Source organism: Thunnus maccoyii, chromosome 19 (genome assembly GCF_910596095.1).
Source record: "Thunnus maccoyii chromosome 19, fThuMac1.1, whole genome shotgun sequence".
Taxonomy (NCBI): domain Eukaryota; kingdom Metazoa; phylum Chordata; class Actinopteri; order Scombriformes; family Scombridae; genus Thunnus; species Thunnus maccoyii.
The window spans coordinates 13,841,612-13,910,445 of record NC_056551.1 but is presented as its reverse complement, the minus strand read 5'-3'; the positions used below and the strand labels follow the sequence as shown (position 1 = coordinate 13,910,445).

The 68,834-nt window shown below is 38.9% G+C and overlaps 7 protein-coding genes across 17 annotated transcripts; 5 read left to right on the top strand and 2 right to left on the bottom strand.

The window, feature by feature from the left end:
• The first annotated feature begins 1,441 nt into the window (after positions 1-1,441).
• mpx (myeloid-specific peroxidase) lies at positions 1,442-10,565 on the top strand. 6 transcript variants are annotated; one of them, XM_042396256.1, is made up of 20 exons: positions 1,442-1,497; positions 1,625-1,690; positions 1,815-1,902; positions 2,121-2,296; positions 2,515-2,647; positions 3,100-3,226; positions 3,316-3,522; positions 3,621-3,984; positions 5,453-5,613; positions 5,718-5,976; positions 6,063-6,233; positions 6,328-6,565; positions 6,965-7,182; positions 7,380-7,420; positions 7,658-7,711; positions 7,958-8,011; positions 8,502-8,555; positions 9,047-9,100; positions 9,587-9,640; positions 10,448-10,565. In XM_042396256.1, the coding sequence occupies exons 2-20, from the start codon at positions 1,627-1,629 to the stop codon at positions 10,469-10,471; spliced, it is 2,541 nt and encodes an 846-aa protein (XP_042252190.1). In that variant the 5' UTR covers positions 1,442-1,497; positions 1,625-1,626; the 3' UTR covers positions 10,472-10,565. The 6 variants fall into 6 exon arrangements, with proteins under 6 accessions (XP_042252190.1, XP_042252192.1, XP_042252191.1 ...); XM_042396258.1 differs by lacking the exon at positions 7,958-8,011; XM_042396257.1 differs by lacking the exon at positions 9,047-9,100.
• A 7,196-nt stretch (positions 10,566-17,761) lies between these two features.
• loxa (lysyl oxidase a) lies at positions 17,762-25,440 on the top strand. The gene is made up of 7 exons (XM_042394347.1): positions 17,762-18,584; positions 18,910-19,018; positions 19,478-19,615; positions 20,856-21,012; positions 24,338-24,433; positions 24,596-24,711; positions 24,806-25,440. The coding sequence occupies exons 1-7, from the start codon at positions 17,954-17,956 to the stop codon at positions 24,810-24,812; spliced, it is 1,254 nt and encodes a 417-aa protein (XP_042250281.1). The 5' UTR covers positions 17,762-17,953; the 3' UTR covers positions 24,813-25,440.
• Positions 25,441-29,633: 4,193 nt separating this feature from the next.
• Positions 29,634-36,188, top strand: snx24 (sorting nexin 24). Of its 3 annotated transcripts, none has more exons than XM_042395585.1 (8): positions 29,634-29,878; positions 31,928-32,011; positions 32,831-32,935; positions 33,196-33,290; positions 33,422-33,451; positions 33,686-33,750; positions 33,908-33,974; positions 34,409-36,188. In XM_042395585.1, exons 1-8 carry the CDS (start codon positions 29,810-29,812, stop codon positions 34,464-34,466), a joined length of 573 nt encoding a protein of 190 aa, XP_042251519.1. In that variant the 5' UTR covers positions 29,634-29,809; the 3' UTR covers positions 34,467-36,188. The 3 variants fall into 3 exon arrangements, 2 of the variants coding, with proteins under 2 accessions (XP_042251519.1, XP_042251520.1); XR_006092616.1 differs by having other exon boundaries at positions 29,641-29,878; positions 33,908-34,037; XM_042395586.1 differs by having other exon boundaries at positions 29,643-29,878; positions 33,908-36,188.
• A 21-nt stretch (positions 36,189-36,209) lies between these two features.
• ggcx (gamma-glutamyl carboxylase) lies at positions 36,210-43,537 on the bottom strand. Its single transcript, XM_042395584.1, has 15 exons — positions 43,320-43,537; positions 42,850-43,050; positions 42,075-42,233; positions 40,790-40,955; positions 40,619-40,697; positions 40,426-40,532; positions 40,167-40,330; positions 39,729-40,030; positions 39,087-39,218; positions 38,608-38,759; positions 38,313-38,482; positions 38,045-38,175; positions 37,810-37,957; positions 37,320-37,524; positions 36,210-37,232 (listed from the first exon to the last, which is right to left on the bottom strand). The coding sequence occupies exons 1-15, from the start codon at positions 43,342-43,344 to the stop codon at positions 37,073-37,075; spliced, it is 2,301 nt and encodes a 766-aa protein (XP_042251518.1). The 5' UTR covers positions 43,345-43,537; the 3' UTR covers positions 36,210-37,072.
• Positions 43,538-48,103: 4,566 nt separating this feature from the next.
• gmcl1 (germ cell-less, spermatogenesis associated) lies at positions 48,104-56,656 on the top strand. Of its 4 annotated transcripts, none has more exons than XM_042395492.1 (16): positions 48,104-48,174; positions 48,403-48,478; positions 50,683-50,865; positions 50,991-51,114; positions 51,215-51,311; positions 51,408-51,505; positions 51,623-51,735; positions 51,868-51,933; positions 52,224-52,308; positions 52,407-52,497; positions 52,586-52,726; positions 53,066-53,135; positions 53,274-53,349; positions 53,452-53,597; positions 54,043-54,130; positions 54,227-56,656. In XM_042395492.1, the coding sequence occupies exons 3-16, from the start codon at positions 50,690-50,692 to the stop codon at positions 54,365-54,367; spliced, it is 1,512 nt and encodes a 503-aa protein (XP_042251426.1). In that variant the 5' UTR covers positions 48,104-48,174; positions 48,403-48,478; positions 50,683-50,689; the 3' UTR covers positions 54,368-56,656. The 4 variants fall into 4 exon arrangements, with proteins under 4 accessions (XP_042251426.1, XP_042251425.1, XP_042251427.1 ...); XM_042395491.1 differs by having other exon boundaries at positions 48,111-48,174; positions 50,688-50,865; XM_042395493.1 differs by having other exon boundaries at positions 48,129-48,478; positions 50,688-50,865; positions 54,227-54,405; positions 54,546-56,656.
• A 1,340-nt stretch (positions 56,657-57,996) lies between these two features.
• On the bottom strand, positions 57,997-60,650 carry fam136a (family with sequence similarity 136 member A). Its single transcript, XM_042395494.1, has 3 exons — positions 60,396-60,650; positions 60,106-60,246; positions 57,997-58,743 (listed from the first exon to the last, which is right to left on the bottom strand). The coding sequence occupies exons 1-3, from the start codon at positions 60,480-60,482 to the stop codon at positions 58,555-58,557; spliced, it is 417 nt and encodes a 138-aa protein (XP_042251428.1). The 5' UTR covers positions 60,483-60,650; the 3' UTR covers positions 57,997-58,554.
• Positions 60,651-62,225: 1,575 nt separating this feature from the next.
• Positions 62,226-68,139, top strand: pcyox1 (prenylcysteine oxidase 1). The gene is made up of 7 exons (XM_042396134.1): positions 62,226-62,460; positions 62,716-62,860; positions 64,335-64,541; positions 64,651-64,825; positions 64,968-65,179; positions 65,290-65,442; positions 65,539-68,139. The coding sequence occupies exons 2-7, from the start codon at positions 62,740-62,742 to the stop codon at positions 66,207-66,209; spliced, it is 1,539 nt and encodes a 512-aa protein (XP_042252068.1). The 5' UTR covers positions 62,226-62,460; positions 62,716-62,739; the 3' UTR covers positions 66,210-68,139.
• The last annotated feature ends 695 nt before the right edge of the window (positions 68,140-68,834 follow it).

The window sequence follows — 68,834 nt, the reverse complement described above, 5'->3', positions numbered from 1 at the left end:
TGTCATTTAATTTGTAATGGTGTTTTTTAGAGGTTATTTAAGGGTTTTTAGTGTATTGGGCTTATATGATGACATAATGGCCCACAAATAAGTTGTTCACATTATCAGTAACAATCAGTTAGTTATTGAATGCCAGGCTTTCAAGGGCTCATTTCTCAAACCTCCAGGTTCCTTGTTTTATTATCAATGACCATTTTGTGTGATGACTGTGAAAAAACCATTGTATATAAATACCTCAGACACAGGGCTCCACACCCAAACACTTTTTCAAGGTAATCTTGTGTTTAACCGTATATCTGGCTTTCCTTTTCCTTGTTGTGCAACCATATCTCACACAACCTATTACTTATTTACCTGTGTTGCTGTGTGACTAACACCTTTAGTTAATACACAACTGTTTTGAACTCCTCACTAAAAAGTAAATAAAAATGTGATTAGGGATTTTACTCAGAGGCTAATGATGGATTAACTCAAGATTCAAGAGACTTAATGGCCATTTGCACAGGCACAGGGTACATGAACACTGGAAATCTTCTGCGGTTCACTCAGTCAGGTTAAAAAAAAACAACAATTTTGCAGTGAATTAAAAAAATTAAGTTAAAAAGAGAATCAAAAGAGAGAAGCAAGGTCTGAGAGATATTACATCATCAACACTTGTTTGCACTCCAACAATTATTCAAAGTAACTGATGGGTAAACTGTGCTCATTAGTATTTTTTATCATTGGAAACAAGTGTTAATGACTTCCTCTTCTCACTGACTTTCTCAAGTTGATCAGTTTCTGTGTGGTAACAGTGGCAATATGGCAACAACAGATGAGTAAACACCACCACAACACTGTCCTAATCCCCTTTATGAAAACAAAAATGAACAAGGCAACAATAAAACCTCTCCTAAGACTATTTGCTCTGGGGAAAAATACTAGAACCAATTAAATTAAATTAATTTAAAAAATCAAATTTAAAAAATATAAGAAAACAGTCCAAACCTCCTTCACGATAAAAAACAGGCTTGAAGGCTAGAAGATTAATGCAAAAAAGTAGACAACATTATTTCTAAAATCTGTCTGTAATGGTCCTTAAAAACACATCTATATTAAAATTATAATAATCAATAAGAGTATGGTTTATTCATATAGCTTCATGTTAAAATACTAAAAAGCTAACAAACTGATATCATCACTGTTACTGTTACTGATGTCCATTATCACCAATTCCAGTAGCACTTGTTATGTGCCTTATTATATTGTTTTCTAAATAATAAAGAACATATCTCTTATCAACTGACCAAAAACAATAACTGATAAAAACAAAAGATTTCCCTCAGCAAAGTGACAAGGAACAAGGAACTGTTTTTTACCGCCTGTGACTTCACCTGGACAACCCAGGGGGGCGAGGCCTCAGTGTATAAAAAAGAATGACAACAGGTCGGGACAACACAGCATACTCCAGATCTCAAAGATCATCTGCAATCTTCACAGGTACCTTCACTGGCACAGGTAATGAGATTTCTTTTTCTTTGTTTGGATGCTTTATAGATTTTTATTCGTATTTGTGTATGCATCTTAACAAATGCAGTGAATGTAGTTTTAGTGCTAATGAATTGTGTTTGATTGTTTGTTTCAGAGATGCTTTTCTCTGTCCTTCTTTTGCTGGGCATCTGCCTGGTGCCGGCTCACGCCGAGCAAGCAGGTAGACTACATCGTTCACACTGCAGACACATTTCTAATTTCTATTTATACCTGAATTTGTCTGTGTTACATCAGTGTATAGTCAACTTTCAAATCCTTTGGTTAAATGCGTTGTTTCTTTGCAGGGAAATATCTCGGCAGTCCTTTCCTTCAAGACTGTTTTGAGGAGGCAAAGAAAATTGTGGATGATGCATACAAGTACTCCAGGGAAGAGTGAGTTCATTTTAAGGCTTCATTTCATCTCACAGAGTAAAAAACAAGATTATTTGTCAGATTAATTCTGCATAAATGTAAAATTAAAAGCTTTTTCTTTGGCAGGCAAGCTATTATTTACAGTAACTCTGTAGCTCAGTAATTGTAAGTTACAGAACCTCCATTAGGACCACAATTTAGGACTTAAGTATTCAACTGTGTGACTTTTTCTCCTCCAGGAGTCTGCGTCGAGTCCGCAGGGATGTGGTGAGACCTCAAGATATTCTTCGTCTCCTGAAGCAGCCTCGTGGAGACACACGCTCAGCTGTGAGATCTGCAGACTACATGGGACAAACCCTCCGTCTGGTGCACGACAGGGTGCACCATGTGCACAAACGCTCACTCAACGCAACAGGTCAGACACGGCACACAGCACCCAAACAAAAAAAGACACACACAAACATATTGTTTTTGTGACAACTTTTCCTGGTTCTGGTTGAGGGTCTGAGGTTTATTCTTTCATAAAGATGGCATTGTGAAGCACTTCAAAGCTGTAATTAAGGACTAGACATAAATTAGACAGACATGCATACACACTGGAAACCCATTAAATGTGTCTTCTGAATCTTTTAGATTTGCTCACTACAGAGGACCTGGAAAGGCTTGCCGCTATAACCGGATGTGCTGCTCGAACCAGAATTCCATCCTGCCGTACCACACAAAACATTAACAAGTATCGCACAATCACGAGCGTCTGCAACAACCTGTAAGAGATACTTGAATATCATACTTTATATTAAACATGTTAGAGTGAAAATGGTTTGCCTCTGTATTTTGTCTGCTATCATACATACAGTTTTACATGCAAATATTATTTTTATGTAAACTGAAACCTTAAGTTTAAATTCTTTTCTCAAAAAACTTAACCAGGCATATTTTAATTTCCTAAATTTCTGCATTTTGGTTACCTGTTTTGACTTCTTGCTTTCCAGTTATATTTAGGAAAAAAGTTAAGTTTGTGTTTAATTAAGGGCAACTTGGCAAGAATTGGTTGATTTTGTGACAGAGTCTCTTAGATTTAACAGTGCTTACTTTGAGAGAAAATGCTTGTGAAATACACCAAAATGTCTTAGGCCATACACCGCAGAAGATGTGTCCACTTTTCTGGCATTTCTCAAGCAGTGTTTCTAAACATGGACATTTCTTGTTCGCTTTTAGAAACAAACCTCGCCTCGGAGCCTCCAACACTCCCTTCCGCCGCTTGCTGGCCGCCGAATATGACGATGGCATCTCCCAACCAAAAGGATGGAACAACCGAAGGATCAACAACTTCCTGCTCCCCCTGGTACGATCTTGATGACAGTCGCTTAAAAGACAGTTTTATTGAGAAATACTGATATGAATTGAAACCAACCATTTCTGCTCTGATCTCAGGTCCGACAAGTGTCCAATAACATCCTCAGTACAAATGACGGAGGTGTGGTTAGCGACAGAGAATTCACTCACATGGTGACCTTGTTTGGCCAGTGGAACGACCACGATCTCACCTTCACGCCCTTCTCCCCCAGCATCCGCTCCTTTAGTAATGGGGTGAACTGTGATGAAAGCTGTGAGCGAACTGAGCCGTGCATCCCCATCGCGGTTGGTGTCAAAACTCAAACTCAAACCCAAACACTTGGATGTTGTTTTCACTAAAAGATTCTATCCATAACCTTTTGACTTCTGTCTCCTAAAAACAGATTCCTCCCAATGACCCCCGTATTCGCCCAGGCCCAGAGAGCTGCATCCCTTCGTTTAGATCAGCCCCTGTTTGCGGAACAGGATTCTCAGCCTACAATTTTGGCGGAGAGCCCAACAAGAGAGAGCAGATCAATGCCCTGACAGCCTTCCTGGATCTCAGCCAGGTTTACGGCTCTGAGGACAAGCTTGCCCTCTTTCTTCGTGACCTTGATAGGGATGGTGGACTGTTGCGAGTGAATGCAGAGTTCAAAGACAACGGGCGTGAGCTGCTGCCCTTCCACCCTATGCAGGTGAAAATGTGTGCCACTCGTGGAAGAGTCACCAACAACACAAATGCCAGAGAAGTGCCCTGTTTCATTGCAGGTCAGTCATCTTGGCTTTATAAATAGTACTTAATTAATGTTTAGTAGATAGTAATAATTTGAGTTGCCAGGTTGTGAAAAAAAACTGTTGTGCCTCCTCTAGCATAACATCTGTCTAAATTTTCTTGATGATTGGGAAAAAAGTGAGAAAACCATGATCCTTCATTGATGATTTATTAACCTTTATAACAGCCTTGATGGCTTATTAGAAAATAAATATTTGATAAAGCGTCATGTTTTTGTCACTTTATAAAAAGACATCAGGTCTGCAGTTATAAATGTTGGTAAATCATGGTGGTAGTTTTCAATATAATAATCCATCAAGTGTGCATTTTAATAATTTGCACATAACTGTTCAAAAAAATAATGCAAGAAATATCAATAATATGAGAGTCTTCATATCTAATGGCCGTTTCACGATGATCCATATGAACTTTTTCTGATCTGCTGCCCCTGTATTTTTGGTTACGTTTAGGCATCTAAATCTACTTTGTTGAGGTTAGGAAACCTTGATTTCAACAGAAATCAAGGTTGACTGTTGGTAGGAAACAGGATGTGAACTTCTATCTTTGATGTCAAAATCACACATTTTGCATGCACAGCCATGCACCCTGACCTCCAGGTCTTTGCTATTGGAAATGTAAACATAGGTCATTTGAGCATTTAAACTTTTTTTTTTCTGGTGAAAACTGTCAGGCCATTAAAAGCAAATTAACTAAGCTAATTAAAAAGAGAAAGCAAGCTACATTGTTCTAATTTATGGCAAGTAGCCGATATGAGGGGGAGATGAGGGGATATGCCATCCCCCTTGTTAGCAAAACGACCAAAATGCAACCTCCTTGTTAACCTTCCATCCCCCCTCTCCATCCCCTAGTAGCAGAGAGAGTGCAGGGATAGAGAGGTTGTTTAGTTGAATATGTTAGTCTGGTCGGTCTGACACATTGATCCTTTATCTGACTGAGATTTATGCAAGTTAGAATCTATGGCCCAGTCAATGGCTCTGAAATATCAGTAGCATAACTGTGCTGTGTATTGATAAATCCATGGCGCTATCTGTGGTGCTGAAGTAGCAGACGGATTTGCAATTGCACCTTTTTCTCTCTGTCCTGCCCCTCTGTCAGTTTCATCTTGGATCTACAATATTTTCTAAACTATATATTATAAATAGTCAATTATATACTATATTGTAGTCTATATACTCTATAGAGTAGTGTCACCTTCATGAGTAGCAACGTGCAATCGCAGAAATATTCAGACCAAGCCACCTCTGTAACAAAATATTTTAGGGGAGACATGAATACAGATACTGTTTTTACTATATTATTTACTAAAGTATTAATGAATTCACTAAATAATTTATTATTTACAACTCACAATAGAAATAGATGCCAAACATCTGAGTCTAAAGAGGAAATTAACTCCTCTGATCAAGGATAATATTTGATGCCTGCTGCATTTCTGTCCTTAAGGTGATACCCGTGTGGATGAGAACATCGCTCTGACCTCCATCCACACACTGTTTTTGCGTGAGCATAACCGCCTGGCTCGACAACTAAAGAGATTAAACCCACACTGGGACAGTGAGACGCTCTACCAAGAGGCTCGCAAGATCATGGGTGCTTACACACAGGTAGCTAAACCTGAGAATCATTAAGCATATATATTTATATTTTCATCTCCAAAGTATGTGTCATACAGAATAAACAATAATAAACCCCCCTCTGTGTCTATCAGGTGTTTGTGTTCCGGGACTACCTGCCACACATTGTGGGTGACGAAGCAATGAGAAGACAGCTTGGCCGTTACCCAGGCTACAATCCCAACATTGACCCCAGCATCTCCAATGTCTTTGCAACAGCAGCCTACCGCTTCGCCCACTTGGCCATTCAGCCGTTCTTGTCCCGTCTGGATGCCAACTTCAGAGAAAACCGTCAGTTCCCTAATGTCCCCTTGTTCAAGGCCTTCTTTACCCCCTGGAGAATTATCTTTGAGGGTGAGTTGTACAAAAAAAAATCTAACTTATGAGTCACTCTGTCTTAAACTGTCACCTTAATATATCATACTGTTTTTTCTCTCCAGGTGGCATTGACCCTCTGCTGAGGGGTCTGATTGACCGTCCTGCTAAGCTGAACACTCAGGATCACATGATGGTTGATGCTCTGAGGGAGAGGTTGTTCCAGTTTGTGATGGAAATGGCTTTGGACCTGGGTTCTCTCAACATGCAGAGGGGACGTGATCATGGCTTGCCTGGTACATTCCTCACTGATTTTCAGACTTTGAATTTTCTGCTTAAAGTTTCATTTATCCTCATGCTTCTTGTTGCTCTTGTTGTTCACTCCACTAGGCTACAACGCCTGGCGCAGGTTCTGTGGCCTGTCACAGCCCAGGAACCAGGTAGAGCTTGGTCGGGTTCTGAACAACAGCAACCTGGCCCGCAGACTTCTGCAGCTCTACGGTACACCTGACAATATCGATGTCTGGCTGGGAGGTGTTGCAGAGCCGTTTGTCCGCGGTGGCCGTGTGGGGCCTCTGTTCGCCTGTCTTATCGCAAACCAGTTCAGGGATATCCGCCGAGGTGACAGGTCAGTATGTCAACTAATACATTTTGTTTTTAGAAAAATAAGACAATCCCAGTTGCTTTGAGCCCAGTCATCTCAGTTCACCCAGGTGGGGGCTGTGGGGTGGTGGGAGAGCAGGGAGTTGTGGTAAAGGCGTGCATTTCTGTGTACCACTGTGTTTTTGACACTACCACCAGGGGGTGCAAAAGTCAGATATTTTCAGTGAGGTTGCTGCCTTTCAGTCCTGACAAATGTTTGATAGATGGGTCCAAAATGAAATTACACAAAACTTTCATTCATTTTCAGACATATACATTTTTCAATGTTTGTCAGATATAGTCAGTTATTTTATCAATTTATATATCAAATGTCTGCTGCTGACTGATTACACTATCACAAAATAAATGTCTTCATTTGAAATAGGCTGTGGTACCAGAACCCGGGTGTCTTCACTCCGAGACAGAGGACTACCCTGTCCCGTGCTTCCCTGTCCAAGATCATCTGTGACAACACCGCCATCACTTCCGTCCCCAGAGACGTATTCAACCTTCAGACAGGCAGGAACCCACGCATCCGCTGCGCCTCCATCCGCAGCCTGGATCTGATGGCCTGGAGGGAGAGACCATGTACAGGGAACTCAGGTGAAACATCACACGGCCAAACATTTTTGCTGCAGGGGGAGCTCTAAACATTCACAAATTCACTCATTTGTAACCCACTATATTTTTCATTCTGTGTTTAACATGGGTTGTTTATTTCTTCACTATATATTCTTTCATATATACTATCACCTGTATATATGAAAATTATTCTTCATATGTGGTGTTTGACCTTGCAGGCCCGGGTGATGATAACTGTGATGAAGTCAGTAAATCACAGGTTGGTGTTAACAAGTGGTACTCACATTTCAACAGCACAATGAAGCCACACCTCCTTTAATTACGCATTCAGATCATGCAAACACTTGTTGTTCTTAACTTTTTGTCACTAACTTGGTGAAAGGGGTCCTTACTCCAAAAGAAAACATTCATGGTTCACTGATGCAAGCACATTTTGAGAAATTTCTTAAATCATGAGGCTAAATAAGCTTAACTTTTATCTCTTCTTGATATGCAGGATGCACGTTCATTTCCGGACCCCATGGACCACCAGGAACCCCTGGACAACGAGGTAGTAGAAGTAATTGAACACAGGGTATAGATGAGTTAACAGCAGGATTTTGCAAACCTATTTTTTAAACAAATCGATTTATACCAACAGTGTTATTCAGCTTAGACTTGCAGGTTGTTTTAACATCCAAAAAACAGCTGGGATTAAGACCCACAGGAGCTTTAAAAAGATCATTTAAAAAAGTAGTTGGCAACCAGCTGAACTATGGGTAAGTAAGCTTAACTTATACTTCTTCTTGATATGCAGGATGCAGGTTCATTTCCGGACCCCGTGGACTACCAGGAGCCCCTGGACAACGAGGTAGTGTGTTCATCCGTTTGCACATCTTTTATGTTGCTGAATGTCCTCTTAAAAGTTCAAAATGTTTATTTAAGATCAAAACTGAACACATACTGACACGATAACAAGTCACAGATGTTAAAATTTTCATTTTTATCTATCAGTTTTACAATGATTGAACGTGGCAATGATTCTAAATTATAATAATAAATAAATTAAAAGGGTAACAAAGCACTTCTCATTTAGCACAACACATTTATGAAAATTTCTAGTCATTGAACACAGGGTTATAGATGAGTTAACAGCAGGATTTTGCAAGTCTACTTTTTAAACAAATAGATTTACACAAACAGTGTTATTCAGCTTAGACTTGCAGGTTGTTTTAGCAAAAAAAATACAGCTGGGATCAAGACCCTCAGGAGCTTTGAAAAGATTATTTAAAAAAGTAGTTTTGGCAACCAGCTGAACTATGGGTAAATAAGCTTAACTTACACTTCTTCTTGATATGCAGGTTGCAGATTCATTTCCGGACGCCGTGGACTACCAGGAACCCCTGGACAACGAGGTAGTGTGTTCATCCGTTTGCACATCTTTTATGTTGCTGAATGTCCTCTTAAAAGCTCAAAATGTTTATTTAAGATCAAAACTAAACACATACTGACACGATAACAAGTCACAGATGTTAAAATTTTCATTTTTATCTATCAGTTTCACAATGATTGAACGTGGCAATGATTCTAAATTATAATAATAAATAAATTAAAAGGGTAACAAAGCACTTTTCATTTAGCACAACACATTTATGAAAATTTCTAGTCATTGAACACAGGGTTATAGATGAGTTAACAGCAGGATTTTGCAAGCCTATTTTTTTAAACAAATCAAGTTATACCAACAGTGTTATTCAGCTTAGACTTGCAGGTTGTTCTAGCATCAAAAATACAGCTGGGATCAAGACCCTCAGGAGCTTTAAAAAGATTATTTAAAAAAGTAGTTTTGGCAACCAGCTGAACTATGGGTAAATAAGCTTAACTTATACTTCTTCTTCATATGCAGGTTGCAGATTCATTTCCGGACCCCGTGGACTACCAGGAGCCCCTGGACAACGAGGTAGTGTGTTCATCCGTTTGCACATCTTTTATGTTGCTGAATGTCCTCTTAAAAGCTCAAAATGTTTATTTAAGATCAAAACTGAACACATACTGACACGATAACAAGTCACAGATGTTAAAATTTTCATTTTTATCTATTAGTTTTACAATGATTGAACGTGGCAATGATTCTAAATTATAATAATAAATAAATTAAAAGGGTAACAAAGCACTTCTCATTTAGCACAACACATTTATGAAAATTTCCAGTCATTGAACACAGGGTTATAGATGAGTTAACAGCAGGATTTTGCAAGTCTACTTTTTAAACAAATAGATTTACACAAACAGTGTTATTCAGCTTAGACTTGCAGGTTGTTTTAGCAAAAAAAATACAGCTGGGATCAAGACCCTCAGGAGCTTTGAAAAGATCAAAAAAGTAGTTTTGGCAACCAGCTGAACTATGGGTAAATAAGCTTAACTTATACTTCTTCTTGATATGCAGGCTGCAGATTCATTTCCGGGCCCCGTGGACTACCAGGAACCCCTGGACAATGAGGTAGTGTGTTCATCCATTTGCACATCTATTATGTTGTTGCATATCTTATAAAAAGCTCAAAATGTTTATTTAATATCAAAACTAAACACATAGTGACACCATAGCAAGTCACAGTCATTTAAATTTTTATTTTATCAGTTTTACTTAGAACATGACGATGGTGCCAAATTATAATAATGAATTATAAGCACAGGGTTATAGATGAGTTAACAGATGGGTTAACCAAAAATACAGCTGGGATCAAGACCCTCAGGAGCTTTAAAAAGATCATTTTAAAAAGTAGTTGGCAACCAGTTGAACTATGGGTAAAATTTTCCAGAGTTGTTCATGATATGGAAGCAGAGACATCCATATTTTGGATCAGTGCAAAACTGTCATCAGTTTTGTCTTTTAAAATATTCTATGTTGACAGCACAAAGTAAGGCAATTTTATTTGTATAGGCCTAACACAAGGGAATTTAAAATGTTTAAAAAGGCATTAAGAGGAGAAAATAAAAGAAACACAGGGCACCTAAATATGATTTTAAAAGAATGAAATAAAATACTATATAAAAATAAGAAAAAATGGATTTAAAACAGAATAAACAGAAGAAATGAAAAATTATAGGTCAGTGTAACAAATAAATGTGACTTTGGAATTCATTGGCAAACAAATAACTGTTAATATAGCATCAATCAATTTATTTTATCAAATTAGATCAAAGGTGAAAATGTGGGTAGTTAGACGGAACCTAATTGTGACAAACCTACAATAAGCTGTACGTTTTACAATATTTTAAAGTAATCTTTACTTTTGTTTCTCTACAGATCCCGCAGGACCCCCTGGCCTGAGAGGCCCTCCTGGATCACCAGCAGTCAGCATCAATGCCATACAGCCACAATCTGCCTTCTCCATCCGCCTGGGCGAGTACAATCCATCCTCTGAGAAAATCATTTGTTTCCGTCAGGTTATCCACAACAAACAGAACCACTACAGCACACAGACAGGTGTATTCACATGCGTCATCCCTGGTGTCTATAAGTTCAGCTTCCTCTGCACATCCTTCACCGGTGCAGGAAGTGTAGACCTGTGGTGTAACAAAGAATTGGTGCTTCGCGGTTTCAAGGTGTATCAGGGAGGCCGCTACTTGTCATCAGGGGACACAGCGCTCCGGCTGGAGAGGGGAGACCAAGTGTGGCTGGAAGCCAGCGACGGGACCTCAGGCCTGAGCCCCAAAAGCTTCTTCTCGGGACACCTGCTTTTCACTGTGTGACACAACCACGTTTATTTTCATTACTCAGCCACTCTGCACTGAACTTCACTCTCTAATTACTCAGGTAATATCAAATGTCTATTATTAACAATTTACTTTTTCTTTGGGCCCACTGGACCAGATTAGTGCACACCATACAACAATGTTTTACATTTTACTGAAGAACAAACAAATTTTCGATAGCTTTAGCAAGTAGCCTAATCAACATGAAATATGATTGCCACAAATGTGTTATATCATGCCTACACTCTGTTACAGCATGCAGTCTATTGGACAGAGAACTTGTTAGTTACCAATTTTAATGGTGGGATTTACCAGTATTATTATGAATATTTTATGCACTGATGAAAATTATGTGAGCCTTGAAAATATTGCTTGTGCTTTGTTTGTGAGGCTTTTTTTTTACTGTAACTTTCTTATCTGTTGTTTTTTTGAATGCAATAAAGAAACTGTGCTGCAACAAATAGTGTGTTCATGTTCTTATTATGAGACATCAAGAATTATCTCATGTACATCTTACAGTATGTTTATCACAAGAAGAGAGAGGAGAAGACTACCCAAAATGTAATATACTGCTGTGAAATTGGTCTTATTTAGTATTTTAACACAGTATGAAACACATAAGGATAAACATACAGAGCATTAAGTTCCATTTGTGCAAAAAAGACACAGGAAGATAGTGTACAAATGGAAAATAGTTTACACCGTTTACAAGTTTACACCGTTTTCTTAGCTCCATGTATGTGTTTCTACAATTTGAACAAAACAGCTCAGTTATTTCTACCATTGTCTTCAGTAATCAAAATGTAACAACAATGTGCAATCGTCTGTAAAAATGATTTTAATGTTCTGAATATCTCCTGTAGATGGAGCCCTCATTCTTTTTTAAACAACAAAAAAAGAATGATAAATGTGACATAACTGGTTCATTCTGAATACTGAGCCTTGAAAGAGCAAGGCAAAACACAAAGTTATAAGTTTCAGACTACATTAGGAGACAATTTAGCAAAATATACATAAAGTTGTGAATATGTTTTCTATACTAATTGCTGCTGGGTGAAAAACTTTGATTTTATGTAAGATTTTATGTACATTTATACTGTTTAATCATTTTAAACATGTTGCTTAAGTGACTGGAGGTCTTATTTTTAATTTCAATGCTACAAGAATCTAGACATTTGATGGATTTTCTCTAATTGATTTACCTGATATTTCAAAGGGGAGCTCCACTGATTTTACACATCAAGATCAGTCTACTGGTCATGAGGCGTACAACAACAAGCCTGTTGTATAATATCTTCTGTGGCGCTGGAGGGAGCTTTCAGAAGTTTGAAAAAAACACTTCTTGGCCTTGGAGACTAAATGTTTTTAACAGAAACACTGAATTACAAACTGATGCTGTCAAGTTTGAAAGACACAGGCATTCACCAGGTGGGAAGAATCAAATGAAAGATGCTATATGCATCATGGGAAATGTAGGATTCAGCACTTTTGGAGCTTGAGCTCATTCTGGGAATTAAAAGTCAGGATATCGCTGCCTCTGCTGCTTCAATTTTGATCATTCTTCCTTTAATACTTCTCACACAAGTCCCCTCCCTTTATGGCAGTGCAATACTAAATTGGTGGAATATCCCTTTAATGCTTTAGTTCAGTGATAAGGTACAGGGCAGCCTGAACACCTGGCCAAGAAATCCCAAACTCCATGAATCAATCTGTGAGCAGAAGAAAATAATAAACAGTCTTTTCATTTAACTTGAAGAGACTCAGTGCTGCATTAAAGAACATTCCTCAGGAGACACAGTGCAGTTTGTGGTTTGTTTGCCAGTTCATTAAAATTAGAAATCACATCATTCCACATGGTAACTTTCTAAATGTAACAGGAAGATCCAACCACCATAGCATATGAGCATTTAAATACAAGACTGGAAAACTGGAGTTTCAAGGCTTGAAATGTGATTTATGTGTACATAGCCACACTGTTTATTCTGCTATGGTCTTCTGCTATGGAAAATAGACATATAAATCACTGCTGGAAATAAAGACTGCAATATTGCACAGAGTCACAGAAGAACAAATAAATCTCTTTGTCATTGGATTAACTGGAATCTCCGTCTACATCCCTGCGGCTGTGATGAGAAGAGATAGTGGGAGTGAAAAAACAAGGACATCTGTAAGTCACAGCACAATGTTAAGTTTGTTCGGTTGTGTCTTGGTGAAGCACTCCTCCTCCTGGTTGCAAAGTGTACAGTGTATGTGCAGAGTGCCACGTAGTCCACCAGACTTTGTGTGTGTGTGTGTGTATGTGTGTGAGAGTGTGGTGCGGACCCTAACCAAGAGTAATGGAAACCCAGTATTTATAAAAGAGGAGAAAATATTTGAATTGTCTGTTTCTATCATAGAGCTTTCAGTTGAACTGAATCTCGCTGATATGAGGCTGAGTTTTAAACAAAAAAAAAAAACTAGGGGAAATCTGCTATTAGGAGGAAATGTAAGGGCATCTAAGAGTGTAAACAAACTGTGAAGGAGATTAGCAGAAGCAGAGATGTCATGCGATAGTACTTGTAGAGTTTTACATAGAGAGATGTGATAGAAGTGTCCTGGGAATAGATCAGAGGAAGCAGGCCTTGCACTGGATGTTTTGATAGATGTGTGTGGTCCTGTTTCACTTAGATGAGATCATGGTGCTCAGATGGCAATACATAATCATATACGCATGAAAAAAAATTACGCATATTTTCAAATTAACGCCATATATTTGCGAAAGAACGCACTACGTCCTCAACTTCAAAAACAAAGCTACCAAATGTGAAGCAGAGTCGATCCTCTACCATAGCAGTGATGGATTTCATGCCCATAAGAATATATTTAATAAAATATGTCTATCTGGCTTAAATCTAGACGTTGGCTGCTGTAAGTGCTTAAATGTAGGTTTCACGTCTCAGGCAAAATGACAAATGTCTGCCAGATGTTGACTCAATGATGGCACTGAAAAATTGGTGTTGGTTTTATGGTAAATTTAGCAACATGAAAGGATGGAGATCTTTTTTTTCCTCTTTACTCAATGACGTGTCTTATGCAGGAGGCCCTGTCACTATTTTCCCTCCTTATTGTGCAACTCAGACGTGGATTTATTCAAATTCTTTAAGCTCGATCAAGTGCCCAAAAAATCGGGTGAATTCTAGCAACGTGGACAAAAGAACTCGGCTAATTCCTTGCAGATGTGTCTCTGAGCTGTGAGTGAGTGTGTGTGTGTGTGTATGTGTGTGTGTGTGTGTGTGTGTGTGTGTGTGTGTGTGTGTGTAAGGGAGCACTATGCTGCCCTCACTGGAGAGAAGAGGACCCTGCATGAAGAAAGTTCAATGAATTACGAGCAAAAAACATCAGTGACCCAGTACAGCTGGTTCTGACTGTCTGTCTGGTGTTCCAGGGAAAAGAGAAAAGCAGGCAATCCAGAAACATGTGCACATAGTTTTCACTCTCTGGAGGAAAAGTTGGTATGCAGAATCACAGAAGTGTATGTTAGTCATCCTCAAAGCAAAAACACGACGGTGCCTTGGCCAAGAAAAGTACATTAATTGTTTTATACTGGGGACAAATACTTGAAAGTAAAACTGCTAGGAGGCATCTCTGAAGACAAAACAGGAAACATTTACAAAACAGCAGTTAGATTCATTGCTGATGTTGAAAAGAGTGTGTAGGTCAATCATTTTTTTGTCAGTTCTTTCCATTATATCTCTTTTTTCAAGTCTAGTTTATCTATGATTCATGAGTTACAGGCATCCTCACTCTGAAGGGAGGAGACATTTTCAGGAGTTCATATAACTCCACTTGGCTTATATTCACCCCCACAGCTTACACAAGCTGCAATGTAGCACGTGACTGTATGCCCTCTATTATCCAAGAACAATACAACTGGCTTAACTGTAATTTACAGCACGAGTTAATCACTTTATACTCTACCATTAAATAGAAGCCCATTCTCACAAGCTGAAGTATTTATAGTCTCACTTTTGGTTCTTGATCTCTTTTTCAGCTACTGTTTAGGCAGAGTTTGAGAAGAATCCTAAATGTCTGATTTAATTAATAAATCATCATCACAATGTGTATTTTTTAAAGTCCCTGAAAACTGGGTTACCTCTAAAGTAGTTCTCTATTACGTTAAAATACCTGTATTTACTATATAAGAAAATATGCAACAATCAAAGTTGAAGGTTCCCTTTTTCACCAATTGTAGTGCAATGGAGAAGTTATGAGTTGGCCCCCCTTTTTTTATGCAACGAAAACTCACAAAATCTTACAAGAAAACTCCACAGGGCACCTTTAAATTTTTTCTAAAATATCCAAAGTATTTGCTTCATCTGAGCAGTGTGGATGTGGCTGATTGACAGTGGCTCAGTAACAGATGCAAACAACTGCCCTCAGATTTAGATCCAAATGTTGTCCTGATGAAGTCCTGATTGGTGCACAGAAGTACGTCCAGTCTGCGTCAAGTCAGTGAGAGGAGCAAACAAAAAACAGCACAGATGGAAATCTGTTGTGTGAAATAGCCAGGAATATTTCAAATTTGGCATAAAACTGTGTGTTCTTAAAGGAACCAATCAGTGATAGTAAAACATCATCCATTTATGGAGCAGTGGTGGTTTAAAAGTAGGGCATGCTCAAAATGAACTAGTTACACCTTAAGGAAAAAGTGTTTATAGCTGTTCTGGAGGGACACACTCAAAGGCAGGACAAAGAGAAGAGCAGGACACGATAATTGTTCAAATGAGGATAATGATGAACACTTTTACACGGTCTTTCCTCTAACACATTCATGATGTTGCACTCATTTACAGACGCAAAGAGTGACAGAAGTAATAGTGTGATGAAAGAAAAAAGAGAGCTTGAGAGAGAAACCCTGTCTAATTTCTCAGTCACACACACCTGACCGATCACTGAGAAGTGGATGCGATTGTGAGATTGTTATTTTCAGAGAGTTACAAAAATTGCAGGACTTTGCCCTCCCAATTTCCACATCGAAGAGGTGTGTGTCTGACAAGCACTTCAGTTCAAGTATACTGACACCGTAAAAGACCAGCTTGTGACCAGATGGTCGCCTGTTCAATCCTAGGTGTGGCTGGATAAATCTGAGTGGAAAGTGAAAGAGCAGCACTTGCCTCATTAACACCATGGAGGTGCCCTTGAGCAAGGCCCTTAACCCCGACTGCTCTGGTGGAGCTGCTCACGATTACACAGACATATTTGACTGGGCAGCTTCCAGGTGTAAATGTGTGAATGTGAACATTCCTGGAAAAGAGAGCGTTGCTCTTAGCGATACTCCTGGATAAATAAAATGAATTCATTCATTAAAAATGAATTGATCCAAATGGTACTATGTTTCTTGGTAATGACAGAGCCACTTGACTTTGTGTGGTTTGTACAGTGTCTCTGTCTTTCTATCAGCAACTACTTATGGTTTTGGCACTATTTGTGCTTTTCCAGTAATGGATTCAGAGTACTAGTGTATAGTCACAGACAAAAAAAGACTAAATCTGAAGAAATAAATACATGTAGATAACACGTGTATACTTTGTCTAAGGCGAGACTATGATCTAAGAGCTCTTCCCAAAAGACAGATATACTGCCTCAGATACTGATAAGAAGATGTCAGGCAGCACTCCAATGTTACAATCATCTGCCCCCTTGTGTCTTGATATGGGACACTGTCACTGATCTGTTATAAGATCACAGAAGATATTTACATGATTTTGTCCTGTATTTGTCTGTTGGGAAAATCTCTTGCTGCCTTATTTTATTTTCTGTTTCTCTTTGGCTCCATTTTTAAATGAAGAAATGTCTGAAAACTCCTCTGATGTAATCAAAAATCTCTGCTCATAAGTGAAGAGTTTCATTTAAAAAAAACTGTGAAACTATGACAATTTGCTGGGGTTTAGCAGCAGCCACCCTGCAGTCAATTGCGTAGATGCATGAAAGAATTTACTGGTTTTCTAGACAGAGGAAAATGAAAACCTTGCATTTAGTTTCCCAAGCTATGCATTATAGTGCTGGTGTTAACACCAGGGCGGTGAATTGACGGGGTTGCAGCAAATGACTTAGATGTATCAAGAGAGGAGTGTGGAGTCAATGCGGCCAGTCTGCCACCAGACACAGTAATGCAGATATCAAGTGTCACCACAGTCTCATATTGTTTATTGCTCAGAACATACTAATTATGACTTTATACAAGATTACTGCGAGATGCATGTGATGAGTCTTTCACGTTTTCAGTAAAACTCCATAGCAGACAAGACTAAGGCACAGCTGGGGCGGAGGGGAGTTTGTGGGAGATGATTTCCCAGAAAAAAAACCTGAAATGTTGCAGGGCCATCAAAGAGTCATGTTTAGGTTTCTGAAATCCTCCTATGAGAAAGTGGACGAGTGTACAGACTTCTGGCAGGGTGTGTTGCAATTTGGTTGGGAGTTCATCCAGCAGTCAGGGAAAAAGCTATTTATCATGACATTTTGTTCATCTGGAAGTGAAAAAAAAAATGAAGACAATATGCAAAATTCTGGGAAATGGGTCTTATTATTCATATGCAATCATAACAAAGGAAGATGTATTTTTGTTACTCTGACTGTTTTTATAAATGCTGTTAGTCAAAATGTGCATCTGCTCTTTGTGATGCAGGAATAAAGTTTCTCTACTTGTCACTGACACCCAGTCCCCACCTTTCAAAGGGCCAGCCTGAGCAGTTATCAAACACCCTTGGCTGAGCATGATCAAACATCACGTAGCTATCCAGTGGTTATATGAGCAGCAGCACCAGACTTGTATAACAGCTTCAGAAACTCCAAATGCTGAACTCCTCCTCTTCTTCATCATCTCACTGGGCGCATCTGCAGGCTGCAGGAGCAGAACGATATGACTTTACACGGATACATATAAACTTAGCTTTTCCTCTCTGCTCATTGGACATCCTTCAAATGGAGATGAAGGATATTTAAGTTAAAGACAAGTGGCGACCCCGGGATCATTTGAAATACTTCGCTTTGTCACGTTCACTTTCCTTTAATTGAATTCATGATGGGATTACGCATATTTGGCACGCCACTTTACGCGTATGCGTGCGTCTATTTATTTGTTTTCATCCTGCAAGCTGCCCAATCTCAGAATCCGGGGAATCCACAAGGAAATAACCAAAGAGCGGCTCTCCGGCAGACACTACAGTGGTCACACAACGGCAAGATTTTTAGCATTTTAAGTCAGGGCTCGGAGTACCAGCCACCGAGGCGGAGGGGCGCACCTCAGGAGCAAGTGCAGGCGCGACCTGTCACCATCATCCGCGATGCAGACGTGAGACATCCGGACACCTCTAGCCAGCCACCGGTCCAGCAGCAGCAGCGGCAGCAGCCTCCCCGGCCGGGGTCTCATCCGCTCACGCCCGCGCTCCAAAGGCTTGTGAGAGGGCACGAGAACCGCCAGCATCACCATCGCGCCAGTGAGACACCGAGACGCAGAACCAATGGCACCCAGGAAAAGGTCACTGTCAGCCCGCCTCTGCCCAGGAGAGAAGACATGATGGTCGGTGATGATCCCTACGATCCCTACAAGTCCATTGATAGCGATAATCCATATTACAATTATTATGATGTGTACGAGAGACCGAGGCCGAGATCGAGACCTGGATATGGCACACGCTATCATCAGTACGGTAAGTGTGGGAAGAGAATGGGGAAAGTCTTCTCTAAACAGCATTTAAGTCAGTAATGAGATAGACGTGACCCATAAAGTGGTGTTTATGATGCTAAAGTGCTTCAAACTCGATCAGTCACTCACTTAGTGTGTTTAGGGATTTAGCTTGTCCCTCCCTATCTCTACATTTCTGCATGTGTGTATCTTTTTGCCATTTGTTAATGTATTTATTTGTATGTGAAAAATGATTGATTTAGTAATTTATTTGTCAGTGTATTCGATTACTTTTATGCGTTGTCTTATTGAGCTCCTATTACAATTATTATGTTGCTGTTTTTCTGCAGGTCTTCCTGATCTCGTACCTGACCCATACTACATTCAAGCCTCCGCTTATGCCCAGAGAGTCCCAATGTATAACCTGAGATGTGCAGCAGAAGAAAACTGTTTGTCAAGGTAGACTGCTGTCAGGATTAATCTAGTGGGAGGGAGAGAAAAAAAGAAGAAAAAACAGGGTTTAGTGCCAAGTCTGAGTGTGATTCAGAGAGCTTTGAGCCATAACAACCACCTAAAGTGCTTGTGGGTGAAGGCTTCCTAGTGGAACCATGAGATGAGGTAAAATTAACCGAATCCTACCACTGATGGCTGAAGGGGTAGAGTGGTGAGATTTCTGTAAAGTTTAATCATAGTTTGCCCGAGGAGAGAAAGCCCGAATGGTAAACACATTATTGAAAAGTAACCCAAACACACGCGCCGACAAACTATTTTTCCACCCACCATTTACGCGTAGACTGCCCTCACTCAGAGGCTCAAAGTCTGTTCCACTCGGAGGAGGGGATGTGGCAAGGAAAAACAATCTTAGTGACGTCACTCTGACTGTGTTTTTATGTTCTGCCTTTGCTTTTGTTCCTGCAGCTCAGCCTATAGAGCCAATATTAGAGACTATGACACCCGTATGCTGCTGAGGTTCCCCCAGAGAGTCAAGAACCAGGGGACAGCAGACTTCCTTCCCAGCAGGCCACGCTACTCCTGGGAGTGGCACAGCTGTCACCAGTGAGTATAATGACACTTCATGCGGATGCTTCCCACAATCACTAAGAGAAACAGTCTTTTGGACTTGTGGCAGTTCTCATGCATCTCTTTGTTCTTACTAGCCAACATGCTGGCCTCGATTAGAATAATTTGCATGAAGAAGTCGTGCATGAATATAAAATTTAAATCTGGACTCAATCTGAGAGTCCTGCTCTGAAAGTGAAGTCAGAATTTTTTGAGAGACATGTCAGATAATCATGCTGTATCTGAATATTTAACTCTTGTGTTAATTCACATATTTTTACATGGTTGACCTGAAGATAGAAAAGTTTCTTCACACGTCAGATGCAGATCTGTGGGGTTATTCTCTTTACCAGTAATGTGTAGATAAAATCATCATCACAATTTGTCTTTTCCAGTCTGCAGCTGTGGTATGGCACCCCCTGTTGAACCAGAGTTGTGTTACTTTTGGCTGCTTTACTGTTTTGCAGAGGATTTGATATCAGGAGGGACATCTTAACACGAGTTCTATTTGTATCTTTAGACTTTTAAAGATGTAATCTTCTATTTTTATAGTCTCTACATAAAGACAGTGAAAACCTCTTTGGGCTTTCACCAGATGATGTGACTGAACTTCACATGACCTTTGAATTCAGTAAATTTACAACTGCAAAGCCAGACATTGTAAAAACGTTTGTGTGTGTTAAGGATAATGAGCCAAAAAGGAAAACTGCTGGTGTTTTTTTCCTTTATTGGGGTTATGGAAAGGTGCCTAGTTCCTTGATTCCACAGAAACTACCTCAGTCCATAGCTATGCTGTGAAACAAGCAATCCACTGTGCTAATCCCCAAGATGGAGCACATTTGGGAGAGATCCAATAAACTGTTGATGTAGACTGTATAGATTTTGTGCAGTGTTTTCAAAGTCAGCTAATCTTGAAATCCAGGCTGTTATTGTATCCTTAAACAAACTTGTTTTTTAGATAACAGAGTGAAAGCATCTGCATGTGCATGATAACCAACACCTGTGATGTTTTCAGCCACAGCATTTCAGCCATTTCAGTGAACACCAATGAATGTCTGACAAATTGTTTTTAGATGTCAACTAGTAATATACATACAGCTGAGGAACAGAAACAATCCCTGGTGGGTCTCTCAGCATGACAAACAGCGTCTGATTGTTTTAAAAAAGTCCCAGATTGATGTGTCGGAAGGCAAAAAAAATGTCTGGCGCTGTTGAACACTGTGCTGCTGATCCACAGGCACTTCCACAGCATGGATGAGTTCAGCCACTACGACCTGCTGGATGCCACCACTCAGCACACGGTGGCCGAGGGCCACAAGGCCAGCTTCTGCCTGGAGGACACATCCTGTGACTATGGCTACTACAGGCGGTTTGCCTGCACTGCACATACCCAGGTCTAAAAGATAACTGTAGAAAAGTTGTTATTACTGCCTTTAAATCTTCACCAATCAATTAATTTACATCAACAATAGATCAAATGACAAGGCATGATGTCAGAGGTGTCATTTGTAGTGAACAGGCCTTTTTCACATGAGACATTTTGACATGTCACAGTAGGAAAGGTGTAAATAATAAAATAAATGATGGCTGAATTCCATTTAGCTGCTTCAGTTTCAGGGTCCTGGTAAAGCACATTCTGGCTCACTGTCACACTGTCATGACTTACTGAGAGAACAGAGCCAGCGTTAATATTATTGCTAACACCTGTGCTTTTCCTGTCGTGCCAAGTCAAAATATCTGCTGTGAAAAAGGTCTATCATCACCTAACTCTGCAGTTCCTCTCACCTCTACAGAGTGTCTTAGCTTCTTTCAGCTCATTGGTTCGCTCTCACTGCTCTCATCAGTGTCATCTTCAGCTGCAGCAGGCAGCTGTTTTCAGAAAACAAGCTCTAAAAACCCACAGTACACTACCTTCCCAGCACCAAACAACAAACAGACACAGTTAGCCGCTTGCTGGTGAAAATAGTGGAGCATTTAGCTGCTAAAAGACTAGATATTTTCCTCATGAGTTGGTGGAGACCAAAACTAGAGCTTAAAGGAGAGTAAATATTGGACTTTTATTCGACAAGTGAGCAGAAATACGACACCAAATTGATGTTGTTTACTGGATGCTGGATGTCCACCATATCAATTTTATAATGTAACAATATGTCAGTGTTGTGTACTAGGGGTGTCGCAACATACCGGTATTGATGATAACCGTGATATTTAAAAAATTAAATATTGATATCATGTTAATAATACACGTATGATAATATTGTGTAAATAATCTAGCACCTCTTAAAACCCCTTAATGTTCCATCGGCCCGCCCACGGGCGGTCACACTGTTAAGTGCACAACTATGCTATGTACACAACTCCTGTCTGTAAGTGGGTACTCATGCGACACATCTTTTGAAAGCTAAGATTCTTGTGATTCGATTAATGCAAACCATTTCAAGATACAATCACAACAGCAGGTACAATCAACACCTCTGTCAGACCACCAATAAAACAAACAAAATTCACTCTACTCACCTATGAAATCTTATATTATTCCACTGACTGATACAACTCCGACAAAAACAGTCTTGTTAGATTGGCAAAGGTCCAGTCGATCCAATCCAGTAAAATATTTAGTCCAAAACACATTATTACATCAATAAATATCCATGAATGGCTGTTGCATCATTTTAAATTAGCCAGCAGATGTCCTAATCTTCCAACGTATTCTTCATCGTAACTCGCACTAGCATGTAAACGTCAGCATATCAAAATGGCGGCTGAACTCTGACCTTTTGATTGACACCTCACTTGACCCAATAGGAGCTTCCCTGTCCTGTCCACAGCCTACAATAGCCAATGAGAGTCCATGCTGAAAGTTGGTGCCTGCCCCTCTTCTTTCATGTAAAGACCGAGCCAATAGGAACAGATTTTGCTGATGACTGGCGCTTCAAAATCCAAAAATGACCATATGCTGCTTTATTGCTTTTTATAAAGCCACAACATAGAAATTATGTAAATATAAATAGTTAACTGTGATTTACTTTTTATATGAACTGCTTTTCCACCATAGCACTTGTTTTGACTCTTTTATATGCACAAGGTATAGTTTCAACAGGGGAACAAAGCACTATAATGTGTTTATGCTTCAGTTACTCTGAAGCAGGGGTTATTTTGTGTCTCTAAATGGCCTTTTTTTGGAAGACGCTTAGACATACCCTTAGAAAAATAAAAATTTTCTGTAGTATGTACAGTTATGATTACCCACTCTCTTTCCACCTCCCTATATTTGTATTTTGCCAGAAAAGAGGCAAAACACACTATAAACAAGGTTAAAGATGATTTGACTGATAGCATTTTTTTTCAAATATTCTATAGATATCGCAGTAACATTGTTATCATGAACTCTTTTGGCCACGATAATCATGTTGTGAAAATCTGATATTGTGACAGCTGATATTGTGTACAGCTCATCGTGCTGTCCCCAAGCGGCCAAATTAGTTACTGCAGGTTTAGAGCTTTAATCTTTAAAATGTTCTTGTTTTGTTATTTTTAAAAATGACCACGACAAGAGGCTAATCTATCAATACATATTTTATATATTCATGTGACCTTTCATATTACAAAATGTCCATGAAAGTTGGACATAATGCTAGAGTCCTGCGGGTGGAACAATTTGTGGTAAAGGTTTAAAGGACCAGTGTGTAAGATTTAGTGACATCTAGCGGTGAGGTTGCAGATTGCAACCAACTGAATACCCCCCTCCCCATCCAAGCATGCAGGAGAACCTACGGTGGTTGCAAACTCGCAAAAAATGCGAAAGACCATCTCTAGAGCCAGAGTTTGGTTTGTCTGTTCTGGGCTACTGTAGAAACATGGTACTGCAACATGGTGGGGTCTGTGAACAGGACCCACTCCCTATGTAGATATAAAGGGCTCATTCAAAGGTAACGAAACAACAAAAAATCGTATTTTCAGGTGATTAGACAAAAACATACTTATGTTTTACTTACTTACATTTTTGCCAAGTCCGTTCTGCTAGGTGCCACTAAATTCTGCACACTGCACCTTTAAGGGGAACTGCACCAGTTGAGAGATAAAGTGGGTCTCAAAACCAGATAGTATCATAACTGTTGCAAAATAAAGCCAGTTCACTTTTAGGAAAAGAACTATAAACTGCAATGATGCATTGTTGGACATTTATATAAATAAAGGATTATAATTTCATTGAATTACCTTACCAAAATAGCCTGGCCGTATAATTTGAGTTGAGAGTTTTTGAAAAGCTGAGAGGACCTGAGAGTCAAATGATCTTTTCCTGCAGCGGCCGTTTTTTTACTGAACAGCTTTAGTATTTCCTTCTTGCATGAGCCAAAGGTGATTTAATGATTTCCTGTTTCTCTGTAAGATGATCCCACCTGCCTGAACTTCTGTGATCAGTTGTTTAATACATGATTTATTTTTCCTCCCCTTTCTTTTTTCTTTCTTTCTTTTGACTGGCTGATGTTTGTCTTTCTTGTTTTTTTTTCTTTTTTCCCCCTTTCTGTTGACATTTCATCCAAAAATATAATATTTTATTAGTAGCTTTTTGTTCTTATCAGTAAATATTATAATGTATTAGCATATTAAAATCTTTCTTAAAGTTACAATTTCTGTTCTATATGTGTAAGTGCCTTAAATTTCATAAGAAGTCTGTTTGTTTATATAATGTTTTTATTGATGGTGTCTAATGTGCAGGGTCTGAGCCCAGGATGTTATGATACCTACAACGCAGACATCGACTGCCAGTGGATTGACATCACAGATGTGAAACCTGGAAACTATGTCCTCAAGGTTTGTTGGAAATAACAGATGACATTTAGCCTCCTCCTGAGACACTGAACCATTTTAAAAGAATTACACTTCAGTGGAATCACATTAACACAAGAACGTTTCACGTGCTGTTTACATTTATCTTTGTTGCTGTGTTATTTGACCTCTGTTGTCTCTCCACAGATCAGCGTAAATCCGAGCTATCAGGTCCCAGAGTCAGACTACAGCAACAACATAGTGCGCTGTGATGTTCGCTACACTGGCAACTATGCCTACGTGTCAGGATGTCACATGTCAACGTGAGTATGATGTCTTAGTTCATCTCTAACAGTATCAAGTATTTCTAGTGTCCTCCATTGATACTTATAGTGATTTTTATTCTCTTTTTTTCAGCTATTAAGAGAAGACAGTCATTAACAGCAACTCAGCAAAGACAATCTGTAAATGACAATGAAGAGGACTGCATATGAAAACATATAACTCATGAAATCAATTGTTAGAAATACATTTTATAATTTAAAATACTCCCAATTTAGAAAAAAAAGTAGGAATAATCTGATGTCATAGCATGTGATGTGAACTAAATAATAGTTTTTCTTTAGTGCTAGATAATGTTGAATTCTTCTTTACTTTTGTGACATTTTTCTTCTCACAGTCTCACAGAGCTGCTAGCGTGGCTGTAGACTCTTTGTCTTGTTTTCTCGCATAGATAAACATATTTCTCTCTCACATTTTCTGTTGATTGTTTTCTGCTTTAGAGCATTGTACCTACTGTATGCTTGTGTTTCATACCACTTGTCTGATAGATAAGGAATAAAAGCCATGAAAGTTGTAGCAAAAAAACAAATAAAAAGTAAACCTGCTTGCCCTCATTGTTAAATCAATATCAGTTACAATATTACAATTTTAAAGTGAACCAGCTGTTTAAAGGAAAAATGTATTTGTTATATTTATATACAAGGAAAGAAACTATCTTTACTCCAAAGCTTTTGATGAATCTTACTTGAATAAAACTTTGTGATATTTTATGATTTGTTAGAATGATCAGTTGAAGTGACTTTCCTGTCTCTCCTTTCTTCGTTACATTTTTCTTTGGACATTTGTCTTATTTTCTTTGCCACACAATCACATACACAGAAACACACACATACACCATGTAAAAATGTGAACACTAAAGTAGTAGAGCTGTAATCAGTTGATTATTTTCTGATTTATTCATTCATTGGTTAGTCACTAAAATGTCAGAAAATACTGAAAAATGCCCACCGGGAATCAGAAAATGTTTTTGCTTAAAGGTGAACCCCAGAAATTACACATTTCAGCTCTATAAAGATGGGGGACTTTGTTAAAAAAGGAATGGTCAGAATCGAAGCAGCAGGTGACAAGAAACCATGACTTCTAGTCACTAATTCAGGTCAAGCTCTATAAACACTACATTTCCCATAATGCAACTTGATAGTGTCCTCCATTTGGCTTTCTGTTCAAAAACCCAAGCTGAGGTAACTGATAGGGTTGCCAACTGTCCCGTATGAGCAGGGACGTCCCATATATTGGGCTAAATTGGTTTGTCCCATACAGGACCTCCTTTATATTGACTGCTACTCCGTAATCACCAATAGAAGGCACCCTTACAGATCCTAGGTCTGAAACAACAGCAGTAGCAACAGAATAAAAAAAATAGTGGCATACGGATCACGCCACGGGTGATGATGTCTGGTGTTGTTCAGTCGGTTTAGCATGTGCAAATATGGATAAACCTGCAAAAAAGAAAAGACTGTGTAGCTACAACAAACAATGGGAAGCAAAAAAGAAGTGGGTTAATCCTGTCAGCGGCAACTCGATAAGAGTCTGCTTTACTTTATGCCGTCTGGAACTCTCAATTGGCCATGGAGGTGAGAATGACCTCACTCAGCATACTTCCAAAGAAACGCACAAGAAGGCCGTACTAGCTAAAGGTGCAAGCAATATTGGTGCATTCTTGTATTCTCTACATCTACTGTGGAAAATGACAAAATTGTAGCAAGTGAAGCCTCCTATATGTACCGTATGGTTAAACATGGACTCAGTAACAACAGCACCGACTGTCTTGTTAAGCTCAACGGTGCTTTGTTTCATGACTAAATATTTTGAAGATGCACTTAGGAAGAACGAAAGCTGAGATGATTACAATTAATGTTTTAGGACCAAAGACTGTGTGGGATATTATGAGCCAGGTGAGCCTGTGTATTTCTCAGTTGCCGCTGATGCCTCAAACAAGGGAAAGAAAAATGTTTCCAGTGTGTGTGAGATATTTCTGTGTGTTTGATGTACTACACTGCAAGTTACTTGACTTTTATGAAGACAGTGATGAAACTGCAAATGGCATACATCACACTCTGATGAACTGTCTGGAAAAGTATGAACTGGATATTAGACACATCACAGCCTATGCAGCAGATAATGCCAATATCAACTTTGGAAAACACCACTCCATTTAACAGTTATTGAACAGTCCCACTAATCGTGTTCTGAAAGTTAATTGCCCATCTCACATAGCTCATAACACCTGCAAGCATGCCTGCGATCAGCTGTCAGTGGATATTGAATCAATTGTTTTAAAGATTTACAACCACTTCTCAGTATCTGCTTCCTGAAGAGAGGAACTGCATTTTTTGCCTTTGTTGACACTGAGTGGCGTGAAATTCTGCGTCATGTTCGCACACAATGGTTCTCTCTTCATCCAGCTGTCGATCATTTCCTGCAAAGCTGGCCAGCTCTTACTTCATACTTCAGGTTCCTCGGGGAGATCTGTCCAGTGTCACCAAAGAGGATTTTTGTGCTTTCTGGGCTTTTTTCCACAACGTGGGGTGTGTTTTTGACCAACTCGTAAAAAAGCTGGAGGAAACAAACATCACAGATGTTTAGGAGGAAGGCCAAAAGTTCAAAATGAAGATACTTCAGGAGGAAGAGGACAGGTTTTTGGATACCAGACCAAGCAGCTAATGGACAAACAAGTGTCAGCCTAAAGGTTCAAGCAGCAACAGGACTTTGTGAAGTTCTATGGCTCTCATTGCGTACATAGACAAGTGATTTGATTTGTCACCAGAAAATGTAATGGTGAAACTAATTGGCCTCTATGAAGAGCTCTCCTTCACTGACCTGGTGCAGGTGGTGGCTGCCCTCAAAATGACAGTATGGACCAATTCTGTGAAGAGCTTTGTGCTAGCTGGAAGGAATTACAGAAATCCAGACAAGAAAATCAGACCATAAAATCCACCAGTGAGACGTGGGTGGCAGTTTTCCAAAACATAGGGAAAGCCAACTTGATCAACATGTTCAGGATTGTCTCATTTGTCCTCAGCGTGCCAGGCTCAAAAGCCTTTATAGAAAGGATTTTCTCTCTAATGACCATTAAATGGACTCAAGAAACAGATGAAGCATAGAGCTGATCAACATGAACTTCAAACATCTGTGAACTGTGACTTGTCATGTAAAGACTTCTCTCTGGCTGTGCAAAAGGACAAAGGACTGCTTGAATCAGTCAAGAACAGCAAAAAATATCCATGGAAAAAGTAGAGTTGGTGAGTCATGCCCCTCTTTTCCTCTTTTGCATTTGAAATGTTTTTCTTTTTTTTCTTTTGTAGAGGTCCAGATTGTGATTTCTTTGATGATTGGGTTTGAGGTTTATTGACATAAGCTTGTATACAGTTTTAGTAAAACTCTTGACTAAATGGAATATACACATTCACTGCTATGGCACGCCACCTTTTGTCCCTTGTTTGGCGGTGAGAAAGTTGGCAACCCTAGTAACTGATGACATCACTACGACATCATCCTGGTTGTTCTCAGACTTGACAAAGCTCCCCGAAAGCCTCAGAAGACATATTAGTTTTTACAGGCTGAATACCATGAATAGTAAACTGGTCTTGATGTCTAAAATTGGTGGGATGCTCCTTTAGTAGATATAGATCAAATGACTGTTAATTTTCTATCAGTCGGCTAATTGATTAATCAGCTAATGGTTTCAGCACTACTCGGTAGTCACACACAGTCAGTTTAGTTCAAATTAATTTATGAAACCATTCACACAACCTGTTAAAATCAATAATACATTTGTTAACATTAATATTGGGCTTAAATAAGAATGCTCATCCACTTTTAACACAATTCATTATGTGTACTGATAATTCAGTTCAGTTAAGTTAGTAAGTCAGTTAAGTCAATTCTAGTTTTATTTCTTCACCACATAAACAGTATCTGGACATTTAGCATTTTAACTCTCAACATATATTTGTGGAACTTTCCCAGCAAACAATGTTCAATTCTGTGAATATTCTACATACGATAGCTGAAGGGTTTGGGAATGTTTGCTGAGTTTCAAGCGAACGTTCTCCTACAGTTATTCAGGTTCAAGTTTTCTTAAAAGATGGGTAATGTCTGTTTTTGGCTGGGTTTTCTAGGTTCTCTAAAGGTTTCACAAAAAAAACTTTTAAGGTACAATGCCCAGAGTTTCTCTAAAGGTTTAACAAAAATAACATTCTGGGAACATTCCCCAGAATTTAGGTTTCACAAAAAAAACCTTGAGGGAACATTCTCCAGAGTTTAGGTTTCACAAAAACAACCTTCAGGGAACATTCCCTAGAGGCTTCACAAAAACCTTCAGGGTATGGTCCCCAGAGTTTAGATTTCACAAAATTAACTTTCAGGGAACGTTCCCTAAAGGTTCTGTAAAGGTTTCACAAAATTAACCTTCTGGGAATGTTCCACAGAGGTTTCACCAAAATAACCTTCAGGGAACGTTCTTAGAACCATTATACCTTTAAAGAATGTTCTAGGAACAAAAAGGTTGCAAAACAGTAACGTTCAGTTCGCTTCTCTAAAGATTTCAAAAAAAATTTCTTCAAGAAACGTTCCCCAGAGGTTTCACAAAAAAACCTTCAGGGAACCTTCTCTAAATGCTCTGTAAAGGTTTTATAAAAATAACCTTCAGGGAACAGTCCCCAGATTTTAGGTTTCACCAAAACCTTCAAGGAACCGTTTAGAACCATTTTACCTTTAAAGAACGTTCTAGGAACAAAAAGGTTGCAAAAAAGTAACGTTCAGTTCACTTCTCTAAAGGTTTCACTAAAGGTTTCCTGTTTTCTGGGTTCTTTGTTGCACAACATTAACATCAATCATAAAATCCCTTCAGTGTTGAGGATTTGCTGCGTCCTCCGCTCCGCTGGAGGGAACCACCGAGACTTTGTGCAGCTGGTTTGAATCTAGTGATTTTTATCTGGCTGCCAGAGAAACTGGAGTAAACCACCAGCAGTGTGAGTGAGTGAGTGTGTATGTGTGTGTGTGCGCGCGTGTGTGAGTGCCGTAGGCTCAATAATTACTAAAAAAAAAACCCAAAACATTACGTTACATTAAGTCAAGATGCATCCGGTCAGAGTGTCGATCCCCTCGTTTCGTTCAGAGAACAACTCGATCGAGAGAGGATACACGGTAAGCTGCTCAGTGACCACCTCTGTGTCTGTGTCGTCTCTGCTGCTGTCATCAGTTTTTTATTTTTGTATCCTGCAAATGAAACGATCGTCCGTTCAACATATCAAAGCCGCGTAAAAGTGTCACAGCTCATTTAAATGTAAAGGTGTTTGTTTGGTTGTCGACCGTTTAAGATCAGACGCAAATCAACCCTGAATTCACCTTGATTTTAAACATTGTAAACATTTAAATGTGAACTTAAAGAAAGTAAAGGGCAATTAAGCAAATACTTGAAATGTGACAGTTTAATTTAACGTCGCGTTGATGTTACACGATGACTTCTGTATTTGTGTCTGATTAAAGAGACACTCTGCCTGGAAAAACAACCCACCCAGCCCACCAGGTCAGAGGATCCCCAGCTGTCTGATACAAATAAAGACTGATTTAAATTAAGCTTTATGACATCAATGCATTTGGGGACCTCATAGTAAGCGTTACTGAATCTTATAAACTCATCATCCCTTTAAAGGGGCACACCAGCAGTTTAGATTTGCTCTTCTTTTACAAGTTGGAAGATTATAGAAACCTATTTAGAAGAGAAATGGTCAAAATAGAAGCAGCAGAGGCTGAGATATCCTGACTCTTAGTCCCAAAACACCGGATCCTACATTTCCCATAATGCATTCAGAAGCTTATTTTTGTTAGGCTGTCTTTTAAGTTTGTAATGAAGGTTTTCTATATGAGTTAGTCTCAGGGTATCTTCTGGACTGCAATAAACAATTGTTTTCATTATCGATTAATCTGCTGTTTATTTTCTTGGCCAATTGTTTTGTATGTAAAATGTCAAAAAAAAAAGTGAAAATGCCTGATATAATTTCTTAGCGGTCACAGTGATGTCTTGTTTTGTCTGATAAACAATCCAAAGATATTCAGTTTACTGTCATGTATGACACAGAAAAGCTTAAAGTCATCACATTGGAAAAGCTGCAACCAGACTATGTTGAGTGTTCTTACTTTAAAAAATGACCAAAAAAACAATTATTTGATTACCAAAATAGTTGCTGATTAATTTTCTGTCGATTGACTAATCCATTAATTGTTTCAGCTGTAGTATCAGTGTTCTCATCTAACTCTCAGCAGGTGTATTTACCAAAATGTTGAGCTTTTCCTTTCAAATATGTATATCTTTATCCTGTTTTTAGAAGTCCTAAAAGGTGAAACTATCTGCATTTCACAAGAAAAAAGTAACAGAAGTTTTAATCAAGTAACAAGTTTTAATCATCCGGGGACCCTTCTTGAGGGGTCCTGACCCCCAGGTTGGGAACCACTACTGTAGACTCTAGTGTACTTCCTACTTTGTGGAAGAAATGGTTTCCTGAGTTTGGTGTAGAGAAGCTTGATTAGCCTACACAGAGCTGTGACCTCAATCCCAACCGACACCTTTGAGATGAATGAAACGCTGCCTTCGTCACCCAACAGTTTACAATATTTTTTCATCATCAGTTGGTCTCTTGTGGACTTTTTTCACGGTCTTTTTCTGTTTTTTCCACAGTGACAACAACATTTTATAGCTCTGAATTGTCTTATTTAACGCTCTCTGAGCCGTTCCAGGTGTTGATAATAATTTTTACTTGCTGGGGCAGATGTACTTTGCATTTATGCTGCCAGTTCAGAATTGCATTAACAGTGCTGCCGTCATTAAAGAGTGAATTTCCCCTTTCTCATAATGCTGGCGAGAACGGCTACATGCATGCAGTAAATCTGCCATTTTTAGGGAAGAGTCCAGCTGAGCGGGGGGAAGTAGACGGGTCTGTTTCGGGATGTTAACAGTAATTCTGACAGATCAAGTTGTTTTTTCTACTACAGCAGCCAGATGGTTCCTCTTGGTAACTAGCTGACATAGACAGTAAATGACAGTCAGTTGGTCCGACACTCACGCACTGTCCAGCATAAAATCGTTTAACTGGTGCACTGGGAGGAGTCATTTTTGGCTGATGGATACTGGTGATATATCACAATTTCCGTCAACTGACTCTTAACAAGTTGCGCTGACTGTTTTCTTTCTTTCAGGTCTTTAAAATTGACGTGCTGATGAATGGCAGACAACATGCTGTTGAGAAACGCTACAGTGAATTCCACGCTTTGCATAAAATGGTGAGATTTAGTGCACCATCAACTTTTATGATTTTATCATTCATTGGTGTTGAGTGTTTTCTTTTATCATGAGTTCAAGTGAGTGAACGCTTTAAATCTGTAAAACATTCACATTAAACCATATTTGATACTTTTTCTTACTGATAGTTGAGTTTCAGTTGCCCTTCAATGTGAAAAAGGATTAATGAATTAATTATTTTAAGTAATATATCAAATGAAAATGCTGCTTCAATGTGAGGATTTGCAGCTTTTCTCATATCATGATTGAATTAATCAATTTGGGCTTATTGTCTGTGGTTCTGACTCATTAGGCCAACGGAAGATGACACCTTTGGCTCTTGATTTCATCCTTGATTTCTTACATTTTATAGGCTAAACCATTAATCAGTCAATCCAAAAATGATTCTTAGGTTAATTGATAATGAAAGTAGTCATTAGTTGCAGCCCTAACTGCACTGGTAGAGCAATTTGCCATCATTTTGCAACATTCAGAGACGTGTAGTCATGCAGAGGAAATCACAGCAGCAAATAAACTGTTAATGAGCCTCATACTGGTTAACCAGAAACAGTTTTTTGTAGCCACAAATAAGTTCCTCTTCCTCTTTTAATTAATTTTTACAAGACTAGATGCTGGTATCTGCAGTCAATAGTGTGTGTTTTTTTCAAATAAAACTTCAGTGTCTTTACTAGCAAACTTAATTTGACCACCAGAACAGACACTTGAAAGATACCAAAGCTAACACATGTTACATTCTTATGCTTTTTGTTAGTTCAATCTGCCATGTATGTTTTTGAATGATATTTCAAAACCCCTTCCAGCTAAAGAAGAGCATAAAGCCGCCTGAGATCCCTTCGAAACATGTAAGAAACTGGGTTCCTAAAGTCCTAGAGCAGAGGAGGCAAGGTCTGGAGCTCTACCTGCAGGTACTCTGACACACCTTCACTCCACCCACAGGCATTGTTCATTTATTAACCTACATGAAGTCAGCATCATGCAACAGTCTTTCTTCTTCTACCAAATACATATTTTGTCTCAAAATGAACATAGAAGCTACAGTGCAGATATAAGGAGGGTAAAAATTCAAACTGTTGAGGAAAAATGAAGGTCATGCAGAGCTCTGTAGCACAGTACCACTGCTTCAAGCAAACATTGCAATTTGCTTTTGTTTTGTGTCTTTTGTCAGACTATAATTATGGAAAATGAGGTTCTTCCAAAAATATTCCTGGATTTCCTGAATATCCGCCATTTTCCGTCAGTGCCAAAAACAGAAAGCTGTGGGTGAGTTGAATATGCAGACTTTCTATAAAGTCTTTAAGTCTTTCTTTTAAAAAACATTCTGTAGGCTAGTAAAGTTAGTTCCCAGACTACTGGAAGGCTTGTGGTTTGACCTTTTGTTTTTCTTCTTTAAGGTCATTTGACACAGAATCAGAGGAATCGAGGTGAGCTGTTTTGTTTCTGGTAGATATTTTAAAAACTTAATGACTAAAGAAGAAGAAGGTCAGATTCTCCTTCTGCACTTTAACCAGTTAAAACATGAGTCACTGTTTGCTCTGCACTTGAACTCAGTGACACCACCTACTTCTCATCATTCTGTTCATTATTTGCTGCATGAAGCCGCCCACAAACCTTTTGACCTCTGCTTTTTTTTTTTTTTTTTTTTTGACTCTTTTCAGTAAACTTTCACATCAGCCAGTCTTGCTCTTTCTGAGAGACCCCTACCTGCTGCCATCTGCACACGGTGAGTCCAGACGTCTTTCCTTTTAAATACACAATCATAGTATCAAAGTTCAAAAAGTTAAGTATTTACCATAAATAGATTGTAAAATTACTATGCAAATATCCACAGCAAAAGGTCCTTCTTTGTTCTTTTTACCTCTTGTCTTCATTACTTGCAGACGCATTTTCAAATGTTGTGATTGAAGGCGTGGTACATGGAGTTTTCTACCCAGATCTTCAGCCAAGGTAGAGCTGCAATCTGAGGGAACGTCACTACAAACGGATGCTTCATATTTCACACAATTTTAGGTGTGCTTCTGGAAGGACATGTGAAGATACACTGAACCTCATTCCCCAAAGCATACAACAAAAATCCATTACTTAAAAATATAGAAAGAAAGGATGCCTGCTGGCTCAACAATATCACTGATACCACAGTTTTCCGTTGTCCTTATACCCAGTAGACCACACATTACCATCAATTGTTATTAATGCACCATATTTACCCATATTTCAATGAATTTGCTTAATTCTCCTGAGAAAATAGCTTGAGTGAACAATATTTTGAAGCATTAGAAAATAATCAAGTAAAGATGGCATAATCAATATTATTTTCAGAAATTATAGAGCTTAATACATTCTAATAAATTATCTTAACTTGTACTTTCCTTGTTTCTTAGGAAAGTAATCGGTGAAATTAACATTCAGGATCAACTGGAACTAGAAATAAGAGGCTGATCAAAGTGGGGAGAAATGTTTTTTTGAAAGAGTTTAATTAAGGACACTCCAGCTCTGGGGTGCCAGGAGGGAAATGCTGATGTCAGCTGGATTGGAGGTTAGTTTGCCAGAGACAGAGGAGCGTTTTTGGCTTGCTAGGACAAAGCGGAGAGCTGGAGCTGCAAACAGGGAGGTGCCACTCCCTTTGTAACACCAGCACTGTGGTTTTTGAATTTGTTCTGAGCAGCCGCAGGGAGTCAGCTGAGGGTTGTGGCAGGACAACGTGGATGAATTTTTAGGGACTGAAGATTTGCATACTGGTGGAGGTGACAGAATGTTTGGGTGGAAATGATACATTGAGTTTTATAAATAGGTTGCGGCAGTGATGTGGACCTCTTTTATCAGCCGCAGCAGTGCTAGCGAGCTCTGTGTGGAGCTTTTGGAGGAGCAGCTCAGTTTGGTGATTAACTGGAAGTTTAGTGCAGAAAGCCAATTTGAAATTAAACCAGGACAGACAGAAATATGTTACACAACCTGCGAGCGCGGAAAGACACGTTTAGTGTCATCGCATTGATAGGAAATTGATGTTGAACGAGCAATTAAAAGAGAGTTAGGGTGAGCTCCTTTTCTCATTAATGCCTCTTTGTTTCCTTCACTTGCATTTTGTCCTCCTTCTAAACTTCCTCTTCATGTATGACATGAGTGAGAGATGCAATGATGAGCCGTAAAGAACAGCCTATTTGAATTGATTGAAAGGTTTGAACTGCACACTACAGGATAAAGAAAGTCAGTAAAGAAAGGGGGGAAAAGACTTTAGTAATCATGAAATTAAAGCAGAAATCCCTCTTATTATTGTTAACACCAGCCTGTTCCCTTCTACAGTTCAGTATTGTCTTCATCTCACACCACTGACTTCACACACATGCTTGGTAGCTGAAGGTGTGAGTAGATTTTCACATTTAGGCTCCAATTTGTGCATGAAAATAATCTGGATTGTGTTGGTTTTGTATGGGAGCAGGAAAAAGGCTTCTGATAACACTTGTTAGGGCCAGTACGTAACACTAATACCAGTGATGTTACATTTAATGTTGAATTTACACTTATGTTTATATAGAAGGCCAGTTTTTCAGTTATGGTGATTAGAGGAATAGTCACTCATCATATAAAGGGATGCAAAGTGTGTTTAGTTTTACGGAGCACTTGTAAAACGGGAGGCGGTGATGCAGAAGACTTACAACTAGTCAAATACTGTGCAATATGGAAAAAAAAATACAAAATTGTCTTTATGTTGTTCCTTGTAAATGAATGTCTGTGAAGCTACAAACCACCCATTGTTGTGAACACTCTGTGAAACACGATGTTGCACGTCACTTTTTTGGACAGTACTTGATGACACAACAGTTGTCTGACCTACATTTGGATTCACCATCTCTTAATGTAACTGGACCTCCACTACAGCACAGTGTCAACTGCGTAATTTGTACAGTGTAAAATTAATTCTGAGCAATTAACTTCCACTAAACAGATCACAATTTATGTTTTAACAAAGTAAATTATTTCCTAGAGATTCATCTTGTAGATTTATATGTATTTATACAGTGTAACATTGTAATGTTTGTGCTCTGATTATGTGAAAAGTGTCATTTATGTGCCATAATGTCAACACTGGAAGGCTACTGTAGCACTTCAGGATGGGCGATGTGTAAAAATACTGACACTAATAAAATTCATTATTTCCACAAACCTCCTTCGTCACACTGAAAGTTGATTTTATCAAGTTCATTAACACAAGTTCTTTATTATAAAAATGACAAAAAGCCGTCGATTGACAAGCTGTCAGTTTTTCTCACATTATAGGGCATAAAAGCACAGAACAGAAAACTCTTTGAAAGCAGAGTATACCTCCTCATATACTGGATATTTATAAATCTGCTTCTACTGCTGAGCCACAATTATTGAGAATTAAAGCCGAGCAATTAACTGAGAATTTACCAACAGAAGGAGTCGTCATCGACCAACCAACCGGATCCTGTTCATGTCAGTATTGTCACTAAAATCTGGCCCCATAAAAACAAACAATTCATCATTAAGTCATGTTTTCACCTTGTCTCACCAAACAAACTGCATTAATGCCTCATGGCTTAACATTTAAAATACAGTCCTTTGTTCTATAATGCAGACTTTAAAATCTTTCATTTTTGATGGATTTTTATTTTACTGTTAAAGTTAAATATTGCTGTGTAGTGATGTCACCCAGCCATCATTGCAATTATAAAACTCTGAGGCAAAATTGAACAGGAAATGTAATCTTGCACAGTGAAGCAGTGCACTTGTTAATATACAGTATTCTGGTTTTGCTGCCACTATGATAAATGTGTCCTCTGCATAAATTCAAATTTAAAAAAAAAACTATAACAAAATACTGACTTTGCATTTGGAAATAATCTGAAGTGCCAAACATTTCAGATGCATAAAAAATTAAAAAATCCTTTGATTACTGGGTAGCAATGTCCCCGTGTAGTAACAGTCCAGTAGTAATAACACACACACACACACACACACATCTGGAATGTGTGATGCAGCACTTGGAGGCGACAGTAACGGCATCTTTGGTCCCAGCAACAGCTTTAAAGTTCTCCGTGGCCGACTTCATCTTTGAGCCGCTCGTCCTGGTTGGCTTCCGTCTGAGGTTCTTTCATGTTGGCGAAGGCAACTTCCCTTGTCAGCTGCTCCAGCGGAGGCAGACCCACAGCCAGGTTTCGCATTGCAATGGCTGTCATCAAGAATCTTCAAGAAAAAGGGGATGATGTTAACGAGTGTAGTGCATTCACAGATTAATGTTGGTTAAAGAAGATCAAAAAGGACAACACTCACCCCCTCCGTATCGTGTAGTACTTTTTCACAGCAAAGCGTTCCAGTCGCTCCAGTACGCCTGCCTCCCTGCGTTTCTTCACTTCCTTCATGCGGCGCTGCCTCTTCAGGAACAGCCGCACAACCGGGTCAGTGGCGTTGACCTCCGCTGCTTCATCATCGTCTGCAGCAATAATAGGCTGCAGCTCAGGAGGAAGAGGCTCAGTTTCTGTGGGATGAGACTACAGTCAATCTGATTCTTTTTTTTTTTTGAGTTCCTCAACAATCTTTGCTTTAAGAAAAATCTCATTGCTGTTATTTTGTGTTAACTGTCTGACATTAACAATCCATCAATCAATCAAACTTTATTTATATATAGCACCTTTCCTACAAGTTGCAATTTAAAGTGCTCTACAGATGACAAGCTGATAAGACACTGAGACTAATGCACACAAATAATAAAAATGTAATAATAACCCACTAAAATGCATTAAAATAATGAACAAGGTTTCACCTGTCCCATTGCGAACACGCTCCTGCAGCTCATACAGTTTGGTGAAGTTCTGCAGTAGCACCGCCTCTGTAGTGTTGACGTAGACGTACATGTAGCAAGAGGGGTTTTCAGACACCGTGTAGACCTTATGGTAGGCCCCAGCAGGTACCTAAACACATGCACATTGTGGTAAATGCTTAAGTGTGTCCAGGTGAAACAGTATAATGTTAACGGTGATAATAGTGTGTTTCTGTACCTTTATCTGCTCCCCAGGCTGCAGAGTGTAGTTCTTTTTCTCCTCCACTACCTCAACTTTCACCTGACCCTGCAACACATGGATGCTGGTGTTGCCCAGATCTTCACTCACAAAGTTTTCTAAGTGGAGACCTAAAGGATAACATGTTCTCAGTTAGTATAAATGCAGCACCATGGATTGGGAAAGGTAGAGAAAACAACTAACTAAACACACAACTAAACAGACTTTTCCCTCTAAATGAAAGATAGGAGAAGGAGACGTGTGTAACCTGGGAAATCAGCAATAAAGACGATCTCAGTCTGATTGTCCAAACTGCCCTCAATCTCTTGGAACTTGGTCCTCCAAGGCGAGAGGTCGACCAGAAGAGGCATCAGCCATGCGTTTTGTTGAAACGGTGACCAATCAGCCTTCACAATGTCCACACGGGGATCAAAGATCCTTAGAGAAGAGCAACACTCTGACTGTTAGTTCATTATGATTTTTTTACAACATTCACATTTTGATACATCTGAGGAAAAAAAAGCATTAATAGCTTCTTTTTCTCACGCAAAAGCCTCTCATACCTTTGCTGGAAACGTTCATTTATGGACACCCAGATGTCAAAGTAGATTTCAGGATCAGAGATATTATAGCGAGGCAGGAACTGATTGAGGCATGTGGCGTACTGCTTCAGCATGTCTCCGTGGTCTTTCCACCGACGACTTTGTGTGAACACCTACAGTACATATAAAATATAAAAAGTACTTTATTGAAATTTGGTTAAGCGAATTCACAATCAAATAGAGATAACAGTGATAAGTAAAAAGTATAAATGTAATAGCCTGCAGCTAAGTCATTTGAAACTTAGCCATTTCTGTCATTATTACTCATTTCACATTTCTTTTAATCAGACAAAAGTAACAATTTTACTTCATTATGTGACAAATATAGCAATGTGACTCTTGTATATGTTGTCTACACTGCACTGATAAACTGTTAAGACAAGCTGAATAGATAGAGTTAATGAGATAAACACATTATCTGTGTTTCTCCTGTAACTCACCCCTGGGTTCAGGTATCCAATTTCTCCAGTTTTTCCATCTTTGTAGGTGATCTTAACATGCTGATGGCTGCGGGAGTGAACCATCATGTCCCACGAGTAGCCGTATAAGCCATTGGTCCAGTTGTTGTAACCCTGGATGAAAACAAAATATTAGGATAATTCCATTGTTAATGATTTCTAACCTTTTCACCAGTTTTTGTCAAGTCTGTAAACCAAGATTTTAAATTCATAAATAACCGAGAGAACAATGCAGTGTGTTCATATCAAAGGCAGGAAGATGAGTGTCTTGTTCTGCAGAGCTCTCACTCTCCTGCTGACAACACAGGTCTGAGCTGCTGTTTGCTGTTGACTAGCAACTATCTGATTGAGCAACTATCTGTGTGGTGAGTCAGAGAGGGTTGATAAGGCTTTTGTTGAAAGCAAAGTACAACCTCTCTGAGAACTACCAGATGAAATTTATGCAACGCTTTGATAAACAGTTCTTTGAACATGTAGCTGTACAATCTGTTTTACGCTGACAAAACATGGGAGGCAGAGCAGGGATTAAAGCAAGAAAAGATTTGTGAGCCTGAAAAGGAAAAAAAAGATCTATGTCTGAAATCAGGCATGGTGCCTGAGAAATTTAACCCCTGGTGGAGTTACCTTTGTGATAAAGTGGGAGTACGGCAGGAAGAATTGCTCAATTATGTAGAGGATAGCAAAAATGGCTCGCAACTTGTGCCTCAGTCTCAGTTTGGAAGGTTTGGCAACAGGTGGGGTCTCCTGGCGTTCAGGACGGGTGCTGTGGGTCTCAGGGTAAACACAGGAGGTGCTGGGCTGAGCGTCTGGCGACGTGATTGGCAGGACTACCCTGAGGAATGCTGGGAAACGAGCAAAGAATCTTCTCGGCCAGTCGGGATAACAGAAGAGAGGGCTGGTAGCCAGCATTGTGTAGGAAAACATCCCTGTGGAGTATCAGCATCCTCATTGAGATAGAAATAAATGACACCCAACAAATGAAAGGCATAATTAAAAGTATTAATGGCAGCTGATAAAATAAAGATGAAAGATGTTTTTAGTGAAGCGAAGCAACAGACTCACCGATGCTGAAGAGCTGAGAGTTCATACAGTGGAAATAGGAGACAAAGAAAAATGCATAAGGTCGCGTGGCATCAAAAAACAGCAGGTAGCCGGCAGTGAGATCCAGAATAAGACCGCCTCCGTGCACCACCAACAGACTTACTAACTCCACTGGGAGAATCACTCTGAAAAATAATGTGGGGTACAGCAAGATCAGAGCCGGAGTATTGAGATACGACAGACAGTGATGTTTTGGACCGAGCTGCTAACTGATACCTACTTGAAAGGATCAAAAAGCCAGTGGTGTGCCAAGTATGACATGGAATATCCCTCCACCCAATCAGCATCCAGCTTTTTAATTCCAGCAATGAAGTACACTATAAATATCTGTGAGGAACAACAAACATAGATATCATTAGATTAGATTAGAAAAAACGTATATGCTTGTCTGAAAAAGTCCTTTATGCACAAACCTGTGTCCTCAGCAGAGTGTAATTCCACAGCGGCACATGAGCGTTTCTTATAGAAGGTCTCCGCAATCCATCGACTGACCTACAATGGACAAAAAGGCATAAATGTCTCTTACGCTCACATGTACAGACAGAAATGCACAGGTACCTACAGACAGACAAACATTATCTCACCAGTATCTGTTGGCATCCATGAGTGTGAGCTGAAATCCAATGAGGCCATAGAGGTAAGAGTGATTATTCCAGGCCGTTTTGTCCAGAAAGAAGATGTACCAGTATGTCGAAATGAACATGAGGCAGGAGAGACGGTAGAAACAGCCGAGCATGATGCCCAAGGAGCCTTCAATGAGAGACATATATGCACAAAGTTCAGTTATGATAACATTAACAGTTTTTGTTACTATGAATTATTTTATTTCACACATAAATGTCTGTTTACTAGTCCACAGACTAAGCAGGTGAAATCTATTGTCAAAATAACCTTTTAATCTCTGTTTGGAGAACAAATTTATAAAAGAAAAAGCCTGCATATGAAAATGGAGTTGTGGAGTTTGACAGTCATGTGCTTGTACCAGGCACAGAGGGTCTAATGAAAAGATGCTATTGGTTGCATTATGGGAAATGTAGGATCCAGTCGCCTTTTATAGCTTGAGCCAAACTTGCCATGCTGCTTTGCCTTTGACTGTTCGGTCATTTGCAAAAACTCCGACTTTATAGAAGTGCAATACTAAGTTTGTTGGAGAGCACCTTTAAATGAAGGCAAAATCAAGACAGTTGCACAAAATTCTTAAAATTAGATTTGTGTCCATCTTTTCATGTATCATAATTTATGCAGCTGTAAATAATCTAAATTGTAATGTGACAAATATCATACAAATGGAGCACTAAAGTACTATATACAAAACAAACTGGCTTCAGCTTTAGAAATGTCAGTGATATGAAAAATCCACCCTAAAAATAAGTAGTATTGAAATACGTCCCTGGTGTGGAATCAATATAAAGACGCGCTGCCATGCAAAACTAATTTTTATGAACAAATGTTGGCTCAATACTGGAAGTATTGAGAAAACTAGTAGAACATGGATTATCCACATCGATGTGTTCACTTTGTAAAGTATGTGGTTTGCAGCCCTAATGATTTTGTATTGATTTACTTTGATTATCATCGTGTTCTGCTGCCTGTTCGCTCTCTTACTTCAGCTACAGGTGTGGAAATCAGTTATTTGGCTTGGAGGAGAAGAAAAACTGGAAAATTGCAGGTCTGGTACATGTGCTTTCATCTTTTACCATAGACAGCCGCCCCGCGGAGACTGTCTCCAATAAAAGGCTTAAGCTTAGACTCAAAAAGAAGGGGGAGGGGGCTTTCTTCACAGAGTGTCAGTCAACACAGAGCTGTGAACCTTCCAACCTGTAATCTTTTGCACATCAGCTTCTAAATATTACAACAAGTGTGACCCACCGAGGAACATCACCACATACACCAGGTACATCCAATCCATGGGCAGCGGCTGTAAGAAATTGAAGAGGGGAAAGCGGCACACAGGGGCACCATCCAGGTACTTGTAGTCCAGGTGACTGAGGCCACGTTCCTGCGTGATGTCGATAACCATCAGCAAACCTGCATGAAAGACACATAAAGTGAAGGGGACGCACACACATTGCAAAATAAATCAGAATCAGTTAATGGAAAAGGCAAATGTCATCTTAAAGATCCCCCCCAGACATGTATTAAGACATACAAAAATACTCTGCTTGGAGCAGTTATGTGTGTCTGATATGGTTTTTCTTCAAAAAAAGTTCAAGATATCTTGTTAAAGTCCTTAAAATGGCATTTACTTCTTCTCCCTCATTAAAATTTCCATAAATATACAAATAGATTTCATTTCAGAAGTTAAACTGCTGGACACAAAATATCTCCTTGTTCACTGTAAAATCCATTCTCAGTGTTTGTGCACTGGAGGCTTCAAGTTCCTATATCACACTTGCGTAAGCTGAATATTGAACCAGGATTGACTTCCAATTTAGTTGTGATATCAAATCATGCTCATAGGACTGCTGCTTAAAATCAGATTTTCACTAAGCACAGGGAAACTTTCTGTCTCCTGCAGATGAATGTGATAACAGTTTTCTAACGTCAAATTCTGCACACACATCATTCTGCATAGTGAAGCTCAAGCATTCAACTGCAACAAGGAGAAAAACATGTTTTTGAGTGGAGGGGGACTTTAACGTACCAAACAAGCAGCGGAAGATGCCGATGGATGCGGGATCAGTAGGGCGGTTCAAAAGGGCCACCAGACTATGCCAGGAGGTCAGGTCCTCCTTCTTGAACCCAAAGATCTGCTCCATCCTGCTTTTGGTCTGTGGTTTGTCTTTTTTAGGAACTGCATCCTTTTTTGCAGTTTGTTCCTCTCCATCAGTGCCCACAATAGCACCTAGAGGTTGAACACAGATATACAATTTACTTTTATGTTAATGAGCATGGCATTAACTTACATAATATGAGTTTTTATGTGCTTTAGTTGGAAATCCTGAGGACCCCTGCATGAATTCGAAAAAACATCCAGCAATTATTTACACAGCCAGCACGGTTTTGGTTTAAATAACAGCTTATCCGTGGTTAAATGCAGGTCTAACTGGTAATTACATCGGCTAAACAACAACACATCGTCACACTGACGCTCGCTGCTAACATGAACCTCACCTGCAACAGCGTCTCTCGTCTCCATGCTAGAAGACGTTCAAAATAAACCCGGATTTAGGTTCGGGACAGTCAGAAAGATCCCTTCTGTCTGCTCCTCCGGACCCAGGTGGGGTGTCCTGCCTGGTCACGTCAATGAATCGGACAAAGTTACGTGTCACAGTCCACACACACACGCACACACACATAGGAGGAGAACTGTGTGTGACAGATGCGTTATCTTTTTCCCACCCGCATTCTGGGAAGACCCGCCCCTTTTCTACCTCTGATTGGCTCTGACCTTGATTTCCTTAGTCTAATCCAATCATCTCTCTCCTCATATCTAAATCTAACCAATCTGACCAACGAAGGCAACGAGTACTAGCCAATCAGAGGTAGAGTAAGGCGGGACTTCATGGAATGCGGGTGGGAAAAAAATAAGGCGGGACCGATTGGAATGTTGTGAAACAAGCACTCGTCGTTTATTGGCTGCTTTCTCAGAGCCACGCCTATAAAGTGGGACGTCATATCTATACGTCACATCCGGTAGATTCCTCAGAGTGCTTTTTTGTTTAAAGATGTACATTTTACTTTACTCCAATGAACTAATAGTTGAAAAAAAATAATAAATAAATAGTAGTAGTAGTAGTACTAGTCCTAGTAGTAATACTACTACTACTATTACTAATACTACTACTACTAATAATAATAATAATACATTTAATTTGTACCACACTTTTCATTTGTAGTAAATCAAAAAGTGCTACATCAATTAAAAACATAAAACACACAACATAAAGAAAATAGAGGAAAAGGCAGCATTATACAACCTTCTATATACTGCCCTTTGAGGCATTTTAACATTTTATTTTTTTTAATTAAAAAAAAAAGTGTTAAGAGATAACTACTGTTGAAGTACCAAATAATGTTTTGACAACATTACAGTCATTTATGAATAGCGCACATAGTTAATACATTATTCTATTCCATTGTTCTTTACAAAAAGTGCCATCTTATTTGAATTTACCCAGAAAAATTAAATGACCAACAAGGAAGTCTATGCTTTCCCTTACCCCCCAAAAATCTGATTTTAATATTGTCTTATGAATATGATATAATTTGAATTGCTTTGATCCAGAAAGACTTTTACCCTTCTTCCATGATGATTCCCTATTGCACCTCATAGCATGTTTGAATCTCTCCTTCATATACTTATAATTTCTGGAAGTCTCTTTGCATCAATCATTTTTTGTTACTAGATAATGTAGATTTACAGATGCAAGGGCAAACACACAAAGCTGTGGGTGTGTTGTATTCAAGAGAAGGGCAAACTCTGGCCATCCAGTCACACTGACAAACCATGTCCAGCAGCACCTTCAGTAAAAATGGAAACAAACAAATTTAAATGTACATAAGAAAACTCTGGATGTGTCAGGATAGAGAGGAATTAAAATACTGGTTAACAGCACAGCTGAATGACTGAGTATCTCACTTCAAGATTCAAAGCACACATCACCAAGATACACTGCAGAGAATTTTAATTTATTTCATTATCATTCCTGTGTGTACTGTATGTGAAATAAAGGACAAATATTAACTATAATAGATCTGGACACACCTCTTGCTTGGGCTGAATTCATTGCACATAAGCAGGGTGTTTGACTTCACCGACAGGGGTGCTTGAATCTTTCTCCTTGATGAAGTGTGGTCATTAGATCTTAGCCAATTATCTGTCAGTCCTCTTGTGACTTCTGACAAATAAATGCATCAAAACAGGGTGAATGTTCCCATGGCTTCCCTGAATTTATACCTGTACTCACTGCTAAACACAATGTTTCACCACAAAAATTTACCACATATATACATCTTGTGACTCTTTTTCTGTCTCCTACAGTATTTCAATCTACTGTCATGACTAGAATACAAGGATACCACTGGAGGGCAGCTGAGTGTTGTATATTCATAATTATTTAGAAACTATTTGTTCATCAACCGAGCTTTGGAGAGCTTTGGAGGAGAGATAATCCTGCAGGGGGTTTACGTTCAAGATTTCAGTTTCATTGTTAAATGTTCATGAAGTTAAATGTTATTCATTCAAGCCATTAAAAAGAGAAAATGGAGTAAAGGGCAACCTTATTTAAGGCCATATTTCTATTTATGAGATACCATTTTGTAAAAATACTTTAAGTGTCATCTTTATGGAAGAATAGGAATATTTTCCTGAAATACCTGCAGTCACATTAATAAAGAAGCTTACTTGTATTGTTAGAACTAGCCTTGATGCAACTATTACGTGTATAGATAATGAATAAATTTATGTCTATTGAGTCGTTAGTATGAGTGAGTACTACTTTCAAAAATTAATTCATTGTGCAAGGTTCTTTCCCCTCTTTCAAGGGTTATGTTTGTAGTTATTTCCTCAAGTGTTTGAAAGGTGACCACCTCTGATGAATCTCAAATTGTCTGTAGAAACTGGGAAATGTTTTGGGTATTGAAGATGGTTGTAGACTAAACACTTTATCCAATCCGGATGTTAGTTTAGCTTTTATTCAGTGAGGTCTTGGTCTACTTACATGGGTTATTCAGAGTTGTGTGTGGGTGAGAGAGTGAAAGAGGTTTTGATGTGGTTGGAAACAAGAAATACCTTTGTGAACTGGCCACCTTGGACGCAGTGACTCTTTCTCAACCCCGATGTACAGGTTAAAGCTTTTCAACATCACAGGGAAGCCTGTTGTTTCACACACAACCGTATATTTTCATGAGTATATTTTCTTTCTTCTCCTGTCTCTGTAAGATCTTTATTTGTGACAGAGTTTGAATTTGATAGAACAACATACATCTGTCATTTATATGTTTAAAAAATGTTGCATTACTTGTAACCAGTCGTCTGTCCATTTATATCACCACCCACAACAACTTTATTAAAAACAAAGCAATGTGCTTTATGTGTGGTAAAATATGTATTAAAATAGTCATACTGTTACTAATATATAATAAAATGAATGCTGTTTTTCGTTTGCTTTTTTGCTTCTGAATTCAGCCAGCAGAGAGTGTAGGTTCACATTTTTTAACATAATACTAGCTTGACTTTTGTGTTTTGTGATTACACAAAAATGAATGGTTGCTTCACCCTCTGCTTTAGATACTGATTCAAAAATATTTAAGTTATTCTTTCAGATCAATTAAAAAAACAAAGAAAGAAAAGCATTTCATAAATAAAATGTTTTGGATAATTTCTCAGCACATCAATGATTTAATGATATAAAAGTATAATAATTTGCCTCCTAAAAGTTTGAATGCAGTTGTGATAACAGTCTGCATTACGCAAAGACTCCAAACTTTACATACAAGGCTAAAGAGTTGGCTGATTTGGCAGTGCTCTTTGGACTCAGGAGGATCCAGGCAGACAGGTCAGTAGGGTTCAACTACTGTTCAGAGGGACTAATGTGTAGGATTTGTTATCAAGTTTTCATTTTTTTATATTTCATGGGATGATTAATATCAGTTTAAAGTCTTAAGGTAAATCTAAAGTACGGCGTGGTTATTTCAGGTAGAGAAAACAGTCGAGGCATAAGCAAACAAACAATTTTTATTCATTTCAGATTCAAGGATGGGTTCACAAATATTTTAGTCTATTTTAAAACAACAGTGAGTTGCCCATATGAACAATGAAAGAGCTTTTCCTTGCTGTAATCTTTTCCTCCTGTTCATACTGGCTATTAAAAGATCCCTTCAAATGTGCTTTCAGTGTAAGTGATGGAGACCAAAATCCAGTGTGTCCACACTGTCATTTTGTGCAAAAATGCATTTAAAGTTTATCTGAAGCTTCTATTAGGCTTCAGCAGTCTGAGTTAGTCATATGAAATTGATATCTGCCACATTTACAGTCTTTTAGCAGAAAATTCCCTTTTTGTTTCCTCAGACAGTGTTTCCCTGTTGAGCTGCGGGGTGGAAGTACAGTAACAAAAAGAGGAACTTTGGCACTAAAAGGACTGTAACATTGAAAGGTATCTACTTGATTTGACTCATTTGGACATTGGACTGAAGCTTCATATTAGCTTCAGATAAACTTTTAAATACATTTTTGCACAGAATGTGGATTTTGGCCCCCATCACTTACATTGTAAGTGCATTATGAAGGGATCTTCAAAATCAGAATCTGCTCATTAGCCAAGTATTCAAGTATACAAAGAATGTGTCCTGGTGTTTGCTCCCACAAACGCACCATAAAAGAATAAAAATAGAACAAGAGTAAGGTAATAATAATGATGACAAAGTATTACTAAAATTAAATGAAACATTTCAAATTTAAAATCTATTTACAAAAAAGAATACGTTTTTAAATGGGATATAAAACTTTAAATGAACTATTGACTGTACAAAGGAAATAGAGACTGTGCTACAGACCAAGAAATGAAGTGTATGAGATATATATTAAAGGTGACAAGTGCAAAAATGAAATGTGACATGTGCAATAAACAATTAAATGATGTTACAGTGGAGGTCGAATGAAATGTACAATGTTCAGAGTGTCCAATTTGATGAAATATAGGCTATGATAGTGACAAGTGCAGGGATAAAACGAGTAAAGTCCAGTTTGATAACAGTACAGTTCAGCTGTTTAGTAGGGCCTTCTAATGGATGAACAGGAGGAATAATTATGGCAGGAGAAATCTATTCGGGCAACTGACTATTGTTTTAAGACAGATTTGAAAAATTGTGAACCCGTCCTGTGTGATTATTTTATTGGCCGACTTGTGTAATTCGTCTGTCTGACACTGAGCGGCGCTAGTTAGCACAGCGGCCACCTGTGACGTAGAAATGTTACCCGTAACTACCGAGAGAAGAAGAACAACAAAAGCAGCCGCAGTTTTTTAAGGTAGTTGAACACCAGCTTCTGCCTCTGGCTTCATATTTGCACTAATTTAGAGAAAAAAATGTAACTGGGACCGAAGACGGTATTGCTGTGTGGAGGCTTGTGTGGAGGAGCAGCTTGTCAGAGGCGAAGCTGTTATTGTTTCCGTCTTGTTTTTTTGGATGTGAATTCGGCAGCTAAGCTAGCTTTGAGGTTAGCTCATCCTCAACTGGCTCGTCAACTGTCTTGCAGACTGACCTGAGATTATCAGCCGCTGTTTACACCTCAAATTAACCATACCTCCGCTGGCCCTCTGATATTTCATCAGGTAAGTTAGCTAAGCCGTTGTTATGCAATGTCGAAAATACTGTACATATGGTGTGCATATGCTTAAGGAATTCATGGACATATGCAGCCACTTAAACTTCATTCAGGCTTTGTTTAGTTGTGCACTAAGACTCTAAAATGCAAGTTTGTCTGCCTTTCTTTCAATTAGATAGGCAGATGATAACAGCCACCATATATCAATATTTCATTTATTTGGGTGGACATGGTGATATTGATAAAGTAAAATATTCCAATGTTTATTTACAAAATACCTAAATAAAAATGGGATATGATGACTAGTTATTTCAGTCATTAGCTTAAATTAAGTTTGCATTGGCTTTAATGTTACTTGGTTAATAATTCTGGAAATAATAAGCCCAGTTATATATGCAGACGGTGACAAATTAAAGGAAAAACCTGAATAAATTGGATTGGAGAAACATAACGAATGCAGATGCTTCCACACAGGTGTATTGCATGGTGCAATTGACATTCAATCATGTTTTGGTATGTATAATAATGCTGAGCAGGACCTGTTGATCCTGATTTTGTATAAAGATGGAAAGAGGAAACAATCTAAATGACTTTTATAGAGGGTTCATTGTTGGGGCACGTTTGGCAGGAACTTCAGTCACAAAGACTGTTCAGCTGGCTGGTGTTTCAATAGGAACAGTGACTTACGTGACATCTGCATCTAGATCTATGAGAAAGACATCAGTTAGTAGGGTTGTGAAGTTGTGGTCGAGAGTGCACATTTGATGACTGTGATGAAAACAGAAGAGCAACTTCCTCAGATGACTGAGCTTGTCAATGCAGAACATGATCAGACTGTGTCAGCAAGAACAGTCTGTCGACAATTATGCAGAGAGAGATATTATAGTAGGGTTGCAGTGCATAAACCCCTCATTACGAAGATGAATGCACATTTGAGAGATCAGTGCTGCAAAAACAATAGGCACTAGTCTACAGAGATGTGGAAAAAAGTGATATGGTCAGATAAAGTGTGCACCAAGAGAACGGTACAGGTCTGAATGCTTTGACCCCTACAGTGAGGGGATCTGGTGGCTCTGTTGTGCTTTGGGGGGCATTTTGCCGACATGGTTTGGGTCCACTTGTCCCCTTAGAGGGAAGGGTCACTGCAAATCAATATAAAGTTGTTCTGAGTGATCACCTTCATCCTATGATGAAACATTTCTATCCTGATGGGAGTGGTCTCTTCCAGGATGATCCACAGGGCACGAGGGGTCACTGAATGGTTTGATGAGTATGAAAATGATGTTAATCATATGTTATGGCCTTCACGGTCACCAGATCTCAACCCAGTTGAACACCTATGAGCGATTTTGAATCAAAGTGTTAGACAGCGCTCTCCACCACCATCATCAAAACACAAAATGAGGGAATATCTTTTGGAAGAATAGTGTTCATCCCTCCAGAAGAGTTTAGAGACTTGTAGAATCAATGCCAAGGTGCACTGAAACTGTGGCACGTGGTGGCTCAACACCTTACTAAGACACTTTATGTTGGGGTTTCCTGTAATTTATCACCTGTCTCTAAGTTATCTTATTTCATCATGCGCAGTATTATTAAGAATTAGGCAGTCTTTCTCAAATTGAACAGGAACTTGAAGAGAAACCATAAAGCAGTAAAAAAATTTCATCACATTGTTAGTAACCATGTGTTTATGCATGAAACAAATGGTCAATTAACTGATTCATCTACTGACAGATAATTAGTTTTTATAAACAAACTATAATTTAAGTCATCTATCAAGACAAAAAAAGGCAAACATTATCTTGTTTCAGCTTCACATGTTCATAAATGTGCTGTTTTTCTTCTTTTGTATCATTGTCATTGAAGACATGTAAATTTTAACTTTTAGTTTGACAAAACAAGTGATCTGAGATTATGACATTATTAAATCAGCAATTTTCACCTTGGGTTTGTGTCACTTTTAACTATTTTTATACTAAATGATGAATTGAAAAAAGAATTAAATTAAACATTAGTCGCCCCCCTAAAGAGAGATAAACTAAACAAGCAAAAGAAAATACATTACTACCAAAGCCAAAGTCCCAAACAATATCTACTCTTATGATATTGATATATATTGATCTATGTAGCTGTGTTGTAATGTCAAGATAAAGCATAGCTGACCTGTTATTTTTGACAGTTGTTTTGTTTGTGTTATGTCTTCTTTGGAAGTATAGAAATGGGAAGTCTGGGCAGCAGGTTTCAGTCCCCCTCTCAGGGACCAGAGGAGGCTGCAGAAGGCACAAGTGGCAGCCGCAAACATGGATGTGAGTGTAAGAAGAGGAAACGAAATGCCCAGTGTGACTGTGACAGTGAACAAGAGGAGGACGATGCCATACTAGATACACCTCGCAGGCAAGTCAGGTCAACAGACCAGTGATCAAGTCAGTGTCAAATATGTTTAAGCTGTCAATAATGTTGCCTCATCTTTGCTTTTTTTTTCTCTCCTCTGTTTGTCTGTGTTTTGCAAACGTGAACAGGAAGAAACTGAAAAGCACATCACGATACATTTATCAAACCTTGTTCCTAAATGGGGAAAACAGCGACATTCGAATCTGTGCCCTGGGACAGGAGTGGAATCTCCACAAAGTGTACCTGTGCCAGGTAAAAAAAAAAAACACCACTTAAACGGTCGATGATATAATATTTCATGTGAGTTATTCATAAAATTTACGCTTTACTCCCTCTTTCTTGCTTTTGGCAGTCAGGGTATTTCTCCAGCATGTTCAGCGGCTCTTGGAAGGAGTCCAACATGATGGAAATCAATTTGGAGATCCCAGACCAGAATATCGACACAGAAGGTGAGAGGACGTTAGTCACAGCAACTAGCCATCATCAGTGTTGGTTGGTCTGTTTATGTGATTTATTGATAACACTTTACTGTTCTGTGTGTGTAGCTCTACAGGTCGTATTTGGATCCTTGTACCGGGACGATGTTCTGATCAAGCCCAGCAGGGTCGTCAGTATACTTGCCGCTGCTTGTATGCTACAGCTGGTCAGTAAATTGAAAAGAAGAAAGTTTTTTGTCTCAAAAGAAAATCTTCATTTTTGTATAAATGCAGTTATATAATACAAAACTGAATCAAGTCTCGTGGTTTGTTAATATTCACAGGATGGCTTGATCCAGCAGTGCGGAGAGACAATGAAGGAAAACATCAGTGTGAAGACTGTGTGTGGTTACTATGCTTGTGCAAGTATCTATGGCCTGGATTCCGTCATGAAAAAGTCAGATTCTGATTTATCTCACCTTTTTAAAAAAAAAAAAAAAAAAATCACAAGCACTAATAGAAAAGTGTGTCATTTTTAGAGTGTATTTAACATAATACCGTTACTGTGTCTGTGTATCTCTTTCTTCAGGTGTCTTGAGTGGCTTCTCAACAACCTGATGACACACCAAAATGTCGACTTGATGAAAGAACTCGGGTATGTGTACTTGGCTCATAATCCGTCAGTTTTTATGTCTTTGTCTAACAATAACAATAATAACTCTATCTTTATTAAATAACTTAATAAATTAAGGTACCGAATCAAATTGTATATTGTTACAAAGCTTGTTGTTAGTACTTCCGAAATATAAATTGGACAATAAGTGGAGAAAACCTTGAGTTAAATTGTCTCAGTCGGGTGCAGTGCTGTGACTATTTTAATGTAAAAAACTAAATATGTTGTCTATGAACATGTAATCACTGTTTGTGTCTACACTGCATTTACAGGGCAGAAGTGATGGAGCAGCTCATCCAGTCGTCAGACCTGTTTGTCATGCAAGTGGAGATGGATGTGTACACCGCTCTGAAGAAGGTACAAGGATAAATCATGTACTTTATCGCTCCCAGACACATTCGCTGTATAGTCAGTCTTTTTTTATTGAGTCTATTTATAATTCCATCTCTCTTTAGTGGATGTTTCTGCAGCTCAATCCATCATGGGACGGACCCATCAAGCAGCTCCTGGCTGATGCCGATGCCTGGCTTTGCAAACGCAGGACAGGTACTGTAATACCACAACTTATGAAATAGTATCTTCCTATGCTACATGCAGATGCTTGACTCTGTTTCCATTTGACCTTTGTCTGCAGATCTGTGTGAGAAAGAGCCCTTCTTGAACACAGAGGAGGGGGAACCTTTTTGTTCAGTGTTCAAGTACGTCCGTCTTCAGTATATCATCAACGACCTCGCTTCTGCACGCATCCTGGAGAGAGACAACATTTTACCCCCTGGTGAGATGTGGCTCTGTCTACATAATTTCATCATGAATGTGCCTCTTCTGTGCTCTGGAAAAAAGAAATCTTTAATTTCATCATCCAATATCAAAGCTGCAAAGTGGTTTTGAGTACAGTGAATAATTGGATTCAAGCATTTTATTTCTTAAATTCAGTTTGATTTAATGTTACTTGGTTGATCATTTTAGAAATAATGAACCGCATAATGAGCAGCATTTAGAATTAGACAGTCTTGCGTAAATTAAATAGGAACTTGAAGACAAACTATAAAGCAGTAAACCAATTTCATCGCATTGTTCCATGTGTTTATGCACCGTCAATATTTTTCTATTTCAGATTGGTTAACGTCGGTGTACAAAAACCAGTGGTTTGCTATGCTGCGGACAGAATTTGACAATGACAATGGGTGAGAACCTGAAACTAGTAGTGGACTAGTAACTTTCTTTTTGATTTCTTCTTGAAACTTGTTATAACTACAAGAACTGTGTGAACTGAATATGATTTTAATGCTGTTGAGTTGACTAAAGCGCCTGTGTAACATTAGTCCCCAGGAAGCTAACAAAGAGGAGTTTGAGTTGAGCAGCATGAGGTGTGGTAGGAAACTGACTAAAGATGGAGATGTGAGTAGGACAGTCTCACTGTTACAGTAATTTTAGCTCACATACAGTAAATGTTTTTCATTTAACTTCTACAGAGAAAATCAGTCATTTTCTTCTCCTCAGTACTGCTGGCGGTGGACAGGCTTTAACTTCGGTTTTGACCTGCTGGTGACCTACACAAACCGTTTCATACTCTTCAAAAGGAATACTCTCAGTCAGCCATGTGGGGGCGCTGTGAGTCTGCAACCTCGGAGACACTTGGCATACAGGTCAGTAGAGCCTTCAACTTTAACCCAGAACATTTACTCATATCTAACTCATCTGCTAGAAGAGTCTCAAACTAAACAAATACTCAGTGACATAACATCACAGAATTGAAACAAATGAACATTGTAGAAATAAAGGTAAGTGTGTAGATGTTTGAGTTTAATTGCAACAGAAGTGGGAACTGTTTGACTATACTATTGCACAGATATCTTATATCAACTAAATATGATAAGTATCTAAGTAATGAATTCAGTGTAATTACTATTCTAATAAATAACTGTCTGCATTCTTTTAACCTGTTATTGAAGATAAAGAGAAACAATTTAAGATCATTTGGATTTGTGCAACCAAGGTTATTTATTTGTTATAAATCCTAATTATGTGTTTGTCTGCAGATTTGGTCTTGGAAAACCTTTCACCTACTTTTATCACTCCTTGTTTGTCCAGGTTACGTCTTGCCTCCTTCGATGCCCGTGGAAAGCTGGTCTGCAGTCGCTCAACAGGTTACCAGCTTCTCACCCTTGAGAAAGACCAGGTCAGTGAGCGATGGCTCAGTTGTGACTGCATTACCCTTCATAAAACGCTGCTCTAGACTCGCTTAATAATTCCTCCCCTCCCTTCAATCACTCAGGAGTATGTGGTGATGAACCTGGACAGCCGGTTGTTGACATTCCCCCTCTACGTGTGCTGCAACTTCCTTTACACGTCGTCCCAGTCGGACCACCGGCCGGACACCTCAGAACCAGAGAGCAGCACCCGCAGTGTGTCTTGATGCCTGCTCGACAGCCAGTAACTGCTACCATTCCTCTGGTAATGCTGCGACACTGACACAAGCTTGTCTGTACAATCCACTGCCACATTTAACACCACTTTGACATTGGACATATCGTCTGCATGCTCTGTAACTCAGTGAGGTGTTAAGGGAAAATCTTTTGTATCTATGTATTCAGTGTTTTGGCACATTCTGAGTTGGCTACATATACATGGGCCAGGAGGGATTAGGCCACCCTTTGCCTTCAGAGCAGCTTCAGTCCTCCTTGGATCTCTGCTATGAATGGTTTGCACTGGGATGATGGACCCTTCCTCAAGATGGAAAACCTTCAATTCTTTGGAGACAGTGGAAATCTGCTTTGGACTTCAGAACTTCAAATAATGGCTACATGACATTACGATCCGGTGATTGTGACGGCCGTGGAAGGGTTTGAGTTTACACTTATGTTAATGAAACCACTCTGGAATCGGTTTATCAGTGTGTACAGTAAACCTGGACCTTTTTAAAATAGTCTTATCATATCAAGAAGCCGTCATCAGACCCCGTCACCCCCATGACATCGACTGGAGCACAGATCCACTCTTCGAAACAGAAATTGTGGTTGATTTCATCCATGGATTTCACCAAATGTGAACCCACATATGAAGATAACAGACACTTCAACACACATCTTAATCTGAATTTCAGTGGACCATCTCAGAAAATAGAAATGATCTCTGCATCAGAATAATGGTCTGTGGCAAAAAAGTTGATACTACTCTGACGTAAGTCTGTTCCTCTTATGTTTCGTGTTGGGTGTGATCAGAGGTGGGGCTGGCTGTTCTGCTACCAGGTGCGCTCCAAAACATGATCGGCGCAGTGCCAGTTTGAGCCGGGTGGGCGGGTTTTCCACTCCATTTCTGATTGGCAAAAAAAAAAACCCAGCACATCTTGTTTGTGCTGACTCAAATGGCTTCATGCGGCAAGTTGTGTTGACTGAATGATGTTTAGCTTTGTTCAAGGTTTGAATTTGATTTGTGTGAAATGTATGATTACTAGACATTATTTTTTATGCTGTTAGAAAACGTGGTATTTTTGTTTACTTGCCGCATGACTGTAAGGTAACATACAGTCTTTGCCAAAACTTAACAGGTGTAAAAAGATTAAAGTTTATTTCAGCATCTGCACCCACTGCTGCTGTGAGATTATCAGCTGATAGATTTAAAATCCTACCTGCTAATATTCCCACCCTTGCCTTAACGAAATAAGTGGCAGGCCAGCACGGTCGAATAGATGGCAGCCGATGAATACACCCAACAGGAATGTTTGAGTTATGAAAAACCAACTGAATGATGGCAGTAAAAGCAGAATTTTCAACCTTCATTTCATCACTCTTTAACCCTTTTGTAGCTCAGTCTTAAGTGGGACATTTCACCATGCTAACACATATTCTACACTACAACAGCTTCTGTCCACCTGCCCAAGAAATAAAAAATAAGTAAAAACAGCATCATCACTCCCAAAGTATCCCAAAATGACATTTTCTGCAAAACATTTATAAAATCTGATGTAAACAAAAACTTTTCATTCAAATGAATAAAACAAGTAACTGCACAGATGGTGGGTCTGAACAGATGAGCTGAGCCCCAAGTACTGGTAACCATGTTGATGTGACATGTTCCCAGTGAACCAGCATTGTGTGGCCTGAAAGTCAAACTTAACCCTGTAATGTTGTTTCATTCAACATGAGGCTCCAGGAGTCTTTTGTACATCAGCCTCATTTTACAGTTTACAGTCGGAGGTCCGGTTATTATCACCAGCTTTTTTTTTTGAGACTCACAAAAATGTTGATCAGATTTTGAGACTTCCTGCAGCGTTAACCAGCTACACTGTCAAATGTTGTTTATCGGTGTTGAGCTCCTGTTTTGCAGTTCAGTCGGTTCCTGTTTAGACGGTATATTTAATTTGCTCTCATCACCAAATGAATCACCTCTGCAGTTTTGATGTTGTACACATTTCTACTATTAATTTAATTACTATTTGTTTGGAAGTCTGTTGTTACCTCATATTGTTACGAAACTAGTGAATGTGGGGATTGTCAGACTTGTAAAGCTGACATGTACTGCTAAATCATTATAGCTAATATGACTCGCCTGCAACTGTTGTTACGTTCATAGTTAAAGGTGTTTTTATTTGGCATTTATTTATTTTTTACTTCATTTGTATGGATTTATTTTTGCAAAAGAAAATGTGTATTCAATTCTCAACTGCCAATAAAACTGCCCATCCATGTGGGCTGTGGTGCTATCACATGATCTTATCTCTTTTTCTGAAATAGGTCTTTACTGCAGCTGTACAGTTATTGCTGTATTTATGCTTCTGTAGCTCTTGCACTTGATACGTATTGATCTTGTCATCTGTGTCAAGTATTTTTCTCCAAATATGATGCTCACTTTGATTTATCTCCAGTCTCCATGCCTAAGTCTGATTTCCTATTTGGTGACATTCATCAGGATGTACTTAACATATTTGAAAAAGCTGTCCAGTAAATAGATTTTCTTAATGTCAGTGATTTTCTGTAGGATCCTACATGAAATCAGACGACTCACTTCACATAATTATCACTTCAGTGTGATGATTTATCCTGTAATAATTACTCTTTTATTGCACATCATTTTCATTCATCAGATGAGAAGGGCACAAATTTGGATTGATTTATTTTCCACCTCATCTTTATTAGGAATGTAAAAGGTTGGCTGAAAACTGGCAAATCTTAGGAGAAGTACCAGTGAGAGTATTTCTGACCCGCCCACAAACTGGCTGTTTGACAATTAAGCATTAACAAGAAAACTAAAGTATTTAAGATAAAAAACTTAAAAGTCTGAGCAAAAGCTGTTTGAGCACTGTCCTATCAGAGCAGCTCAAAGATCAATGTGTTATCAGTTGGCTCCTCTCCAGCTTCTGTTCTGGTCTCTGCAGTGAAGTTTGAATATCATTCAGCAGTCGTCTCCCTCGCTAAATGTTGCTCTGATAGTTGGGGTGAAAACAATCCTGGCTACCAAAGAGCTTTCTATCTAACTATAATGGTTTAGTCTGTCACTTTTTATTCTGCATTTATAAAAGGACCTAAAACAAGAATGTAGTCTTTTATCAGAGATTATAACACATGTGGTTGTTTCACATCCCAGTTATTGCTGTTAACAGGTTGCTTGCCTGTTATTTTAAATGATCAGAAAATGATGCTATGGTTCCTTCATTATTGATGGATATCATTACACTATATTAACTGTGTTGCATCTGAAGCCGCTGATTCTCAGGCTTGTTTTAATATGTTTTATGTTACAGACGTTTCACCAATTGTGAAATTAAAATATTTTTTCATGGACATCAATGGTATATTAGATTTGGACCAATTAAATGGCTTGTGGGATTTAAATCAGGTGTACAGTGTGTTTACTGCTTCTTAATATTTCTTCCACCCTACAGTGTTGCCTTTCTTGTACATTGTATATAATTGAGAATATTCATTTGCAGTCATTAAAATACATGCAACCAAATCATTACCGGTGTTTGTCATTACCTTGTCTTGATACTTGCAAGCAGAACTTTTATGTTCTTTATATTATGGAAGTGAAGCAGTCCAAAAGCAGTTACATCTCTAGCACTTTTAATTCAGATACAAACGTACACAGAACTTAAAATTACACAAAAAAAGAATGATGAGTGATGGGACTTCACAGATTAAGTATAAGAGCTGAATATCAAATCCTGCAAACAAACAGGATGTTCAAACTGTTCGCATGAACAAATGCAAATCTGGATCCTGTCGACTGCGTGTTGTACTGTATAGTTTGATTTGTGATACTCAGATGGGCTCTAAAGCATTACTGAGCCGTTATCTTGTTTGTACACAACACTATGACACCAGATGTATCGCTAGATTTCTTTTTTGTTGCAATTGCACAGATGAATCAGGACCTAACAAGCCAAAAAACCTCCAGCATCTGCCTGTAAAACTCTACCATTTGCGTCACATTATTAATTTTAAACTCTACTCTGTCATGATGTTCCAGCTCTCTCTTCTTCAGTTGTAACTGGTTAAACTGGCTGAGTTGGCGAACCCTGCGCTGCTGTGTGTGTGTGTATTTATGTGTGTGTAATGAGTCCAGGCTGTCTACAGGACAGACTTCAGCAATCCCTCCTGCTTTTCACTGTTGTATAGAGTCCAAATTCTCTTTGAGTCTTCGGGTCATGCTGGGGATCAGGTTAACATGGTCGTCCACACAGCTGCCCACACAGCGCTCCATCAGAGACTTAACGGCTGCCTCCTTGGCACCAGAGTCAAAAAGATCCTTCGCCTTGTCGTTGCAGTGCATCGTGCATCTGGTCAGACGATCCTGAGGGAGCAAAGAGGGGAGGAAACAGAGTTTAGGCCATGTGAATGAATGCAGGTGAACATGTGATTTGCACTTTTTAGAGCTCTGTTTCCAGGTCAAATGGAACCAATGGTTGAAATCTAAAGTTTAGGATTTTCCTTTTGAAACAGAAAAAACACTTGAGTACAAGTTCAGCTTTAAGGGGTTAATATGTGTAAAACAAAATCTTTAATAACTAATTTTGTTAATTTTTAAATTACAGAATCATTCATTTGGACACAAATTTGTACAACAATAACATGCATCATGTAGAGCTGCAAGGATTAGTTGATTAATTGACTAAAATTAATTGGCAACTATTTTGATCATTGAATAGTTGTCAAAGTCATTTGCTGGTTGCAACTTCTCAAATGTGAAGATCTGAAGCTTTTCTGTGTCATATGACGATAAACTGAATTTCTTCTTTCTACAAAACAAGATATTTGATGACATCATGGGATCTTAGACGACATAACAGCCATTTTTCACTATTTTCTGATTAATCAAGAAAATAATTGGCATATTAATTGAGAATGACAATAATCGTTAGTTGCCATCTTAGTATCATGTATGTATATATATATATATATATATATATGTGTGTGTATGTGTGTGTGTGTATAAATATAAAGCCAATGAATGATAATATTGTATTATTGTCCAAACCAAGGTATTTTGTTGTTGCTGCTGTTGTTTTTAATGTGATATTTGGTTTATTGTTTGGTTATCTGGCTGCAAATCTATGATTATTTCCCCTCAGAGACACTGAAGCTTGAACAGAACTTAGAAGCCTCTTTAATAAAAACCCACATAATGATCAACTTTGTAAATTACTCCAATAAGATCAAATACACAAAAAGGTAGTTAACTACAAAACTAAATGTAATCTAGTTACTTACTCTTCTTAACAATCACTGTTAAGTTGTAGTTTTAGCTGAATGTGTGACAGGTTTAACAGAGGTTATACCACATTTAGTATAGATGTGAAATGCTGAATGAAACTAGGGCTGCAATTAATAATTATTTTCAATATTATAATAAATTTATTATCTCAATGAATCAATTAGTTGTTTGGTCAATCACTGTTTAAGTCCAAGGTTATGTCCCCAAATGTCGAGTTTTGTCCCGACCAACAGTCCACAACCCAAAGATATTAAGTTTACTGTTATAAAAGACTAAAGAAACCAGAAAATATTCATGTTTGGGAAGCTGGAAACAGAGAATTTGGACATTTTCTTCTTAAAAAATGAAAAAAATCTAGAGAAAACATTCAGTTATGGAAGTCTCTCACACACACTGGGGTGCAGTGTTTGCACAGTGGTGACTGTATTGAGTGTCACTCACCTGAAACTTCTCCAGCTCTGTAGTGACGAGTCCCTGAGCTTGAGCCAGAGGAGTGTGACACCTGTCGATGCACTGATGCACTGAAGACATGGAGTCTGAGGGTCGATCACAGCACTCTGCACTGCACCTGAACATACGACCCTGCAGCAAGAACACACACACACACACACACAGAGAGAGTTAACATTCAGATATGAACATGTGATGGATGCAGATGCTGCAGACACAGGACTGGTTAACAGAAGTCATTGCATGCACAGTTCATGTGCTCTATACAGATGGACACCCACCTGCATTTTACGGATGTGGTCCCTCTCCAGGCTTTGGACCATGTCTTCGACCACAGTCTGGACGCGCGCCTGATGAGCCTCCGCCATCTCTGCTCGTCTTTCTCAAGTCTTCAGCAATACTTCAACAAGTTCTGCATGTAAACCAGGCGGGGCAGTCGCCAAATAACTTCACTTTACAATGTGGATAGTAACTAAGGTCACCTCCGTTCAAGCATGTTTCAAGAAGAGAGGCGATAGCGTCACTTCCGGTTTTGTTCCGTAACCGTTTTTAAGAAAGCTTTATTAACAACATGATAATGTACAATATAATACAAATAACAGTACAGAGAGCACTGGAGAAAATATAAAATAAACTTATCACAAAAACACAAGCATAAATAAAATCGTACAACGTAATACAAAAAATCCTCTTCCTTTTTGTGTGGTCAGATGATCATTTCAAGCCCTCTTGTTTTTTTTTTTTTTTAAAGAATTGCAGTCTTACAGAAATTAAGATTATTGGCTCTGAGCATATTTTTAGTGGAGATATTGATATTCAGAATAAAGCGTGCAGTCACTGACACATCAGTAAAGCTTTGGACTGTGTTACACCTCCTGCAGCAAAATCCTTTTGGTCTTCCATTATGTGTGATTTACAGTGGAAAAAAGTTTGTTGTATTCTAAATAATTATTGTATTAATAATACAATACAATAATGCAATACTACCACCACCACTACTACTACTACTACTACTACTACTACTACTACTAATAATAATAATAATAATAATAATAATAATAATAATAATAATAATAATAGCTTATTGTCACTACACTTGGATGTTTAAGCTTCACTGTGCAGAACGATGTATGTGCGGAGTTTGACACTCTTCGCATTTACTCACTTAAATCTCAGTTTAAGACTTTAAGAACTTTTTTGTGGGAAAACCATATCAGATACAAATTATTATTCAAAGAATATTATATATCTTGAAATGTATCTGGAGGGGATCTTTAACTTTGGACCTATTTGGATATCTCTGTCATTGTTTCTATTGCTATTTGTGTGACTGGCTGTTTGTTCTATATCATTTCTCATTATGGCTATTTGTCATCTTTGCTGACAAAACAATAAACAGTTAATATATCTAAGTTATGCAGGTTTACAAGGAATTAGTAAATTACAGGATACATGGAGAAAAGAAAAGAAGGGGAGGTCTAACTTTACAATACAGAAAACGATGGAAAAAACATAAATAAAAAAATCATTTTGCCTGCAAAAGAAAAGATTCAGTTGTCATAACCATTTGAGGCTTTGGCATTGTGGACTCTGATTGGGAAACGCCCAGATGACAAATGTGAATGTGGAAACTCAGAGACAGTAAAACACATCCTCATCCAGTGCAAGATATACAGTTTTTACTCTGCACACTTTACTAAACTTGGATAACTGGACTAAAAAGAAGAAACTGCTGGAATATCTGTACAGTATTGTAATATATAACAAAATATAAATAACTGTCAAAAGGAGTATCAATAATAAACAGTAGAGGGCAGCAATACGCCATTTTAGCGTCTTGTCCGACAAATCCAAAGAAGAAGAAGCAGAAGCGTGCCCGGAAGCGATATTTTTTTCCTAGGATGGCGAAGTCATGACCCACCCTATTCTGCCTGTGATTGGCTTATCGTGATATTTTTACCTTAATCTTAACCAATCACACTCCTCATTTCTACACCTAACCAACCCAAACAACGAAGGCAACAAGTAATAGCCAATCAGAGGCAAAGTAGGGCGGATCATGACCTCACCGTCCTAGGGGAAAAAAATGTGGCTGCCCGGAAGTGTGTCTTAATATTTAGCGAGGTGCACGCATGCGTACACGGCACTCCGGCGTGACTCAACTGTTAACAAGTTTAGTTAGTTTTCTAGTCTTATCGTGGCTTTTGTTAACGGTTTAGTTTTATGTTTAAGCAGACAGGGGGAAGTTTTAACGAGCTGTAAAGTTAGCTTGAAGTGTTACGGTGAAGACAACTTTGTGAAAGCTACTTCTGGATCAGCAGACCGCTTGTAGTCACTTTTGAAATAGTGAGTCCACACTATGCACTCTTTACCTCTGCACTCTTTCTCGTTTCAAGTGTTAAATATTAGACAGACATGATATTGTACAGCTGAGACCAACACTTAATTATGTTACACTTGTTTTTGATTTTTTTTAAATCATTATTCTTTGCGTGAGCCTGAACTCCTCTCAGAGTTTAACCTTTGACCACAGACTGATAGAGACAATTGACTTGAAGTTACTGGCTGATATGGTAGCTCATGTTTATTCCTCCTGTACAGATGCTCCTGAGTGCAGAGCACTAAATGCCCACAATGAGTCTACGAGGCCTGTCACTGAGAGCGCTGCTGCTCCTGGGGCTTTGGCACACTGGGAGGAGAAGTCTAGCCTCAGCTCCAGGGCTGCAGGATCAGCCCAAAAAGATAGGTAAGCCAGTACCACGGTGCATCTGAAAACAAAAACAAATCAGTCACTCCTTACTGCAACTAGTGTTACTCCTTTATTCATTCTGTTGCTTCTAAAATCTGCTTCAGTGGAGGATAGACAAGCATTATCCTCCCCAGGATGTTTAAGATGGAGAGGTTGATTTCATATTATATTTCTGTGGCAGAGACCTCACTGTGACATCACCCATAAGACATTATTATTGACAAAAGAAGTCAAGTAAAAAAAAACAAACAAAAAAAACACAAATTAATCACTTTTTAATTAATTACAAAAATTTACCAAAGACATCATTATAATTTGCATAAATTGCTATCTGTTGGCACTCTCAATAATATGTGAGTTCAACAGGGAAATGGCATTTGCAATAAAATATCCCCTAAACTGGTGATGGGCATCCTGTAGTGCCTCCCAGAGGGAAATTTGTCAAATTCAGTCAAATTCAAAAATCAGTCAAAATGAGAAATCACCAGTAATTTGATGTGATTTTTTTCTTGGTTTTGATCTATAAAATATCAGACTGGAGTCTGATATCTTTACCAATGATTTAACTGAAGACTTTCTGACATAAGTCCTTTTACAGATTTAAAAAGAAGAAAGAACAGCTTAAGAGAAGACAGTATGTGTAACAGGACTATTTTACGTGTCTCAGAAAAAGTAAACTTGCGAGTTAAATGGAAATTAATTTATGAATAACCAGGTTGAGGCTTGGGCGTTGTGGGCTGTGATTGGGAAATGCCCGGATGACAAATGTGAGTGTGGAAACTCAGGGACATTAAGACACGTCCTCATCCACTGTAAGATATACAGTTTTTACTACAGTGTATAGCACTGCAACTACTGAATATTTTCATTATCGATGAGTCTGTCAATTATTTTCTTGATTAATTTATTAGTCATTTGGTCTATAAAATGTCAGAAAATGGTGAAAAATGTTGATCATTGTTGCCCAAGATGCAACCTAAAATGTCCTCTGTTTGTCCCAAACAAGAGTCTACAACCCAAAGATGTTCAGTTTACTATGATAAAGGATTAAGGAAACCAGAAAATATTCACACTTAAGAAGTTGGAACCACAGAATTTTAGCATTTTTTTCTTGAAAAATTACTCAGTGATTAATTGATTACCAAAACAGTTGGTGATTTATTTTTCTGTCAATCAACTAATCGATTATTTGACCAATTGTTGCAGCTCTAAATGTATATTTAGTCACACTGTATTTATTTATCAAGTGAAGGCATCACAGTTAAAATACAAAATGATGTGACATGAGCCATATTGTGTGCTTCCATGTTCCTTACTGGTAGGAAAGGAGGAGGAATAAAACTGTGAGTTAGGCTTTAGCAGACAGTGTGGATTGATATTTACTCCTGAATGCATAAAATAACCTCAAGAGAACGAGATAAGCCTGTCGCAAAGTTGGTTTACTCTGTTGTCATTACTTCTTTTTTCAAAGCTGTGGTGGGAGCGGGCATTGGTGGCTCAGCCACAGCATATTACCTGAGGAAGGAGTTTGGAGCCGGAGTGAAGATCGATGTGTTTGAACCTGGTGAAGTTGGCGGGCGATTAGCGACAGTGAAGATTGGGGATTATGAATATGAGACGGGAGGCTCCGTGATCCATCCTCTGAATCTACACATGAAGGAATTTATTGAGAGATTAGGTAATGTCGCCGTTTCCTAAATTAAACAGCACAAATACACGAGTAGTTGAAATCATAATTAGTACGTTTTTGAAACTTGAATCCAGCCTGTGTTGCTGTGTTTTTTCAGGTATTCCTCCGAGGAAAGACGTCCCTTCTAAAATGGCAATATTTGATGGAAAGGAGCTCACATTTGAAGAGAGTGATTGGTTTATTGTAAATTTCTTGCGCATGCTCTGGCGATACGGGTTCAGCTTTCTTCGAATGCACATGTGGGTGGAGAGCATTTTGGACAAATTTATGAGGTGAGAGTTTATTTTCTGATGTGCTATAAATTTAAACCAACAATACCTACATCTTACCCTTTTGCCATAAAATCTAGGAATATCATAACATAACTGATGCTCCCTGTTGTCTTTATGACGATGTAAATCCTTTTATTCCCAGGATCTACCAGTATCAGCAGTATGGGTATTCGTTCTCCAGTGTGGAGAGGCTCCTGCATGCCATGGGTGGCGATAGTTTTCTGACCCTGATGAATCAAACCCTGGAGGAAACCATGATGGGCGAAGGATTTTCACAGATCTTCCTCAACGATATCGTTGCACCAATCACTCGTGTCAACTACGGCCAAAGTGTCCGCATCAATGGCTTTGTGGGTATGTTTCTCAATGTAAGAGTTTTTTATTGGTTCATCACATATATGATAATACAAGGTTTTTTGTTGAAAGGTGTAAAATAGAGTTGACATGTTTGTCTTGTTGTGTAGGGGCTGTGTCATTAGCGGGGGCAGATTCAGGCCTGTGGGCAGTGGATGGAGGCAATAAAAGAGTGTGCTCAGGACTGCTGTACCACAGCAAGAGTGAGCTCATCCCAGCCAGAGTGACTTCCATTTCAGTCAAAGTTCGCCCATCCAAGACAGGTACTATTTATTTCACATGCGTGTTCACACTTTTTCAGTCTTTTTTTTTTTCTTTTCAAACATTTCATCTTAACTTCCTCTGCCTCCCATTTTCAGGCACCACAACCAGCTTCTACGAGGTCAATTATGTTGGAGACTCAGGCTCAGCGCACTCTCTGTATGACATAGTGGTAATAGCAACGCCACTTCACCTGGGAAAGTCTGACATCACCTTCTCAGGCTTTTCCCCTCCAATCCCGTCTCACTACCCTGGGCGCTACCACCAGACGGTCTCCACTCTGGTCCATGGCATGCTTAACATGTCCTACCTCGGGACCACAGAGCTGGCCTCACAGTTCATGGTGTCTGATGTCCTCACCACGGACTCAAAGGGCTCTTTCATCAACAGCCTTAGCTCTCTCGACCCTGTGCACATCCCTCCGAATTACAAGCGACCCCCCGCCAGCCAGACCAAAGTCTGGAAGGTGTTCTCTTCCCAGCCGCTGTCCCAGGAGCAGCTGCACAGTATGTTCCTCTCCTGGGATTCAGTGTCAGAGACTAAGTGGCTGGCTTATCCCGCTTACCGCCCGCCACACCGCAAGACCCCTCCCTTCATCCTGCACAACCGGCTGTACTACCTCAACGCTGTGGAGTGGGCAGCGAGCGCCATGGAGATGAGCGCCATCTCCGCCAGGAACGTGGCCCTGCTGGCACATCACCGCTGGCACAGCCAAGTCCGCAAGATCGACCAAGAGGACCTGCACACCCGCCTAAGAGGGGAACTCTGAGGAGGGAAAACTACTTGAGAAGAGAACCAAAAGCAATAAAATACTATCATGTATACACCCACACAGTTACACACAGGCTGCACTGTAACTGTAACACTCCTGTCGGGGCAAATCCCAACACTTTCATCAGGTATCTGGGGTGCTGTGCCCTCTATAAACCTAAAGAATAATTCAGTTTCATTACAACTTGGGTCTTATTTTTGCAGTTTTGACCATCATTTTTATCCAGTACATTGTGTTCACAAAAGTAAACGCTGAGATCTGGGATCTCGGTGACATCACTACAAAAAAGTCAAATGGAGCAAGAAGTACAAGAGTTGAGATCAGGTTGTAAGTAAGACAATTGTTTTGCCAGACTATTTATCACTTTATATTGAAAAATCAAAAGTGAGTGTCAGTAATACTCCTTCATGGCGCAGGATAACTGTATGCAGGTAAAAGTTGAATTAGGAAGTCGTCTGTTAAAGAATAGCGTCACCATTTTTCAAGTCTGTTAAAAAAAAAAAAACAATAGTCAGGTGTCCAAATAAACATTGATACAGGTTTTTCTTGCTGCAATTCTCCGGGTACAATTTGCTGGTGGTGTTTACAACATGGACCTGCATTTTCAGATCTCAGCAGTAAACTGGACGCAACTATGAAAATAAGACCCTTTGTTGCAATAAAGATGAATTATCCTTTAATTACCATAACTGTAGCCACAGGCCATCATTCTCAGTACTGAAACCTGAAAGCATCACCAGCAACAGCAGCACAAATCACATGAAAAGGTGGAACAACATTGTCCTGTGCTGAATTTTGTTATCACTGTGAACCACGCTGCACTGCAGGGTAGACACATAAGTGTTCCTTTGTCTGTTTAAGTGTCCAGTTTTTTTCCCCCCCTTAATGTGCATTGCTGCTGTTATGAACACAGTACAGCTAACCTATAAGAAACCAGCTTGTTGGTGCCACACAGACCAACCATCGTCAACCTTTGGCCAACTTCTTGCGTTGTATTCGCTAATGTAAAGATGTCCCTTTGTCTTCCGATGATTCCAATGAGTCTCTCTACCTCCTCAACAGACTACTGTATATGTAGTTAGTGAGTACAGGCAGCTGTCAGCAAGAGAGTTGTGCCACCATGAAGATTTCTTAGTAAATTGGATGTTATTGATGTCACTTAAAAAAGCATTAACAAGTCCAATTTTATTTTTTAACTTTAAATATATTTTAGACCATGATTGGAGAGTCTAATCACTGATAGTCACTGATAATGATAACATGTAAACACTATGATTGTGCTTAAATTAATTAATATCAAAGTATTGATCTTATGTCTTTATTAAATGATTATTCTCCCTGTATTTTTATAAATTATTTGTCCTTTAGATCTTCCTGTGTCACTGAGCATTGCTATCAGTCTGAACACCACGATCCAGCTGGGATGAGATTGATGCATTTCTGTATTTTGTTGATGGGGAAGACTGTTTTAAAGTATTCAGTACTTCTGATTTATTGGATCTGACATTTTACCAGATGTGATGTTGTTTGAAAATACTGTTCCTACCTAAACCACTCTCATGTTCGTCAATCATTTTGGGAAGAAATCTGCAGTTTGCTAATAGTTTCTGAAGCACTTTTAGAGGTGTTTTTTTTTTTTTTTTTTTTTTTTTTTTTAGATTTTTAGTCCTCCAGTTGAGTGTGTGTCAGGACTTACTGTAGCATATTAATAGTGCACTTTAATTGATACGAGTCCCTTGCAAATGCCAAAAGAACAATAAGAGGAGAGATACTGGCTCCCTCTGCACAAAAACAGCAAGACTTTTTTTTAACAAATAAAACAGTTTCATTATAGATTTAATTTGATTTCAAACAATACTGAAACCTCCCAGATGATACTTGTATCTTTTGAAAATGTTTACAATCACAATAAAGTGATGAGATCTTGTCTGTTTTGTGCTTTTATTTACGAAAAGCCTGATTAAATTACATTTGAATCACTTCTCAAAACATACTGCACTCATATACTGTAAATCTCACTTTTTAGGAAGTAAATTGAAGAAGTTTGCGATAGCCATAATGACCATTTTGGTTTCAAAATGACAACATCTCTTACACAACTGTTCTGATCTTGTTTCACATTTACACAATAATCATCTAAACTTCAGTTTTTTCTCATGTTTTGACAGATTCAGGACTGAGGAGACAGACTAAAATGTTAAATAGCTGCAGCTATTTGCAATTCAAAAGTGATATCAGGATCTCTTTGATCTGTGCGATTAAATGAAGAATTGTCTCACTGAGCTACATTGTGACCCATCATTCACAGGCCAAGGGTACACAGTGAAATCACCATTTCCATCCTTAAAAGGAAATGAACATTGTTTTCAGTTTGGGATGCATGGAGTCCCACTTGCTCCCACAGACACAAGTAACATCCCAAATAAAGGCCCGTGTGACAGCAGAGCCAACAATGGGTGGCATTGATGGCCTGAATAAGGATACGTCTGTGTGGTGATGTGCCACCCAGCTGTCCTCTCAGGTAGGGAGGGACAATGGTACCAGAGCCGCCTGTCCATGCGAAACATGTGATGTGACTGAAGATATAAGAGGCTGCAAACTGACAACAACACAACACAAGAG

What these genes read in the sequence shown, in the direction of transcription:
- mpx (XM_042396256.1), top strand. Translation starts at nt 1,627, where the DNA reads ATGCTTTTCTCTGTCCTTCTTTTGCTGGGCATCTGCCTGGTGCCGGCT. An exon ending in AGGAACCCCTGGACAACGAG is followed by an intron (nt 8,556 to 9,046) that starts GTAGTGTGTTCA and finishes CTTCATATGCAG; the next exon opens with GTTGCAGATTCATTTCCGGA. An exon ending in AGGAGCCCCTGGACAACGAG is followed by an intron (nt 9,101 to 9,586) that starts GTAGTGTGTTCA and finishes CTTGATATGCAG; the next exon opens with GCTGCAGATTCATTTCCGGG.
- loxa (XM_042394347.1), top strand. Translation starts at nt 17,954, where the DNA reads ATGATGGGATTACGCATATTTGGCACGCCACTTTACGCGTATGCGTGC. An exon ending in CCTGCACTGCACATACCCAG is followed by an intron (nt 21,013 to 24,337) that starts GTCTAAAAGATA and finishes TCTAATGTGCAG; the next exon opens with GGTCTGAGCCCAGGATGTTA. An exon ending in CTGGAAACTATGTCCTCAAG is followed by an intron (nt 24,434 to 24,595) that starts GTTTGTTGGAAA and finishes GTCTCTCCACAG; the next exon opens with ATCAGCGTAAATCCGAGCTA.
- snx24 (XM_042395585.1), top strand. Translation starts at nt 29,810, where the DNA reads ATGCATCCGGTCAGAGTGTCGATCCCCTCGTTTCGTTCAGAGAACAAC. An exon ending in CGATCGAGAGAGGATACACG is followed by an intron (nt 29,879 to 31,927) that starts GTAAGCTGCTCA and finishes TCTTTCTTTCAG; the next exon opens with GTCTTTAAAATTGACGTGCT. An exon ending in ACAGAATCAGAGGAATCGAG is followed by an intron (nt 33,452 to 33,685) that starts GTGAGCTGTTTT and finishes GACTCTTTTCAG; the next exon opens with TAAACTTTCACATCAGCCAG.
- ggcx (XM_042395584.1), bottom strand. Translation starts at nt 43,344, where the DNA reads ATGGAGACGAGAGACGCTGTTGCAG. An exon ending in GTATGTGGTGATGTTCCTCG is followed by an intron (nt 40,956 to 42,074) that starts GTGGGTCACACT and finishes CTCTCATTGAAG; the next exon opens with GCTCCTTGGGCATCATGCTC. An exon ending in ATGGATGCCAACAGATACTG is followed by an intron (nt 40,698 to 40,789) that starts GTGAGATAATGT and finishes TGTCCATTGTAG; the next exon opens with GTCAGTCGATGGATTGCGGA.
- gmcl1 (XM_042395492.1), top strand. Translation starts at nt 50,690, where the DNA reads ATGGGAAGTCTGGGCAGCAGGTTTCAGTCCCCCTCTCAGGGACCAGAG. An exon ending in ATACTAGATACACCTCGCAG is followed by an intron (nt 50,866 to 50,990) that starts GCAAGTCAGGTC and finishes AAACGTGAACAG; the next exon opens with GAAGAAACTGAAAAGCACAT. An exon ending in CTGGATTCCGTCATGAAAAA is followed by an intron (nt 51,736 to 51,867) that starts GTCAGATTCTGA and finishes CTCTTTCTTCAG; the next exon opens with GTGTCTTGAGTGGCTTCTCA.
- fam136a (XM_042395494.1), bottom strand. Translation starts at nt 60,482, where the DNA reads ATGGCGGAGGCTCATCAGGCGCGCGTCCAGACTGTGGTCGAAGACATG. An exon ending in ACCACATCCGTAAAATGCAG is followed by an intron (nt 60,247 to 60,395) that starts GTGGGTGTCCAT and finishes TTCTTGCTGCAG; the next exon opens with GGTCGTATGTTCAGGTGCAG. An exon ending in CAGAGCTGGAGAAGTTTCAG is followed by an intron (nt 58,744 to 60,105) that starts GTGAGTGACACT and finishes TTGCTCCCTCAG; the next exon opens with GATCGTCTGACCAGATGCAC.
- pcyox1 (XM_042396134.1), top strand. Translation starts at nt 62,740, where the DNA reads ATGCCCACAATGAGTCTACGAGGCCTGTCACTGAGAGCGCTGCTGCTC. An exon ending in GGAATTTATTGAGAGATTAG is followed by an intron (nt 64,542 to 64,650) that starts GTAATGTCGCCG and finishes GTGTTTTTTCAG; the next exon opens with GTATTCCTCCGAGGAAAGAC. An exon ending in ATTTTGGACAAATTTATGAG is followed by an intron (nt 64,826 to 64,967) that starts GTGAGAGTTTAT and finishes TTTTATTCCCAG; the next exon opens with GATCTACCAGTATCAGCAGT.